This window comes from Zeus faber, assembly GCF_960531495.2.
Source record: "Zeus faber genome assembly, chromosome: 14".
NCBI classification, from domain to species: domain Eukaryota; kingdom Metazoa; phylum Chordata; class Actinopteri; order Zeiformes; family Zeidae; genus Zeus; species Zeus faber.
The window spans coordinates 11425690-11495436 of NC_137200.1; the positions used below are offsets into that span (position 1 = coordinate 11425690).

Sequence of the window (69747 nt, forward strand, 5' to 3'; positions counted from 1 at the left end):
CAGCCTCCACTGGATCCCAGGCTGTCTCCCTTACAAACATCAGTCACACTCGGATTGTAGCTGAGGTGCGAGCATAAAAAGCGAGCACGGCCAAGCGCAAAATCTTCCCATTCGCGCAGAAAACACAGGGAAAGCAGGCAGAAAGGGGAGGGATCAAAGATTCTGTAGCAGAAAAAAATAAAGTCACTTTTTTTTTTTTTCCAGCACTATTAAATTAACTGTGGTGAAAGAGCACTTAAGCAGCCGCTCCCTACAGCAAATGGTGGGAAACATGGACGGCGCTGTTTGGCTGTTTCATTTTTCTTTCTGTCACAAAATCCCTGCCCCTTGAGGTGAACAAAAGAAAAGGGTCTGAGGGAATTCTCCTTTAACCACGTTCATCATCGATGCGGCGCAGGAGCCGCAGGAAAAATAAGTTGATGTAAGGAAAGATGTGCTTAAGTGTTCTGAGAAGCTGCAGTAAGTCCGTATTTAGATCCAGGGTGCGAACAATGCCGTCTGCTCGGAGATTGAACCACTCGACGCAACATTGGGGTATGTCTGTCTTAAACGTCAAATGCACCCGCACATGACACAAACACACTACAATGCAGTGTTTTTTGTTGTTTTTAATTTTTATTTGTTTTGTTTGTTTTTTTCCTTAGACATTCAGCCACACACTGGCTGTTCCTAGATTAACCTCCTGAGACCCACACCGATACATTAATCTCTAGTGAGATCTAATTACCCTTCAGTACCGACAATCCCAGGATTTCAGATAATACATTTATTATGGATTGATATTCAAATGGAATGAATTCACTTTATTGGCATACATACAACATATGTATGTGCTGAACTACATAACTCAGCAGTATATATACAGTGTATAATTAGTATATGCATATACTGTATATATATAGAGTATATACATATATTCACTTGATGTCAAAGACAAAAACACTATGTCTATAATATATAGTATGTTTAATATATAGTGAACATATATACTGTGTATATATATCTGTTGTCGTTGTCAAGAGATTCTTACTTAAAAAGGTTTATTTTCCAATTCCAAAGTTTTTCAACAGAAAAGCGATCGATTTAAACTGCTCTTTTCCTGCCAATTTTACCCTCTGCAGAATCTTTCTTTCACTTGCCGCCTGTTCGGCGGCCACGAACCGCGGCGCTATTCCACACTTACCAACTGTTGAGCAGACACAACCACAGTCCCGACCCCCGAGTTCTCACATGAATATTAAGCTCGGGTGAACATATGCATGCAGTTAGAGCGCTCTATTTATACATGTAGTTTCAAACACTTCTGACGCAAACCACAGTTGTTTGTAGTCCCATGGTGATGCCGTGCTTGTTGTTTTTGTGTGTGTGTGTGTGTGTTTTCTTTTTTACATTGCACACAGTGCAGCGGTACTTTAACTGGGTGAAGTCGTGCCGCTGCTGCGATGATAAAACCGAGGGGACAAGCCAACTGTAATCACTATGTGAGTGAACAAGCAAGATGGCTCCATAATTCCAATCCATGTTTCGCGCCGGTTCCTTGGTGCCTGTGACCGTTGCAGCCGCTTTCCGTTGCGGTTCCAGGAAGGAGTTAGGGAAGAATAAGTTACGATGATACTACTGAAAGGAGGATATTTGTTAAAAAAAAATAAAACAAAAGTTGAAATTCAAATCATGCAAAAGCAAATGCACTGCAAAGAAAATTGTATTTTCACAAGCAAGGAAATCTTGAAAATAAACAATATATAATAATAATATATATGACAATATAACAATAATTTAGGTTGTGGTTTTTTTCAACATTTAAAGAGATATCTCGAGTAGAATTGTGTGTATGACATTATTCAGCAAGATGTCCTGCTTAGAAAATATAGCAAATGTTAGGTATATATTCAAGTGAAATTATTCGTTTCTTAAGAGAAGCCAACTTGATGCTGTCTATTCAGATAGAAGAAATGTTGAAATGTCTTTTAGAATACTGTGCTTAGGGATTTGTTGAAGACTATAATATCATTTCTATGACAAGAATTAGTTTTCTTTGATTTTTCTTGATTTTTCTTTCATTTTTGATTCTATTTTGACAATGATTTTACACAACATGCAGAGTGGAAGGCTGCATAAACAAAAAGCCACCTTTTACTTGACTTGATTTATTTCACTACATCTGTGGGGTTTTTTTTTATGCATCTATCACTTTATTTGTGTTTGACAACAAAAATACACAGATATACGTTTCTGTTGTGTCTGCGCCCAGGCACTAAAAAAGTATTAAGCCCCTCTTTGGTGTGAATGATTAATCTTTTTAGGTATATTTACATGAGCCCTAATCCTAAATTAACTTCAACGTTATTCAGATTTAAGCTTTTATCCCTTAGCAACCAATGGGAACGTATCATTTTCTGTAATAAACTGTTATAAATCTAAAAGGCAAATATTCAATCTGGGAATCAAATGTAAAAAAAAAAAAAAAGAGCCAAAGACCATTAACACTGCAAAAATGAGAGTGCTTTTTCCAAACGGTTTATTTAAGCGCAAATCAGCCTGCCACCTGTCTGTCTCTATCTGTCTGTCTGTCTGTCTGTCTGTCTGTCAGCCTGCCTTTCTGTCTGCCTGCCCATGTCCATGGTTGACCAGCATGTTTCTCCGGACGCTCAGATGAATGGCAGCAGTAGTAGTAGTAGTATGACTCGTAGGGATTACCTTGGGTGGCTGCGGACACATACTCAATATGTGTCAGAGGCTGGAGGACACTTTCTAATGAGAGCAAAGGGAAGCTGAGCGGAGGGTGGGGAGGGAGTTAGGGAGGCATGGGGGGCCGCTGGCTTGGCCAGGGGGGGAGTGAAGTGGGTAGAGGACAGAGCGGCGTGGAGGCGAATCGGCTCGGAAGGAACAGATGGAGGAGCGGAGCGTATTGCCCGCAGCCCTGGCGAGAGAGAGAGAGAGAGAGAGAGAGAGAGAGAGAGAGAGAGAGAGAGTGAGAGAGAGAGAGAGAGCGAGAGAGAGAGAGAGTGAGAGAGAGAGAGAGAGAGAGAGAGAGAGGAACGAGGACAAAAAAAAGCCATTCCAGAAGTACATATCAGCCGCTGATTGACATGAAAAATGTGATCGTGCGTGCGCGTGCGTTTGCAATTTCAGCTTAACAGTAAAAGCACTCGAGCCAAAAGTACTTTGTTTGCTTAATTAAATGGGTCTCGGCAGAGGGAGATTGAGGATAAACCTTTTCAATTTGGTCTTAAAGACCATACAGTAGTTGCCGTGATTCCTCCAAAGCTCCGCCATGCCTCTCTGAATAATAAAACAACCACCGCCATCATGCCTGCCTGCTCCAAACCCAACTGGCCTCATTTTCATACCTGGCCGTTCCGCTCTGAGGCCACAATGTTTAGCTTCATTTCCCAAATCTTGAGACGTCGAAATTTGCCAAACAGACCCCCAAACCGGGTCCCAGAGCTTCGTGAAACCTCCTCCCCCAACCAGGCGAAGAATCGTACGAAGAAGAAGCCGTTTACGTGACGCTGCCCATCGGGCTTTTCCCGCTTTCGAGCCGTCGTGTTCGTCATCCCATCAACTCGTCATCTCTTTTTTCAACCCTCCTGCTTTGATGTTCTCCAACCTTCCCCCCGTGCTGTTTTATTAATTTATTTGTCTGAAATATGCGCACGTCGCCCCGTGCATGCAGAGGCGTGTGTGCTTAATGAAGGGTTGCATCGCTTCAGCTTCCGCCTTTCCGTCTCACTCTCTTTCATGAGCACGGGCAAATTAGGCCAATTAATGATCTGCTGTTAACGCTCTCTTTTATTTCCATCCAATTATTTAAACACAGCCAATTAACTTGATGAATTGCATTAATTAATGGATATTGCTTTTATGTGTCTTTTGTACATTTGCCTCCACGGGGGGTGGTGGTTTTGGTTGTGGTTTTGATGGTGGTTTTGGTGGTGGTGCTGCTGGGGGGTGGGGGCTTCTTCCAATGCCAACTTTTCGCCACGCTGACTTTGCCATTAAATTCCAGCCGGTGCCAGGATTGAGAACGGGGAGACCTGCGAAAGATGAGGCGGAGTTCTGTCAGACAACCTTGGCGGCGGCACGCGATTCCACGCCCTTATGGACCGGCCTGTTGAAGCAGCCGGTCCCTCTTGCCCTACCTGCTTTGCTTCCTGCTTTGCTACCTGCTTTGCTTGCTGAGTGGCTCCCTCCACCTCCCCTGCATCCCCCGGCTAGGCTCTGCTCTTCTATCCAATTGAGGGGATTCAAGCTCATCACCCCAAAACTTCCAGCTCATTAAGCATGCCTATGTTTCCGTACACGTCGTCAGGAGTGACGAGCAGTCGAGCCCGGACACCCAAACTCAACTGATGCTAAACAAATAGATCATTTTAAATTAAATCCAGGAGTCGAACTAAAGATTTGGCACCGTGAGCAGGATAACAATGGCTCCAGCTCGATGGGGATGATGGTCCCCCGGTTTCCTGATTTAATTATGACTCACCCACCTGATTAAAGTGACTATAAGTCGATTGACAGAGGTCGGGGGGAAGCAGCGGGGGGAAGCAGCGGGGGGAGCGACGCGTCCAGTGTCGCTCTTTTTGGAAAGGCTTTCCCGCTGGAAGACTTGGCGTCGTCCTGCAAGTCGTTTGGCTTCTCCGGCGGCGGCTCCCGGCGGCTGCGGCGCGACGTACGCGCTGCTTCAGACTGCTTCCCCACCCGCCCCGAAGCCTGACGGGGTGAGACGCCGCGTCTGATTGGCGCTGTGATATTGGCCTCTCCCATCCCCATTCTCCCCCTACGCCTGCCCCCCTTCTCTCTCTCTCTCCCTCTCTCTCTCTGTCTGTGTAAATGTGTACAGACCAGGCCATCAGCACTCATGTGATTGGGCTATGGTCATTAATATGATCCACAGAAGACGGGACGCTCCAAGCAATAAAAGTCGAGGGGATGGATGTGAGACGCAGAGATTTAGCTCATAAATGTATGGAATAAAAAGGGCAACTTTTTAAACTTTAATCGGCCAATGTGATGTAATAAATATAGAGCATTCCCTCAAATAAATTTGAATATAGATGTCGCGCTCCATCACACCTTGCAACTATTGTTTCCTCCACGGTTGGTTGACAGCCTCTGAGATGAGGCTGAGGTAAATATAACGCTCCGTGTACGATGAGGTCACCACGCAAACTATTGCAGAGATAATACAAAACCGCAGAGACTGGACACTTTGGGAGGGACGGCTTCGGCTCTCAGTATGCCACCTACTGAGGAGCAGAGTGTGCAGCCCTCCTCGGTCTTCCATTTTGGAAGCTCAATCTTCAAATTCTACATTTTGATTCCACTATGACGGCACACCCGATGCCAGTGAGAAAAGCTCCCTGGGTTTTTTATTTTGGCTCCAAGGCACGTGGACACATTGTGCAGGAGGGGCCGCGTTGTTTGGATTCACTTGTTGAATTTGGGGGGAAGATGGAATGCCAGCCGTCACCTGGATTTATGCTTGTTATTGCAAATGCCATGGGTGGCAAATCTGAATCTTTATCAGTAAATGGAAATGGATGCAACTGTCACCCGTTGAGAAAAGAGGCTCACACGGAAGAACAGACTCGGGGGAAAATCAGACAGCCCGAGACTGCTCGAACAGTGGTGTTTGTTTTTCCTTCAAACTCAAAAGATTTTATATTTAAACACTAGATAACAGCTCAGAGGTCATATCGTGGATAGATAGCTGAGAGATGATGATATACTGTATATACATATACTAATTACAGTAGATAGTTAAAATGAGACATTTACAATGGAAACTGTAGCTTACGGTTTCTGTTACATCAAATATCTCAAAGATGTGGTGATAGACGCATGTGCGCACTCCTCACTCATCTGTCTCCCGGGAAGATGAGAAAGCACGCGGCTCTTCAAATCTCAACTCTAAATGATGAACCATCAAAGCATGCGTGCGCACGTTCGGGCCACAGGCGTCCAACCGTGATCTGGTATATCATGAGGAGCATGGTTGTGTTTGTGTGTTTCAAAATAGCATCATTTGTAACTGAAGAGGTGTGAATAAGCAACGGAGCGCATGCCAAAAAGTTTACTTCGTCATAGTTTTCTTGTTGCTTTTGGTGCACTTGTTTACAATTGCGAGCTTGTTTGTTATCATGATTACACCCTCTTACGAATCCCCATTCACTCTGCCTCGCTAACAAGCTGCGTTGGCGTCCCGCACAGGGCGTCTGCAGTTGCGGTCCAGCGTGTCAGTGCCATCCAGTGTTCATCTGGGGCATCGGCTCTCCTTCCCCTGCTGCCTGCATCCCAACGGCTCCATCTCCCCGGGATGGGAACAAAGTGCAATCCAATCCAGTTCGATCCACCAGTTGCGAAGATCTGAGTTGGATCCGTGGATGGCGGGTGGGGAGAGTTGGCGGACGCTGCCAACAATGGAGACAGCATACATGCACAATACAATTACATTGAATGGCTATTTCTTATTATGTTCCATTATTATTTTTTTTTAACCTGTGCTGTCAGCGTGCTGGGCGTACAACAGTATTTGTATGCCCTTGCATCTAGTTTTTGGGTTGAACTTGGGTTGAGTATTTGGTTGTATAGAACCGCCACCGATCCCCCTCTTTGGTGAACTATTTTACTATTTTACCACAACAACATGTACACAGAAAAACATTAACATAGAAACAAACAACAACATGTACACGGAAAAACATAAACATAGAAACAAACGACATGTATCGAAAAAACAGAGTTAATTGGGTCCAGGAAAACTGTAACAACAATTGGACACGTGGCCTCTTCCTGTCATAGTTATGGCAGGAAATGGGGAAGAAAAGGAGAGGAATGCAACCACAAAAACCGGGTTGTGCCAGATTGGGGTGAATTTGTTTGGAGATAGAGTGTGACCACTGAGTTTGAGGGATCTCCACCCGGCTGACAGAATTGTTGCGATGAATTGGGTTTTTGAAGCAATAAGGTTTCCTTATTGACTCAGTGGGGAATGGGAGATCACATAATGACAACTCCTCACATTCTGTTGGTTCAATGTCTCGCCGTCCATGGCCCAATTGTTGCACTGGTTGTAACCATTTAATTCTAAATTGAAGATGGTTTGCTAAATAGTAATATCCGTAGTAGTATTATGTTCCATCTTTTTTGACATCTCACTGCATATATGTATGAAAGTATATATATATATATATATATATATATATATATATATATATATATATATGTTTCTCTGTCACCTGTTACTCAGCAATGTGCACGTTAGTACAAACTCAAACCAAAAATAAATAAATAAATAAATAAATAAATGAATGAATGAATTCGGCTCAAAATGACCTGCCCTGCACCCAGAAATTCGCACCATCTGCTGGAAGGGGAGCGCAGCAGTCGGCGTTAACACTCATTAGTGCGAAGGTAAATGATGGTGGTCTGGCAACAGACCCCCAGCAGAGCGCCTGGCGGGGTGTCTTTATTAATCCAGTGGGATTGTTTATTATCGCTGGTGGCTCCCTGCACTCGTTCTGACACAAGCAGCCCGCACGGCGGCTCAGAAACACACTCTGCAGGCCACAGATTTAGAGTCACTCTCTTTGGACAATGGTTATCACTGCGGGTTCATTAAGCATTAATGAGGAAGTATTATTTCATCTCTACACGCTGTTTGATGATCATTTGTTTGATTTTTTTTTTTTAAGTTGTGGGAAACAAAATGAAAACTACTGCCACTGATAAAGGTTAAAGTTTAGTAACTTTTTGATAAAGTGTATATTTTTATTTATTTTATTGACTTTTTACCAAAGTGCTTAGCAGAGTTGGTTAAAAAGATGTCGAGATAGAAGGTAAAAATACCCACATATAACAAAAACAAATCATTAGTACATCCATAATTAAGTACATGTGAATCAACATATTTACCTGGTGTGTTTGCTGAGGCAGTATAAGCAGTGGGGGACAAAGTACAGAGTCCAATCACCTGTGACCTCAGGTGATTGGACTCCTCACCTTCAGTCAGTATTGGTCATGCAAGTATTGGAGTACTTGTTTTTGTATGCATACTTGGATGTCTATTGTTGGTAGAAGTTCCAACAGAAAAACTCTGTGGAGTAAACGCTTCCATAATCACCCTCATAGGCGTTCATGAATTTGGGTTCTACGAATTTATTAAAAGTTGTACAGGCTTAGAAATTACACTGCGATTCACCTCCCACTGTCGTACAGTCATGGTGCATTTTCAGCAAGCTACCCAGAGGTTGGACACACATTTAGATTTGATGTTATGGAGAATCAATGTTTTAAAGTTGCCTGCGGCAAATTGCACACAAATGGAAATTTGTATAACTGTACTCCCTAATTAAAGCGCCTGACGTGGAAAAAACAAAAGGAGGAATGAGAATAAATTCAAACTCAGTGGATGTGGATGTAAATCCTATTGGAGTGGCACCCGGTCTTGTCCAAGCAAGGCCGGGAAAAATAGATGTATTGGTGAAAACATTCTGTGAGACCCATTTTTTTTGTGCCAAGGCATATTTGGGATATGAATTTGCATGGGATTAGTATGGTGTGAAGGACACGATTGGAGCCAGGATCTCGATTGGAGCAGGGGCAAGAGGCTTTTTTTTCCAGAGGAAGCGGCGGTGGGATGTTTTTTTGGTGTGGATCTGTTGTACGGATCTACAGCTCTTCCTCTTGAACTGTTTAAGGAACAAAAGAGCATCCAAACAGCCACTGCAGCTTTTGAAAAGGGCTGCGATTTGCAAACTTAAAGTACATTTGTGTCCGCGAGTGTCCTTATCAAACTGCGAGCCCCTATAACGAAGTGGAATAAATCCCACATGCCAAAGAAAAGCCTGTATTACCTGTTGCCACTTGCTATGCAAAAATGAAACCCATCGTTTAATCGTACACTATCCCTCTTTCATATCATTGAAGTTTTGAAGGCATTGAAAATCTTGGACCACTGCATTGTGCATTTCAATCACAGAGCCGAACGTGTGTTAATTTAATGTCTCTACCAGGAATAAAGACACATTCATTCATCAGTCCTTAAGGCAATAACCCCTAAGTGGTTAAGTGTCATGGTCCAGCGTTGTTTGGCGTAATGGTTTCCTCTTACAGTCAGCGAGTTCAAACTTAAAAACGATATCCCCTTTTTACCAATCCGATTGCATTGCTTGTAGGACAAACCCTTTAAGAGTTATTGTCTAAAGCTTTGAAACGCAACATGTAATTACTGCAGTACAAATATCTCAGAATTGTACTTGAGTGCGGTGCTTCAGTAATAATACGCCTGAAGTTATTTTCCACCCCGTGGTGATGCATGAGAGCAAATAACAGCTTCGCGGTCAATTAAACCGCGTGGAAAATGTCTCACCGTGATTAAAAACCAACTCATCCGGTTGCCTCTAGGCTGAGACGGCGTGTAAACAGGGTGATATTCACACCTTTGTCTTCCTCATCATCTAGGTTCACCGCGCACGGTCGCTCAAGCCTGCTTCACAGCAAATCCCAGAAACAACGAGAACAAATCGTTTCGGCGGAGAATCGGACGCCACGCACGAAAAAAGCCGTTGCCGCTCGCTATCGTACTGGGGGGAAAAAAACCAAAACGAGATCTCCCATTTTTCGCCGACATTATTTTGCGGCGCAAAACCCAGACGCAGTTTGTCCGAGGGCCGACTGTCAGACGGATTCGCTGTGAATCAGGCTTCAGATTCCCGACTTGAACTCGTGAGATCAAAACACTATCAAATTTCCGGGAGAATCATATTCGACCCGGCGTCCAGCCCAAACTGCGCATGCTCTTCCCGGCATCAGCTATGTGACCCATTTGCAAATTGTGGACGACGGTTAAGTGCTCAGCCCGAGTCTCTCCTCAATAACCCTTCGAGCGATATTGTTTCTTTGGCTGTGGGCTGTGAGGCTGGAATGGAAATGAAGGAGCGCGGCGGTGGAGAGGATTTCCCCAAAGAATCCAATTACTCCCAATTACAATAGAGTACCTGTAATTCCTCCCTGGCGACTGCGAGCCCGGGATGCCTCCGAGAGAGCTGTTACCTTTGATATGCTCTCATTTAGTCGATGGAGGCACCACTGGGAATCTTGCGAGGGTTCAAAAGATAAAAAAGATATTGAAGAAGGAAATCTCGTGAGCAAGAGGAAAGAGCGGTGGACTTGGAAATAGTCAAAGAGAATAACAGAGAGGTGTTTTTTGTTTACAAAGGTGGAGCCGCGGCTTTCTCCTCCAGTCTTATGCCAGCCGCTCCGATCTCATTCATATTAATGTGCTAAGTAGTGCTTGGCTCGAGGGCAGAGCGAGCAAGGCAGTGCCAGTATGTCACTTACTGACACCTCAGCCTTGTGCAGGAAAACAACCAATGTCTGACCGAGGGACCGGGGCTTCTAGCTGTGTGTGTGTGTGTGTGTGTGTGTGCGCTCCACGCTGTCTTTCGTAGACCTCTTAAATAATCCAGTGCCTCCCTGCGACAAAAGGAACAAAACAATGGGTTCATTTGTAGGCACTGAACTTAGGCTTCAATGGAAATTTACATTCTGTGACATGGAACCCTGGCTATTTTGGGAGATATATTACTGCTTTTAGAACACGCCTCAGGAGTCATTTTATGCTGATATTATTCTCTTCAGATCATTTATAATTTATACGTTGTATATCCATACCAATAATTTATCCTGTACATAGAATCACACTTTGTATATTCTGTATTTTCTTTTTCTTTTATTGTATTTCTATATTTTTCACTTTTCAGACTGTTAAGCTATTTTATGATAATTGTCTGTAGAGAAACACACCAATCGATTCTGATATGAAAAAGCCACTTACAGAGGGAACATTGTACTTTACATTCTATATACAGACCTGGGTAGAGAGAGGGTTTTACTTGTTTTGTAATGAAGTAATACTGTAATCTCCAAATAGCTTCTTTTATAATTCATTGTTTAAGTTATTTTACATAGACTGCACTGAAGCATTACCCAGATACCGGCTGAAAGAGCCGTGCATGACCTCATCACAGCTCTATCTGAGATCAATATCAAGCGGATTGAATTATGCACAAAATGAGCTCAGCCAAAAACGCATTTTGAGCCATTTTGTGGAGTGTTTAGGTAATCAAACAAATATTATGATAAATTGTGCAATGCCGCCAACACCAACGCATTCAAGGGCTTTTTTCTGATAAAGCTCCAGCTAATATATTGAAAATGGGATTTTTTTTAATTAAATGTTTATTATTACTACTTTAAAGCACCACATTTTGATAATGGCATTTGCTCATCGGCTTCTGATTTTGTTATTATAAATAAGAAATGTTTCCAATGGTTTTGTATGATTTCAGCATTTTTCCCGTGTTTTTGTCTTGGCCGACCCAAACATAAAAGTTGACGGCTGTTCTGCCCCATTACGGCTCCATTGGCCACATTCATTCATCCTAAAGTCCTTAATCAATATTCTGCCCAAGTTCCTTCACTTATCTGCCTGAATCAGCGATCTGATTCAGAGCAGTGATGCATGGGATGCATTGACTTTCGCAGTCGCCGTGGTGGTTTGGCAACCGAGGGCCTTGGGAGTGACAGGAGTGCCCACTCATCTGATATTTGGGGTAATGCACACTTTTTGAAGAACAACGGAATGGTCAGGTGCAGCCTGGCTGATAGGGACACAGAGCACTCTATCGGGGTTTCATCAGAAAATCCGAAAGGGTGAATATGCCGTGAATATGTAATGTCATTCTTTTGTGGAGCATTAGACGGCACGTGGCTATGAGCCTTGTCAATTTGAAAAGCAATATTTTTCCATGTGTCTATGCAAAAAACATTAAACATTCTGTAGTATTAACAACTCACATGTGCATCTAAATATGACATGTAAATGTTGAAATGTACAACTGATTTTTTGATATAGAGGACTCCCCCTTAAAACATACAGAGCCATGAGAGAATCTTACATAGTGCTCCTTTAATATATGCAAAAATACATCTTTCTAAATTGTCACTCCATTCTGGTTGACCAGTGTTTTTCTGTGAAATCATTCTTCAGATTTCAAATTTAATTGCAGCCACTGGACTGCTTTAACAAAGATGGAATAATCCATTGTCAGGGAAGAGAACCAGAATCATCCAATGGATAGCCATGCACTCAATCACGTTCCTTTAGGAACTGGTGGACAATAAGAAAAGAGCACATGCGGTATCAATAATACATCCCAATAATATGTCAAAAAATATATATTTTTTTAATCCAAGTTATTTTGATATGCACATACTGGCATCTAGTGGTAGATGAAGCATTTACAGCAAATGAGTCTGCGTCAAAGCTGTGCAGCACAGAACTAGAATCATGCTTCATACCTGCACAGTGTAATGCAGCGATAGTGTAATAATACAATAAGAGGTGTCACTGTCACTTGACATACCAACGACTTGTGGCACTGAATGACATGATGAGAGGCCTCACAGCACTCGCTTCACATGATAGAAAATTAAAATGAAAATAAAACCAGAAAGAAATTCATCTTCATATTGGCCAACGCACAAGTTCAATTTCCACATACGTCAGCTCTGTGGTCCATTGAATGCCATTATTATCTGAGCCTTTTATGTTTTCGTTTGGAAAAAACTGGGCACTATTTTATACATTCTAGATATTATTAGACATTCCACAGAGAGTCTTACTGTGTTACTGTGGGGCATCCTATTTGAATTAAATGATAAGATGACACAGTTGGAAATGTTTGGTAATAATAATGAAACAGAATCAAATAAAAACAGGACAGAATATACTTAGGCTACAAACTACAAATGAATATCAATCAATTCCCATTTGAATTACATTGGCACCGACCAGATCAGTTGAAGATAATGTCTTGAGGAAATAAAATTAGGGTTTCAGCGAATTTAAAAGCAGGTAAAAAAGAGCGCAAAATAAAAGTAGGCAGTTCTCCAAGCTGGAAAAAAAACAAAAAAAAACAAAAACCTATAATAGAAGCTTGGTTTTTAAAACAGGCAGAAAGTGTTTCTCATTCTTTCTAATTATGGAAAAGCCTTGCATTGCACTGAATTTAATTGGACGACCGAAATAACCTGACTGGGATCATTTCTCCAGCAATTCATTGGTGGACCCCGAAATCCCCAAACAGTTAGCCGTGGAGGGTTTGATGGATGTTGGCTACAACACAGTAAAACACCAGCATAGTATACGAATCCCAAATTAACAGAACGCATGAATAATGCACATGTGGAAATAATTTAATTCTCATTTTGCTTTTTAATCCTCATAAGCAACACACATCTGGTATTTTCATTTCTAATATTTTTGCATCTTTGTACTTCTTGTTATATTATTAATAAATAAATATCAGAGAATGCTCAATGGTTCCAAACCTTTTTTTTTACTTGGTTCTGTCCTGCCCGATTGTATAAAACACATTTTTCACATTGAGAACATTGAAATCAGTGTATTTTTGAGTGAGGACTAGATGTAAAGTACAATTCTTTGGATAAACTTTTCAGACCAACACTGGGCTCCTGGCATCTAAGTGACAAATGTGCATCATATTTTTTGCATTATGCTGGTTTTCCCCTCATCTTCAATTTTCTGTACTTAAAACTTTGCCTTCTTCTCTCCTATGATTAATTGATTGGTGGTGTTTTCTTGGTCACTTGAGGTGGGGCATTTTCAATTTAAATGTTTTGTTTCTTTGTTTTTTCACAAAACCGTATCCGTGCCATCAGTTTACTGAGCCCAATAAGCTACGCTGCGTGATCAGTGCATTCTTGCAGAGAAGGGAACAATGGAAACGACATATCAAAGGGCACATGCATAATGCAAATACATCGAATGGCTGTTTCTGTACAAAATGCCACCTAAATAAATATGGGATACATATCCAATATGGGATTAAAATAAAATCTTACGGATTACATCATTAATAATGGAGAGCGAAGGTAGAGGGTCTTAATATAGACAGCTGACTCGCTCAATAGGCTATTGTCGCAAAAAGGCAGAATTGTTTTTATTTGCCTTGAAATGACAGCACTTAAGAGGATTTCCACATCCATCTGCTCTCGGTGGCCAGGAAGAGGAACAGCTGGACAATATGATGCTGCTAGGACTAACCCTGTAAAGTCCTACTTGTATGTTGTGTCATGTGAACATCATCACATTAAACTTCAGTCAATATTTGCTAACACTTGGTAACAACATCCATTTGTCTATCGATCAATCAATCAATCACTTCGTTCCTCTTATTCCAGTCAATTATTCTGTTATTTGTCACCATTGTCTACATTCCTGTTACACCACAATCAATTATCATCACGTCTGTCTGTTGAGTTTTTCTTGTAGAACAGGCTTGTACTGTAATATTTACAGAAGAAACATTTCTGCATTGACAAATATCATAAAATTTGGCAAAAATTACACAACGAATCACAGTGTAAAACATACCTTTTTGAGCCGATGTGTAAGGGCATAAACCAGCTGAATCAGATTGCATGACTGCATCACTGTCCCTAGGAAAGCTGCTTGCAGCTGTGGTTGTAAAAAGTGAAACTGTCTTAAGACACCTTTTTGGACCATGGATCAGTGCCAGCTGATGTTGATGTGGCCCAATTTTGTGAGCCAGATGGAAGTATGGAAGCAAAACAATGCCGGAAGAGCTCATTATGTTTCGTACTGAGGATGACCGCGAGTGGAGGTGGATGGATGGAATTGGAGCCAGAACTTGCTGTTGAGCCGTGTAACGGTGTGATGGGCTTAATTAAATGAAACATCTGCGATTGGAGAGGTCTGCACACCGAACTACTCTCTCTTCACTCTCACACCCAGGCTAGATATTTTCATGCGCATATCCATGATACAGAGAGAACACAAGGGAGCTTCTAATCTGCCCTTGTGTGTTGATAAATGTCTTAACTTGACACTAACTAGATTGGTCTAGTGGCGTGTGCAAATTGATCTACAAAATGTCCATATGTCATGAGAAGGAAATTACCCAACAAATACGGTGCCAACTGGAACTGAAAACGCCTTTCTTGGTGTGGTGCCAGAGGAGAACTGTTTTGGGATTGTGCGACAAACCTCTCAGATTGAGGTTCGATGAAGCATTTCTCTCAACTCCTTTGTTTAGACACCCGCACCTCTTTTTGTTTAAGTGAAATTGTATGAGCTAAATTACAATTTGGCTGCATCCAATAGCCCAAGCGAGAATTAAACCAGCACTGTGAAACTTTTGGGATTTGGTGCTCGTACAGTGCAAAAAGTGCAAACATTTATTTTATAATTTTATTTTATATTTAATCATTTATTTTACCAGACAAATTTGAACCATATCGGTCACATTTCAATAACAGTCCATGTTACAAACGCAGATAACATGTACACCTAGGTTACAGTGCCCCTTGCATGGACCTCGCCGCTTCAGCCCCCCACTATAAGTGTAGGTACCAGATGTGCTCGGCCTGGCAGATCGGCTCACACGCGAGAGTCACAGGGTGAAACACACCATTAAAACAATGAAAGTGAGCGCACCACTGGCCCGTCGCATCTAAGTGGCTACGTTTTGCATGAGAATTATTACCGGACATTTTGAAACAAACATCAAGGAAGTGACGTAGTGCCTTAAAGCGTAACACACTTTTCCGCAGAACACAGAAGTTACATAGTGCAAGAACAGGGCGTTCAGGGGGTTTGGATGGGAATGAAAGGGCAGGTGGCATATAGCAAGGCACTGTGCCATCAAAATTATTTTGAAGCGGTTATTTTAAGGTAAAAAAAAGTTATATGGTGTTGCTTTCAGAACCTTCTAATGATCCTAAAGAACCGTATGAGGAACATGAGGAGCTATCCACTAAATTAAGTGATTCTTAAGTGAGCCACGGTTCTTCATGGACCAACGCAGCCTTTTAAAGAACCAGTTAACCATTGTTTTTCAATGTGAACAACATTGGCAGCACTGTTCATTGGCTGGGAATGTCTGTAAAGGAAGAACTGTCGAGAAAAAAAAAAAAAAAAAAAAGGTTGGATGTGGACTCAACTACAGGACAGTTAGCAAGGCAACAGGTTCTTTCATGGAAATGACTAACGATTAATGGGTTTATCCCTAAAATACACCCAAAAGGAAGACTTGCGGTTTAAAGATAATACAAGGGACCCTGCGTAATCGAGATGATTGGCACGTGGTCTGGAAAGTCTTTTCGACGGGTCGTTGAAATCCGACAACGGGGAGCAAGCGAGGGCTCAGAAGGCCATTCCATACTCACATTGGCGGCCACGAAGAACAAATACGAATGGACAAATATCTTAAAGGACGTCATGCTGTGAAATGTGGAGTGGAACATTTGCATGATGAGAAATTGACAAAGGCAATGAAAATGACAGCGGAACAAGCCTGTGTAGTGCGTAAAAGCAGGCAGCGACGGAGAGTCAATATAATGGAGGGAAGGAAGGTCGACAAAATAATAAGAATTTTGAAAGTACAATTATTTCTATACAGGCAATCGCTGCACTGCCACACAGTCCTGTGTGTGTGGGTAGTTGGAAATTGTTTTTAAGCATGTTTAACTTGACATCTTATTCACAACACTGGTATTTAGTACAGCATGGACAGTAAACTGTGTGTATTGAGCGCGGGGCACATTCTCCCCTCTAGCACTCACAGGGCGGCGGAGGTGATCATTAAACCATCACCTCCTGTCCACTGGGTGTGGTTAAGCACAATACTTCCCTTCACATAGAAAGAACGCCCGCCACGTTAAACACAAGCCCAAAAATGGGCTCGAGCGTGAGCGGAACAGTACCCTAAATAAATGCATTCAAATGTTTTATGTAAATTGAAAAACATTGCTGTTATAAACAATGGCCTTAAGAAAGAAGAAAAAAAGACCCAATTATTTTAGAAGAGCATCTAAAGGGAGATATGCTTAGTGCTGCTGTACAGCAAACACACTGAATGAAAATACTGAAAAACGGCAGGTTAAGGGCTTCTGGGAAGATGTGATGAATGTTTCCTAATCCGTAGAGCAGTCTGTTATCAGGCAGTCTAAAGATGTGATATTGTGTATGTGTGATGTGAAGATAGTATATACGCACTCTGTCGTTCGTGTTATTGCTATTCAAGGAGTGCAAATGGATTGTGATCCATATATTGGAATAATATATAATGTGTCAATATATTATAATATACAGAATCAGAGTTAAATCCACCAGGTACGCGAGGACTGTCATGTTGAGGATTGGCCTTTCTCTACGGACAATAAGCAATAAAAGAATGCGAAATAAGAAAGATTACCAGTCTGAAAAAAAAAAGATAAATAAATAAAATGAATGAATAAACAAATAAATAATACAATTAAATAGGATCAAATGTAAAGAATTTTTTTTTTTTTTTATGAAAAAGGTCAAATTAAACAAGCGGCCGAAGACGCAAAACACAAATCGTCAAATATGTAAATTGTACAGAATAGAGCTAACATAATCAAAACAATAGAATATAATAATAGAGCTCATATCGTGGACGCCGCGGGCTCGGTTTCGCGGGCAGACCAACTCAAAGACTCCAGAGCCTCGACGCTGACCAATCCCAGAGCCTCGACGCTGACCAATCCCAGAGCCTCGACGCTGACCAATCCCAGAGCCTCGACGCTGACCAATCCCAGAGCCTCGACGCTGACCAATCCCAGAGCCTCGGGAAGCCACGCCGCGCTCGCGCCGGCCAATCACGGCGCCGGGAGTTGCCAGGCGGCGGCCGCAACCGACCAATGGCGTCGTTTTCCCATTTCGCTTCTCCACCCACCGGGAGGGCGGCGGCACCGAGCGGGGGCACCGAGCGGGGGCACCGAGCGGGGGCACCGAGCGGGGGCACCGAGCGGGGGCACCGAGCGGGGGCACCGAGCGGGGGCACCGAGCGGCGGCACCGAGCACCGAGCGGGGGCACCGAGCACCGAGCGGGGGCAAGGCGCCACGGGCAGGGCCGAACACGCCCACGGGTCCTCGACGTGAAACGTTACAATGAATAAACTCGTGTTATTCGTGACCTGCCTCTGCGGCGTGAGCGCGGAGGAGCTTCGAGGAGGAGGAGGAGGAGGAGGAGGAGGAGACGGAGGAGGAGGAGGAGGAGGAGGAGGAGGAGGAGGAGGAGGAGACGGAGGAGGAGGAGGAGGAGGAGGAGGAGACGGAGGAGGAGGAGGAGGAGGAGGAGGAGGTGGAGGAGGAGGAGGAGGAGGAGACGGAGGAGGAGGAGGAGACGGAGGAGGAGGAGGAGGAGGAGGAGACGGAGGAGGAGGAGGAGGAGGAGGAGGAGGAGACGGAGGAGGAGGAGGAGGAGGAGGAGGAGGAGGAGGAGACGGAGGAGGAGGAGGAGGAGGAGGAGGAGGAGGGGGAGACGGAGGAGGAGGAGGAGGAGGAGGAGACGGAGGAGGAGGAGGAGGAGGAGGAGGAGGAGGAGGAGACGGAGGAGGAGGAGGAGGAGGAGGAGGAGGAGGGGGAGACGGAGGAGGAGGAGGAGGAGGAGGAGGAGGAGGAGGAGGAGGAGGAGGAGGCCGGGTCGAGGCTCCGTCCCCCCCCCCCCCCCCCCCCGGCAGCGTCCGCCTCCCTTCTTTGTTCCGTCGAGCGCAAGCGGCGGTGCGAGACCCGCGAGCGGAGCGGCCGCGGCGAACTCGTCGCTGTAGTGACTCGGGCGTCGGTGCGGAAGGCGTCGAAAAGAGACGCGCGTTCGTTTCGGGAGAAAATGCGCAAATCCCACCAAAATACAATTGGGGTTTTTTTTTTGAGACGTGAGATGATTTTTCGCGTTTCTCTGTGTAATTAAACATTTTGACGGTGTACATGTTTATTATTGGGTTTTTTTTTTTTACGAACATCCGTGTCCCCGACTCTCGTTCATCACTATAACTGCTTGTTCCAATACCCCAATATTCCGAAAAATATCTGGTTAGAGATTGTTACGTTTAATGATAATCTTAGAAATGGTTAAGTTTAATTATAAGGTTAGAGATTGTTAACTTTAATGATAAGGTTAGAAATGGTTAAGTTTAGGTGTAAGGTTAGAGATGGTTACAATGTTAGGGTATTCGTTTAATTATAAGGTCAGAAAGGGTTATGTTTAGGTATGAGTTTAGAGATGGTTAAGTTTATGTATAAGGTTGGAGATGGTTAAGTTTGATTATAAGGTTAGAAATGGTTAAGTTTAATTATAAGGTTAGAGATGGTTAAGTTTAGGTATAAGGTTAGAGATGGTTAACTTTAATTATAAGGTTAGAGATGGTTAAGTTTAATTATAAGGTTACAGATGGTTAAGTTTAATTATAAGGTTACAGATGGTTAAGTTTAATTACAACGTTAGAGATTGTTAAGTTTAGGTATAAGGTTAGAGATGGTTAAGTTTAATTATAAGGTTAGAGGTGATTAAGTTTAGGTATAAGGTTACAGATGGTTAAGGTTAATTATAAGGTTACAGATGGTTAAGTTTAATTATAAGGTTAGAGATGGTTAAGTTTAATTATAAGGTTAGAGATGGTTAAGTTTAATTATAAGGTTACAGATGGTTAAGATTAATTATAAGGTTAGAAATGGTTAAGTTTAGATATAAGGTTAGGGATGGTTTAGTTTAATTACAACGTTAGAGATTGTTAAGTTTAGGTATAAGGTTAGAGATGGTTAAGTTTAATTATAAGGTTAGAGGTGATTAAGTTTAGGTATAAGGTTAGAGATGGTTAAGTTTAATTATAAGGTTAGAGGTGATTAAGTTTAGGTATAAGGTTACAGATGGTTAAGGTTAATTATAAGGTTAGAGATGGTTAAGTTTAATTATAAGGTTAGAGATGGTTAAGTTTAATTATAAGGTTAGAGATGGTTAAGTTTAATTATAAGGTTAGAGATGGTTACGTTTAATTATAAGGTTACAGATGGTTAAGATTAATTATAAGGTTAGAAATGGTTAAGTTTAGATATAAGGTTAGGGATGGTTTAGTTTAATTATAAGGTTAGAAAAGGTTATGTTTAGGTATACGTTTAGAGATGGTTAAGTTTAATTACAAGGTTAGAGATTGTTAAGTCTAGCTATAAGGTTAGAGAAGAAGAACAGAACAGAAGAACAATCTTTATTTGTCACACAGCACACCACACTACAACACATGCTTGCACACACACACATGCTTTGGATGGTGGCCGGTGAAATGGTTCCTCTGCATTTGACCCATCCTGGCTTGTCCTTCCTCCGGGGGCACAGCCAGGAGCAGTGGGCAGCATACGTGGACGCGCCCGATGACCAGGTGATAAGTGTCCATCGCTGGTCAGACGATGATGGGTCTGTGTTTTTGGTGGGGGTCCTTACTGACGTGAGGTGGAGGAAACCCCATGTGAGCACGGGGAGAACATGCAAACTCCACACAGAAAGGCTCCTATTTGGGAGATAACCCGCCGGAGCACGGTGCCAACAGCGCCTCAGGCGGGAATCGAACCCAGGACCTTCTTGCTGTGAGGCAGCAGTGCAAGTAGTCACTACGTAGTCACTAGAGAGGGTTAAGTTTAGGTATAAGGTTAGAGATGATTAAGTTTAGGTATAAGATTAGAGGTGGTTAAGTTTAATTATAAGGTTCAAAATGTTTAAGTTTAGATATAAGGTTAGAGATGGTTAAGTTTAATTATAAGGTTAGAGATGGTTAAGTTTAGGTATCAGGTTAGAGATGGTGAAGTTTCATTATAAGGTTGGAAATGGTTAAGTTTAGGTATAAGGTTATAGATGGTTAAATTTAATTATAAGGTGAGAGATGGTTAAGTTAAGTTATAAGGTTAGAGATGGATAGGTTTAAGTAAAGCGTTAGAAATGGTTAAGTTTAGGTATAAGGTTAGAGATGGTTAAGTTTAATTATAAGGTTAGAAATGGTTATGTTTAGATATAAGGTTAGAGATGGTTAATTTTAATCATAAGGTTACAGATAGTTAAGTTTAATTACAAGGTTAGAGATGGTAAAGTTAAGTTAAATTATAAGGTTAGAGATGGTTAAGTTTAATTATAAGGTTAGAGATGGTTACATATTGGTATAAGGTTAGAGGTGGTTAGGTTTAAATACAAGGTGAGAGATGGTTCAGTATAATTATACAGTTAGAAATGGTTACTTTTTATCGTAAGGTTAGCAATGGTTAGGTTTAGGTATAAGATTAGAGATGGTTAAGTTTAATTATAAGGTAAGAGATGGATACGTTTAATTATAAGGTTGGAAATGGTTAAGTTGAGGTATAAGGTTAGGGATGGTTAAGTTTAGTTATAGGGTTAGAGATGGTTCAGTTTAATTACAAGGTGAGAGATGGTTAAGTTAAGTTCAATTATAAGGTTAGAGATGGTTAAGTTTAATTATAAGGTGAGAGATGGTTAAGTTAAGTTCAATTATAAGGTTAGAGATGGTTAAGTTTAATTATAAGGTTGGAAATGGTTAAGTTGAGGTATAAGGTTAGGGATGGTTAAGTTTAGGTATAAGGTTAGAGATGGTTAAGTTTAATTACAAGGTGAGAGATGGTTAAGTTAAGTTCAATTATAAGGTTAGAGATGGTTAAGTTTAATTATAAGGTGAGAGATGGTCAAGTTAAGTTCAATTATAAGGTTCGAGATGGTTACGTTTGATTATAAGATTACAAATGGTTAAGTTTATGTCCAAGGTTAGAGATGGTTAAGTTTAATTTTAAGGTGAGAGATGGTCAAGTTAAGTTCAATTATAAGGTTGGAGATGGTTAAGTTTGATTATAAGAATAAAGATGGTTAAGTTTATGTCTAAGGTTAGAGATGGTTAAGTTTAATTTTAAGGTCAGAAATTGTTAAGTTAGGTATGAGGTTAAAGATGGTTAAGTTTAATTATAAGGTTAGAGATGGTTGAGTTTAGGTATACGTTTAGAGATGGTTAAGTTTGGATATAAGGTTAGAGATGATTAAGTTTAGGTATCAGGTTAGATATGGTTAAGTTTAATTATACGGTTAGAGATGGTTAAGTTTAGGTATACGGTCAGAGATGGTTAAATTTAATAATAAGGTTAGAGATGGTTTAGTTTAATTATAAAGTTAGAGATGGTTAAGTTTAGGTATAAGGTTAGAGATGGTTAGGTTTAATTATAAGGTTAGAAATGGTTAAGTTTAGGTATAAGGTTAGAGATGGTTAAGTTTAATTACAAGGTGAGAGATGGTTAAGTTAAGTTATATTATAAGGTTAGAGATGGTTAAGTTTAATTATAGGGTTAGATATGGTTAAGTTTAGGTATAAGGTTAGAGATGGTTAAGTTTAATTACAAGGTGAGAGATGGTTAAGTTAAGTTATATTATAAGGTTAGAGATGGTTAAGTTTAATTATAAGGTTAGAGATGGTTAAGTTTAGGTATAAGGTTAGAGATGGTAAAGTTTAATTACAAGGTGGGAGATGGTTAAGTTAAGTTAAATTATAAGGTTAGAGATGGTTAAGTTTAATTATAAGAATAAAGATGGTTAAGTTTATGTCTAAGGTTAGAGATGGTTAAGTTTATGTCGAAGGTTAGAGATGGTTAAGTTTAATTACAAGGTTAGAGATGGTTGAGTTTAGGTATACGTTTAGAGATGGTTAAGTTATGATATAAGGTTAGAAATGGTTAAGTTAAATTACAAGGTTAGAGATTGTTAAGTTTAGCTATAAGATTAGAGAGGGTTAAGTTTTATTATAAGGTTGGAAATGGTTAAGTTTAGGTATACGGTTGGAGATGGTTAAGTTTAGGTATCAGGTTAGAGATGGTTAAGTTGAATTATAAGGTTAGAGATGGTTAAGTTTAGGTATCAGGTTCTAGATGGTTAAGTTTAATTACAAGGTTAGAGGTGGTTAAGTTTAATTATAAGGTTCAAAATGTTTAAGTTTAGATATGAGGTTAGAGATGGTTAAGTTTAGGTATCAGGTTAGAGATGGTTAAGTTGAATTATAAGGTTAGAGATGGTTAAGTTTAGGTATCAGGTTCTAGATGGTTAAGTTTAATTACAAGGTAAGAGATGGTGAAGTTTCAATATAAGGTTGGAAATGGTTAAGTTTAGGTATAAGGTTATAGATGGTTAAGTTTAATTATAAGGTGAGAGATGGTTAAGTTAAGTTCAATTATAAGGTTAGACATGGTTACGTTTAGGTATAAGGTTAGAGATGGTTATGTTTAATTATTAGGTTGGAAATGGTTAAGTTTAGGTATAAGGTTAGAGATGGTTTAGTTTAATTATAAGGTTAGAGATGATTAAGTTTAATTATAAGGTTAGAGATGGTTAAGTTTAATTATAAGCCGGGAGATGGTTAAGTTAATTTCAATTATAAGGTTAGAGATGGTTAAGTTTAATTATAAGGTTAGAGATGGTTAAGTTTAGGTATAAGGTTAGGGATGGTTAGGTTTAATTACAAGGTGAGAGATGGTTAAGTTAAGTTCAATTATAAGGTTAGAGATGGTTAAGTTTAATTATAAGGTTAGAGATGGTTAAGTTTAATTATAAGCCGGGAGATGGTTAAGTTAAGTTCAATTATAAGGTTAGAGATGGCTCAGTTTAATTATAAGGTTAGAGATGGTTAAGTTTAGGTATACGGTTCGAGATGGTTCAGTTTAATTATAAAGTTAGAAATGGTTAAGTTTAATTATAAGCTTGGAGATGGTTACGTTTAATTATAAGGTAAGAGATGGTTAAGTCTAGGTATAAGGTTAGAGATGGTTCCGTTTAATTAGATGGTTAGACATGGTTATCTTTAATTATAAGCTTGGAGATGGTTAAGTTTAAGTATAAGGTTAGAGATGGTTAGGTTTAATTATAAGGTTAGAAATGGTTAAGTTTAGGTATAAGGTTAGAGATGGTAAAGTTTAATTACAAGGTGAGAGATGGTTAAGTTACGTTCAATTACAAGGTTAGAGATGGTTATGTTTAAATATAAGGTTAGAGATGGTTAAGTTTAGGTATAAAGTTAGAAATGGTTAAGTTTAATTATAAGGTTAGAGATGGTTAAGTTTAATTATAAGGTTAGATATGGTTATGTTAAATTATCAGCTGAGAGATGGTTAAGTTAAGTTCAATTATAAGGTTAGAGATGGTTAAGTTTAATTATAAGGTTAGATATGGTTATGTTAAATTATAAGCTGAGAGATGGTTAAGTTAAGTTCAATTATAAGGTTAGAGATGGTTAAGTTTAATTATAAGGTTAGATATGGTTAAGCTTAGGTATACGGTTAGAGATGGTTAAGTTTAATTATAAGGTTAGATATGGTTAAGCTTAGGTATACGGTTAGAGATGGTTAAGTTTAATTATAAGGTTAGAGATGGTTAAGCTTAGGTATACGGTTAGAGATGGTTACGTTTAATTATAAGGTTAGAGATGGTTAAGTTTAATTATTAGGTTAGAGATGGTTAAGTTTAATTATAAGCTTAGAGATGGTTAAGTTTAATTATAAGGTAAGAGATGGTTAAGTCTAGGTATAAAGTTAGAGATGTTTCCGTTTAATTAGATGGTTAGACATGGTTATCTTTAATTATAAGCTTGGAGATGGTTAAGTTTAGTTATAAGGTTAGAGATGGTTAAGTTTACGTATAAGGTTAGAGATGGTTAAGTTTAATTATAAGGTTACAGATGGTTAAGTTTAATTATAAGGTTAGAGATGGTTAAGTTTAATTATAAGGTAAGAGATGATTAAGTTTAGGTAAAAGCTTCAAGATGGTTATGTTAAATTATAAGGTTCGAGGTGGTTAAGTTTAATTATAAGGTGAGCGATGGTTAAGTTAAGTTTAATGATAAGGTTAGAGATGGTTACGTTTAATTATAAGGTTAGAGATGGTTAAGTTTAGGTATAAGGTTAGAGATGGTAAAGTTTAATTACAAGGTGGGAGATGGTTAAGTTAAGTTAAATTATAAGGTTAGAGATGGTTACGTTTAATTACAAGCCGAGAGATGGTTAAGTTAAGTTCAATTATAAGGTTAGAGATGGTTAAGTTTAATTATAAGAATAAAGATGGTTAAGTTTATGTCTAAGGTTAGAGATGGTTAAGTTTAATTATACGGTTAGAGATGGTTGAGTTTAGGTATACGTTTAGAGATGGTTAAGTTTAATTATAAGAATAAAGATGGTTAAGTTTATGTCTAAGGTTAGAGATGGTTAAGTTTAATTATAAGGTTAGAGATGGTTGAGTTTAGGTATACGTTTAGAGATGGTTAAGTTTAATTATACGTTTAGAGATGGTTAAGTTATGATATAAGGTTAGAGATGGTTAAGTTAAATTACAAGGTTAGAGATTGTTAAGTTTAGCTATAAGATCAGAGAGGGTTAAGTTTTATTATAAGGTTGGAAATGGTTAAGTTTAGGTATACGGTTGGAGTTAGTTACTTTTAATTATAAGGTTAAAGATGGTTAAGTTGATTTATACTGTTATAAATGGTTAAGTTTAGGTATAAGGTTAGAGATGAATAAGTTTAACTATAAGGTTAGAGGTGGTTAAGTTTAATTATAAGGTTCAAAATGTTTAAGTTTAGATATGAGGTTAGAGATGGTTAAGTTTAGGTATCAGGTTAGAGATGGTTAAGTTGAATTATAAGGTTAGAGATGGTTAAGTTTAGGTATCAGGTTCTAGATGGTTAAGTTTAATTACAAGGTAAGAGATGGTGAAGTTTCAATCTAAGGTTGGAAATGGTTAAGTTTAGGTATAAGGTTATAGATGGTTAAGTTTAATTATAAGGTGAGAGATGGTTAAGTTAAGTTCAATTATAAGGTTAGAGATGGTTACGTTTAGGTATAAGGTTAGAGATGGTTATGTTTAATTATAAGGTTAGAGATGGTTATGTTTAATTATTAGGTTGGAAATGGTTAAGTTTAGGTATAAGGTTAGAGATGGTTTAGTTTAATTATAAGGTTAGAGATGATTAAGTTTAATTATAAGGTTAGAGATGGTTAAGTTTAATTATAAGCCGGGAGATGGTTAAGTTAATTTCAATTATAAGGTTAGAGATGGTTAAGTTTAATTATAAGGTTAGAGATGGTTAAGTTTAGGTATAGGGTTAGGGATGGTTAGGTTTAATTACAAGGTGAGAGATGGTTAAGTTAAGTTCAATTATAAGGTTAGAGATGGTTAAGTTTAATTATAAGGTTAGAGATGGTTAAGTTTAATTATAAGCCGGGAGATGGTTAAGTTTAGGTATACGGTTCGAGATGGTTCAGTTTAATTATAAAGTTAGAAATGGTTAAGTTTCATTATAAGCTTAGAGATGGTTACGTTTAATTATAAGGTAAGAGATGGTTAAGTCTAGGTATAAGGTTAGAGATGGTTCCGTTTAATTCGATGGTTAGACATGGTTATCTTTAATTATAAGCTTGGAGATGGTTAGGTTTAATTATAAGGTTAGAAATGGTTAAGTTTAGGTATAAGGTTAGAGATGGTAAAGTTTAATTACAAGGTGAGAGATGGTTAAGTTAAGTTCAATTATAAGGTTAGAGATGGTTATGTTTAAATATAAGGTTAGAGATGGTTAAGTTTAGGTATAAAGTTAGAAATGGTTAAGTTTAATTATAAGGTTTGAGATGGTTAAGTTTAATTATAAGGTTAGAGATGGTTATGTTAAATTATAAGCTGAGAGATGGTTAAGTTAAGTTCAATTATAAGGTTAGAGATGGTTAAGTTTAATTATAAGGTTAGATATGGTTAAGCTTAGGTATACGGTTAGAGATGGTTACGTTTAATTATAAGGTTAGAGATGGTTAAGCTTAGGTATACGGTTAGAGATGGTTACGTTTAATTATAAGGTTAGAGATGGTTAAGTTTAATTATTAGGTTAGAGATGGTTAAGTTTAATTATAAGCTTAGAGATGGTTAAGTTTAATTATAAGGTAAGAGATGGTTAAGTCTAGGTATAAAGTTAGAGATGTTTCCGTTTAATTAGATGGTTAGACATGGTTATCTTTAATTATAAGCTTGGAGATGGTTAAGTTTAGTTATAAGGTTAGAGATGGTTAAGTTTACGTATAAGGTTAGAGATGGTTAAGTTTAATTATAAGGTTACAGATGGTTAAGTTTAATTATAAGGTTAGAGATGGTTAAGTTTAATTATAAGGTAAGAGATGATTAAGTTTAGGTAAAAGCTTCAAGATGGTTATGTTAAATTATAAGGTTCGAGGTGGTTAAGTTTAATTATAAGGTGAGCGATGGTTAAGTTAAGTTTAATGATAAGGTTAGAGATGGTTATGTTTAATTATAAGGTTTGAGATGGTTAAGTTTAGGTATAAGGTTAGAGATGGTAAAGTTTAATTACAAGGTGGGAGATGGTTAAGTTAAGTGAAATTATAAGGTTAGAGATGGTTACGTTTAATTACAAGCCGAGAGATGGTTAAGTTAAGTTCAATTATAAGGTTAGAGATGGTTAAGTTTAATTATAAGAATAAAGATGGTTAAGTTTATGTCTAAGGTTAGAGATGGTTAAGTTTAATTATAAGGTTAGAGATGGTTGAGTTTAGGTATACGTTTAGAGATGGTTAAGTTTAATTATACGTTTAGAGATGGTTAAGTTATGATATAAGGTTAGAGATGGTTAAGTTAAATTACAAGGTTAGAGATTGTTAAGTTTAGCTATAAGATTAGAGAGGGTTAAGTTTTATTATAAGGTTGGAAATGGTTAAGTTTAGGTATATGGTTGGAGTTAGTTACTTTTAATTATAAGGTTAAAGATGGTTAAGTTGATTTATACTGTTATAAATGGTTAAGTTTAGGTATAAGGTTAGAGATGATTAAGTTTAACTATAAGGTTAGAGATGGTTAAGTTTAGGTATAAGGTTAGAGATGATTAAGTTTAACTATAAGGTTAGAGATGGTTAAGTTTAGGTATAAGGTTAGAGATGATTAAGTTTAACTATAAGGTTAGAGGTGGTTAAGTTTAATTATAAGGTTCAAAATGTTTAAGTTTAGATATGAGGTTAGAGATGGTTAAGTTTAGGTATCAGGTTAGAGATGGTTAAGTTGAATTATAAGGTTAGAGATGGTTAAGTTTAGGTATCAGGTTCTAGATGGTTAAGTTTAGGTATCAGGTTCTAGATGGTTACGTTTAATTACAAGGTAAGAGATGGTGAAGTTTCAATATAAGGTTGGAAATGGTTAAGTTTAGGTATAAGGTTATAGATGGTTAAGTTTAATTATAAGGTGAGAGATGGTTAAGTTAAGTTCAATTATAAGGTTAGAGATGGTTACGTTTAGGTATAAGGTTAGAGATGGTTAAGTTTAATTATAAGGTTAGAGATGGTTATGTTTAATTATAAGGTTGGAAATGGTTAAGTTTAGGTAGAAGGTTAGAGATGGTTTAGGTTAATTATAAGGTTAGAGATAGTTAAGTTTAGGTATAAGGTTAGGGATGGTTAGGTTTAATTACAAGGTGAGAGATGGTTAAGTTAAGTTCAATTATAAGGTTAGAGATGGTTAAGTTTAATTATAAGGTTAGAGATGGTTAAGTTTAATTATAAGGTTAGAGATGGTTAAGTTTAATTATAAGCCGGGAGATGGTTAAGTTAATTTCAATTATAAGGTTAGAGATGGTTAAGTTTAATTATAAGGTTAGAGATGGTTAAGTTTAGGTATACGGTTAGGGATGGTTAGGTTTAATTACAAGGTGAGAGATGGTTAAGTTTAGGTATAAGGTTAGGGATGGTTAGGTTTAATTACAAGGTGAGAGATGGTTAAGTTAAGTTCAATTATAAGGTTAGAGATGGTTAAGTTTAATTATAAGGTTAGAGATGGTTAAGTTTAATTATAAGGTTAGAGATGGTTAAGTTTAATTATAAGCCGGGAGATGGTTAAGTTAATTTCAATTATAAGGTTAGAGATGGTTCAGTTTAATTATAAGGTTAGAGATGGTTAAGTTTAGGTATACGGTTCGAGATGGTTCAGTTTAATTATAAAGTTAGAAATGGTTAAGTTTAATTATAAGGTTAGAGATGGTTAAGTTTAATTATAAGCTTAGAGATGGTTACGTTTAATTATAAGGTAAGAGATGGTTAAGTCTAGGTATAAGGTTAGAGATGGTTACGTTTAATTAGATGGTTAGACATGGTTATCTTTAATTATAAGCTTGGAGATGGTTAAGTTTAAGTATAAGGTTAGAGATGGTTAAGTTTAGGTATAAGGTTATGGATGGTTCAGTTTAGGTATAAGGTTAGAGATGGTTAGGTTTAATTATAAGGTTAGAAATGGTTAAGTTTAGGTATAAGGTTAGAGATGGTTAAGTTTAGGTATAAGGTTAGAGATGGTAAAGTTTAATTACAAGTTGAGAGATGGTTAAGTTAAGTTCAATTATAAGGTTAGAGATGGTTATGTTTAAATATAAGGTTAGAGATGGTTAGGTTAAGTTCAATTATAAGGTTAGAGATGGTTAAGTTTAATTATAAAGTTAGATATGGTTAAGCTTAGGTATACGGTTAGAGATGGTTAAGTTTAATTATAAGGTTAGATATGGTTAAGCTTAGGTATACGGTTAGAGATGGTTAAGTTTAATTATAAGGTTAGAGATGGTTAAGCTTAGGTATACGGTTAGAGATGGTTCAGTTTAATTATAAAGTTAGAAATGGTTAAGTTTATGTATAAGGTTAGAGATGGTTACGTTTAATTATAAGGTTAGAGATGGTTAAGTTTAATTATAAGGTTAGAGATGGTTAAGTTTAATTATAAGCTTAGAGATGGTTACTTTTAATTATAAGGTAAGAGATGGTTAAGTCTAGGTATAAAGTTAGAGATGGTTCCGTTTAATTAGATGGTTAGACATGGTTATCTTTAATTATAAGCTTGGAGATGGTTAAGTTTAGTTATAAGGTTAGAGATGGTTAAGTTTACGTATAAGGTTAGAGATGGTTAAGTTTAATTATAAGGTTACAGATGGTTAAGTTTAATTATAAGGTTACAGATGGTTAAGTTTAATTATAAGGTTAGAGATGGTTAAGTTTAATTATAAGGTAAGAGATGATTAAGTTTAGGTAAAAGCTTCAAGATGGTTATGTTAAATTATAAGGTTCGAGGTGGTTAAGTTTAATTATAAGGTTAGAGATGGTTAAGTTTAATTATAAGGTTACAGATGGTTAAGTTTAATTATAAGGTTAGAGATGGTTAAGTTTAATTATAAGGTAAGAGATGATTAAGTTTAGGTAAAAGCTTCAAGATGGTTATGTTAAATTATAAGGGTCGAGGTGGTTAAGTTTAATTATAAAGTTAGAAATGGTTAAGTTTAATTATAAGGTGAGAGATGGTTAAGTTAAGTTTAATTATAAGGTTAGAGATGGTTACGTTTAATTATAAGGTTAGAGATGGTAACGTTTAATTATAAGTTTAGAGATGGTTAAGTTTAGGTAAACGGTTAGAGATGATGACGTTTCATTATAACTTTAGAGATGGTTGCGTTTAATTATAAGGTTAGAGACTATTGGGGTTTCGGAAGTAATGGGCAAAACTATGGCATAGCACCATTAACAGGAAGTCCTCCCTCCGCTGCATTAAACCAACTGAATCAGACGAACGAAGAGTTGGGGAAACCGAACGACTCTTTTTTTTTTTTTTTTTCTTCTTCTTCTTCTTCTTCTTTCTTTCCCGAGCGACTCGTCAGGAACCGAATCTCCAAAAACGTGTTGAACCGTTCATCAACCACTCGCCTCACAAGTCCACAAAGCGATGCTCGAAACTGTGGGAATAACGACGGAATTGAACAGCGACGCCCCAAAATAACCACACACATGTCCACGCGGGGATTTTCAGCTGCGATCGCGACCGCTGTCGGGACCCAGATAGGGAGAGTTCGCCGATGCCGGCGCTGTGGACGTCTTTGTGTCCGCTCTCGCTGCTCTGTGACCACGGCGCGGCGGCCCGGCGTGTGAGCCGCACCTCTCCCCCTCCGAAAGCGGAAACCGCCGGAGATGCGGCGACGAATCCTCAGTCCCGGAACCACCGTCCTATCCCCTCTGTCGATCGCATCAGCCGTGCGCCAGTGACACGGCCCCGGCGCCCCGCTCTCCCTCTCCCTCCCTCAGCATCCATATTTGCATCCCAGGGAGTGGCAGCCCGCGGACCGGACGGACCCCCTCTTCCTCCGCCTCCTCCTCCTCCTCCTCCTCCTACTCCTCTTCTTCTTCTTCCTCCTCTTCTTCTTCTTCTTCTTCTGCCGGCGAAGGAAATCGAAAGTTTGCCGCCTCCCGACGCCGCCGCTGTCGCCCGTCATACGCAAAGAACGGTGAGTCTTTTGTGTTGTTTTGGGGCGTAACGTCGAAGGGCACGGCTCGCCTGGATGGAGCGCCGCGCTGTGCCGCAGTAGCTACAACAATGGGTTGCGGGGCGGATAGTTGTCATCCTGCGATGCATTCGGGTTCCGTTTCATGGTACCACCTCGTTTCCACTAGACGTGGGACAGCACACCTCCCCACCCACCATCCCCTCGTTATTTCACCTTTATTTCTTCAGAAGGACTGACCAGGCTGGGTGGAGGGGGATGCGGAGGATGCTATTCCATCACATTTTCCTCCCCTACAGTGTTCCATGGCTTACGTTTCCAAACCGGGGCCTGTGTGTGTGTCTGTGTGTGTGTGTGTGTGTGTGTGTGTGTGTGTGTGTGTGTGTGTGTGTGTGTGTGTGTGTGTGTGTGTGTGTGCGTGTGTGTGTGCGTGTGTGTGTGTGTGTGTTGTAACCTGTGCTGTTTTTAAAGTCCTAGGCCTTCATGGCCTTGAGCTGTTTCAGAGGCTGTAGCAAATTGACGCTAAACCAGTGGTTCTCAACGTCAGATCCGGGGACCCCCCCAGGGGTCCTTCAAGAGGTCCCAGGCGGCCCCCTCAGCAAAATGAGTAATAGTTAACTTAGCATCATCATAAAAACAATAATGACTTTTTTTTTTCATTATCATAGTTTCACCGGTATCCCCCTCTATAAGATTTTCTCAGATTGGGGCTCCACAGACAAAATCTCAAATGTTGTCCAAATTGCAAATATCCGATTGGTTCCTTGATATGAAAATGACAACAAATGACAACAAACCAACAATTAACAATGGCTTTAATGGATAATGTGCAATATATTAGTATTATCCTTATTAGCAAGGTGTTACCAACTGCAAACAAATGAAAACACAATACATTGTCTACATCATCTGTTATTGTTATCGTTGTTAAAGTTGGCTGAATGGAGATTGAATTGTGAAGAATCGTATTAGGAATTAACTAATACATAATTACACGGTACCTATATTTCTGATACTAAATTTGCCTACGTAATGGTGATACAGTAGTGTTACCGGGCCTGATTCCTCAACAGTGCGCCGCACAGATTGATTTGTTCTTTCTTCAGAAGAAAATTCAGAATTGCCTCGGACCATAAGTACCATGCATTAGGGTCCTAGGAAATTATATTGCCGAACTTTAAATACATGCAAGCGGCATATTGGAACCACAATTAGTAAAAAAAAATGTTATATTCAATATAACTCAATATATGATATAAACAATGATTTACTAACAATAATAATCCGAAACCTATTATTTATCTGCCTTTGCATATCTTGATTTGTGTGTGTGTGTGTGTGTGTGTGTGTTTCTATATGTTTAAGTCTAGGATCCTTAAATTAATTTCGATGTATGTGCAGTTGGTTGACTTTACACAAGCCGGCTGTAAAACATCATATTCAGTCTCCAAGCAGGTTTGACAATGGATTCTTTTGCTTTACTGATATATTTATGGATATTGTAATGCAGCTTCGGGAGAGCATGTCTATAGAGATCTGTTTACTGAGTGATCAGTGGCCAATCATCTGGTCTTCACTGGCAATAATAGCCAATCTTTTATTAGTAATACTTCATTTTGAATTATATTATTATATAAGTAATAACCTGAAGCTGCAACTTTATCACCGGTGTTGGTCTGGTGATAAAGTTGCGGCTTCAGGTTATTATGCACCACACGACACCACCATGTCCATATCCACCATTGACCTCCTCGTTACAAGCACCAAGCAGCCTCCAATTAATTAGCAATTAATAAATAAAAAGAGAAGCTGTACTGTGCTGTACTGTCACTGCAACGCCAAACCTCCGGCAGCCGCAGCAGACATGCGCAGTAGAGTCAGCTCCTCCTCTTTGTTTACCTCTGTGTCTGAACCAGGAAACTCCTTACAGTATATGGAGAAATCAGGGCGTGGTTTATTCTCATTAGTACAACACAGGCACATGTTTAGGGATGAGACCGGTACGCACGCGTCATGAAATCCAGTGCTGACTTTGCGTATCCAGCTCTTTTGAAAAGCAAAGGACAATTCTACGCACGCATTCATGAATGAGGCCCACTGAGTCTAGATGTGCACAGGCCAGTCATCACTGGTTTCTTACAGTGGAGTAGGAGTTACTCACACTTCCATGGTGGTTCTCACCACCAAGCAGATTAATTGAAGAGCTTGTCTATGGCCTTGCAAATGTCTCTCTGATCCAAATGTGTGCAAGCAGGCTTTGTTTAAACAAACCCTTATTTTGTGGACTGTGCTAATTTGGTTTAGTTTTGTTGTTCGCCTTGTCCGCCTCTGACGGCTGTGTGTCTGTTTCCTACCGCCCGTCTCAACAGCTAAACATGGAAAGAAGCAGCCACCATTCCCAGATCTAGTGCCTGGGATCCGCAAGCCTTCAACGCATCGGGGAGAAGTTTTCAGCTCCCTACTCCCCAGCTTATCTTCCTCTACTACAGTACCGTAGGATGAATATGCTCAAGTCCAGCGGGCTGAAAATCCCTGGCCGGGGGCCAAAGCATTCCAGCCCAGTAGGACGGACCGCGGTAGGAGGAACATCCGGCCCCGTGGCCCCTAAAGACAGTAAGTTTTATCCTACTCAGGAACCAATATGCACAGGTCCGCATCTCTCGCCTCTGTCTGGATGGATGACTTTGTTTTGTTTATACCAAACTTAAACACACATATTTGGTTACATACACAATTATTTCAGTTTTGCAGTGGGTTTTTTTTTGTTGCTGTTTTGGTTGCTTTTGGCACATACAAGTCATTTTTGTCATCGTTGTCTGCGTTGGTTCAAGCAGGGGGCTTGGATGAGAATGGAAATACTAACTCAATCTCAAAAAAGGGAAAAAAAAAGACCACAGAAATGTCCTCACAGCTTTTCCAGCCACAGCTACCCAGTTAAAGGATCCCACGCACCCTGGGCGGTGGAGGCTGCGCGTTTGTCATGTTACTGCGAAATAGCAAAGTACACTTCTAAAAGGAGGCTTGAGGAAGTATGCACAGCCAGACTCCTCTGATCCTGTCATCAGCGTCAGCCCGTGGCAGAGGTCCTCGGATCAGAGGCTGTTGTCTTGGTCCAAGTTAATTGTGAAATTTGTGTGTACAGTGAACTGGTGTTTTATTTGTACATCCCACTGCTTCCATATGGTAGGAGTGCAGTTGAGACCGCACAACAGACCTGCGGCAAAATAGAAGTGGAATCAATCATCCGTGAATACAAAACGCAGTACGTCAAACTATCACAGTTGGGATGCACTGTAGACCTCTGGTTACACCATGCTCTCTTGCCAATAGGACAAAATGTTTTTGCTACGCTGTTGGTATTCTCACTACATCACTTCACCCTATAATTTTGGTATCTTGTAAAAATAAAAACTTAAAATGGTAAAATAAAATAAAAACCAGAGTGTATTCTAACACATTGTTATGCTAGATAGTGAGCATAATAACTTAGACTTATCCCTTTATCCATGATTGTTTTCGACCATTAAAAAAATATTACATTTTCTATTTATAGAACAATTAACAGCTCTCAATTTCAAGCATTTTGCATTTACCCGACCATAGTTGTCTGCCCAGTAAGTGTCCTTACTTTACTAGCTGTCACCATATCACTGATTCGATGAAGAGTTGTTTTCACCACTCGAAGTGAGTCATGCATACAAATCTACGATATGCGCGAAACACAACTTGCGCAGCCGGATAAAACCTTAATCGTTAACAGTCTTGCAATAATGGATGAATACTCTCTTGGAAACATTTACCCTCACCAGCTATCTGCAGGGAAATGTTCAAAGAAAAACCATGTAGTTTATATCTCCTTGTGGTGGGACATGAGCTTTCTAAGATGTAAAAACAAGTATGACGGCCGGTTCCCATCAGTCCTTACAAAGCATCTAACACACAGAAGTAGACGAAGAGCAACATATGATGTAAGAATCTCCCTTCACAAGCATATCGGCAATCTCCAAAGACAAACACTTGTGTTCTGCAGCCGCAAAATGTGCAATTAAGCAAGAATGGTGTCAGTAATGGTGGCAAATGACAGTCAGTATAATTTTCAAGTTATCAACCGTTTGGGTATAATTCAAATGTTAATGAACAAACCTCCCAATGATAACAGTATTTTTTTCAAAAATAAAAAACTCAAAATGCACTGTTCCAAATGATGATGCATAGCAGAGTTTCAAAATATTTTATAGGTTGTAATGAACTGAAAATGGTCATTTATTGAATGGGCAGCTTTAGGAGGTCATATTTACTGAAATCAATAGATATTTCAATCAAAAACATCTTAACAGGCCAAGTTACATGTTAACATAGGACCCTTCTTTGAGATCACCTTCACAATTCTTGCATCCATTGAACTTGTGATGTTTTTGGAGAGTTTGTGCTTGAATTTCTTTGCAGGATGTCAGAACAGCCTCCCAGAGCTGCTGTTTTGATGCAAACTGCGTCCCACCCTCATAGATCTTCCTCATAGGGGCCACACCATGAGTTTCTCTCCTTTTATGCCCATAGCAGCCAATGACACAGAGGTATTCTTTTCAGCATGAGATGGTGCATTGTCATGCATGAAGATGATTTTGCTACTGAAGGCACAGTTCTTCTTTTTGTACCATGGAAGAAAGTGGTCAGTCAGAAACTCTATATATTTTGCCGAGGTCATTTTCACACCTTCAGGGACCCGAAAGGGGCCTACCAGCTCTCTCCCCATGATTCCGGCCCAAAACATGACTCCGCCACCTCCTTGCTGACGTCGCAGCCTTGTTGGGACATGGTGGCCATCCACCAACCATCAACTACTCCATCCATCTGGACCATCCAGGATTGCACAGCACTCATCAGTAAACAAGACTGTTTGGAAATGAGTCTTCATGTATTTCTGGGCCCACTGCAACCGTTTCTGCTTGTGAGCATTGGTTAAGGGTGGCCGAATAGTAGGTTTATGCACAACTGCAAGCCTCTGAAGGATCCTACACCTTGATGTTCGTGGGACTCCTAAGGCACCAGCAGCTTCAAATACTCGTTTGCTGCTTTGTAACGGCATTTTAGCAGCTGCTCTCTTAATCTGATGAATTAGTCTGGCAGAAACCTTCCTCATTATGACTTTATCTGCCCTAACCCGTCTGTGCTCTGAATCAGCCACAAATCTCTTCACAGTACGATGATCACGCTTAAGTTTTCGTGAAATATCTAATGTTTTGATACCTTGTCCAAGGCATTGCACTATTTGACGCTTTTCACTAGCAGAGAGATCCTTTTTCTTTCCCATATTGCTTGAAACCTGTGGCCTGCTTAATAATGTGGAACGTCCTTCTTAAGTAGTTTTCCTTTATTTGGGCTCACCTGGCAAACTAATTATCACAGGTGTCTGAGATTGATTTCAGTGATCCAAAGAGTGTTTGGGGTAATGTTTATGATACTTAAATCCAATTTGCATAATAATTTGGACGCGGTGTTATATTAGGATATTAGAGTATTAGGGTGCATTGCATGCTACCTGCACCAGAAGTCTGGACATTGCTTCGGGGAACCCTCAACCCCCCACCCCACTACCTCTTCCTCTCTCTTTGGAGGTGAGTGGCAGCGTGGGTTTCCCTCAGACACAAATTCACCAGCTGGATCCTTGAGGACATAATGAAAATAGCTGTGCAGCCCCCTTAACGCCACCTCCACCGTCCCCATACCCCAGTTTCCTGCATCTTTCAAGCTGCGAACACAGGCGTACTTCCCTTTTCGGAGAGCCAGTCTGTTCGCTCTGTAGTTCCCTGCTTCCTGGATGTGCCTCTCCCATCTCCCAGTCTGTAGGATCTAAACTCCCATTAATTCTCAACCGGCCGACCTCCAGGCAACAGTTTGAGTGGGGCACATTCTTTTGATGCATAAAAGCACAGCATTTTCATGTTCTCATGGCAGACTTCAGATTTCTCCTCAATTTGCAAGATAAATGGTATGACCATATAAGGTCCCACTCATAAACATTTTCGGGGGATAGTTTAGCCTGTTCCCTCTAACTCCCTTCCTTCCCTCCTTTCTCTAACTCCCACCCTCTCTCTGCACAGATATACTGTAAAAATAATATTTCATGAGTCGATTGTTTTGACCTTTTTACGTAAATAAAATCTCTGCCCGCCCCCTAAAATTTCCTCACAATTTCATATAATTATAAAGAGAATGTAATGGTTTTTAAAGTGAAGAAGCAGCAGCCCATGTTAAAATCGGTGACTTCATCCAATTCCGTGACATTTTCCCTGTGCTCCACCACAATTAAACACCATGTAGCTCACATTAGATGATAGGGTTGCCATTTTTCAAGCCAGGCCATTTTTGGACCTCATTGGTTCCCATCATTTCCATCCGTTCAGAGCACCACCTCACTGTAGCGCAGCCTTTTCACTGTGCCTAAACACAGTCCAATGGGGTGAATGTTTTAGCCTGAAAAAAACATGTTAAATCTCTTTTTCCAAAACGGGAAACTCATATCATAGTTAAACACTATTTATATATTATACCATTTAAAAAAAAGGTTGCAGCATAATTTCTTGTTTTTTTTTCCAGGGTTTTATTGACTCTTTTGTACTCCCCCAAATCAGCTCTTTTGGCTACATCTGTGCTACTATAAGAAGAAAAAAGATAAAAAATAAGAATATTCCTCCGTCCTTTAGAATTCAGCTTCGTCTTTCTGTTCTTCTGCGTAAATTGTGGCGCATGAGCCGTCTTTCTTAGGTGTGAAGCCTGTGGGGTCCGTGACAGATATAATGTCAAGCTATTTGAATACAACGTTAAGCATAGTCAAACCAACCCAGCAGTAACTGTGCATTTTAAAGGAGCCGGTCGCAGGTCAAAACAATCCTCCTAGAGCCCTGATGTTTCTGCTGTGGCCTCCTAGTGACACAGCCCTTTTCGTTTGTGTGACCATCAACAACCACAGACAATGAACTGTACATTGAAGTTAGCAAGGAGGCGAGGGGAGATAGATGGAGTTAAGAGGACAGGGTTCTGAAGACCAATGTGATGTGTGTGTAACTAAAGTAGGGTGAGGAAGGGAAGACCTTGGGGGGATGGGGGGTGGGGGGGAGGGTCCCAGAGGAGCTGTGCGAGGCTCATTGTGCAGAGCTGATGAATAGCTGGATTCAGATGGTGGTGGGAGGAGGTGGCCGGGGCACAATGGTGAAAGTGAGGGCTATGTTCCCAGTGTTCCTCCTCTCTCTACCAGGGATCTTTGAACATCCCCACACCCCACGCCACACACCGCAGACACATACATGCACACACACACATGCACACACACACATGCACACACACACACACACACACACACACACACACACACACACACACACACACACACGCACACACACGCACACACACACACATGCACGCTCCCCTGTTGCCCCAGCAACCCAGATCATGGGTTGTCTCAAGTTTTTAACCGGTGCTCTCGTGGTGCTGCCCCATATTCAGGTTTTTTTTTAACAACCTGTTTATTTCTGAAAACAGGACACGAGGTAGTTTTTCAGTTGCTAAGCTCATAATGTGTGTGTGTGTGTGTGTGTGTGTGTGTGTGTGTGTGTGTGTGTGTGTGTGTGTGTGTGTGTGTGTGTGTGTGTGTGTGTAGTGTCTGCTCATATGACCTTCTGTCCACATTTGTGAATTGTTTTCGGGGCATCTCTTCTTTTATAACCCCAGTCAAATGTAGTTTTTGTTGCAGTGACATTCATTGGATTGAAGAAAATAAAACTGTCAATGTAAAAATATTTACATTTACTGCTGGTCAGTGCTTAAGTTTCTGGGTTCCTAACCAAAGCCTTTTACTACCTGGCCAACTAAATGTTATTTTTTTCTGATCCAAAAGTAAACTAAAGAGTAAAGTACAGAGTATCTTAAAGGCATAATGCACCCCAGCACAACTGTTTTTTAAGTGTCTCTCTTGATCTTTGGTGATCTTTTGGTTATTTAGCAAATAGGCTCGTTCCTGAAAACTTCACAAGAACTCCCACCAGCCCCAGAGTTGAAACCTTCATCAAGTTGTTACACATTTGCATTCATGCCGACAGATTCGAACAATCCAAGCATATGGGAGCCATCGAGGCATTAAGCACAGCCGCTAAGGCCCCCAGGCCCACTCTCAGTGTGGCAGACACTCCTGGCACACAACCAGACCTGAGCGTGACCACACACACACACACACACACACACACACACACACACACACACACACACACAAACACACACACACACACACACACACACACACACACACACACACACACAAACAGACACGTATTTTCTGCTGGTGTAGCACAAGAAAAACCCTCTCCCCACACAGTATTTTCCAGGCTGCAATGCCGAGATGCAGCCAGTCAGCAGCGTGTCACCAGCAGTACTGTCAGTCTCTGCTGCGTGGCAGGGGGGTCAAATCACCAGCACAGCGCAACGCGTCCCGACATGGCGGATTTCTCTGACCCACTTTTCCAGCGTGAACGACGCAAAGCTTACTCTCCCATGAGCTACACGCTGCCGGATGCCGCCGCACAAACAAGCATTTATTTTGTTTTGTTTTTGGCCCGGGCGACACAGCGGAATCGGATGAATAGGTTAGATGGTGATTCTGGCAGGCTGCAAATTGGAGAAGTTCGGGGGCAGGATTCATGCAGATGTAGTGTGAGCAAATCGATTCTTCATGAATCATTGGTTTAGAGAGTGATTCTACTTCACAACCTTTTTCATATCAATGGTTGGATGGATGCCTACTGTTTGAGAGAACTCCTGGACCCCTATCTGAAAATATTTTTGTTTTAAGATATGATTTAATCCAAACTTTCATGCCTTTCTATCCTATAGTAAGGGAGATAACAGTGAAACTAGGATAAAAAGAGTCGGTAATTATTTTTAAATTTTAACTTTTGAATATTAATAATTTTGCTGTGAATCCCCTGTCGCCTCTTGTAGGGCCCCTGGAGATCCCAGGAACCTGCTTTGAGAGCCACATTTAGAGAAACGTATTAACTTTTTTTCTCAAAGCATGTGTTCAGTTTTTGGTTTGTTTCATAAACCTTATAAACTTATGTACTGCTGTAATTTCAATTGCTTTTTTTTTTAATGTGTTTTGTTTTTTATTTTATATTTTATATTTCTGTTTCAGTTACTTTTATATCTTTATCGCCATGACAAAAAGTGAACAGTGTATAGGAAATCAATTGAATTCCTCTCCCTCTCTCCCCGTCGCTCTCCAGACGCCCCGCTCAAGCCCACCACACCGACCAAGCTCTCGGAAGTGGGCGACGACGTCCTGGGCGATTACATGGTGGGCGAGCACGTCTGGGTCAACGGCGTCAAGCCGGGCATCATCTCCTACCTCGGGGAGACACAGTTTGCCCCGGGTCAGTGGGCCGGGGTGGTGCTGAACGACCTGGTGGGCAAGAACGACGGCTCCGTGGGGGGCGTGCGCTACTTTGACTGCCAGCCCCTCCAGGGCATCTTCACGCGGCCCTCCAAGCTGACACGTCAGCAGGTGGGCGAGGGGAGCGACAGCCACTCGGTCGACTCGCAGGTGGCTCAGGGCCAACATGGCGGTATCCCCCCCATGGGACAGCGGGTGGTGGTGCCCCTCAGGGAGGGCCTGCTCAACAGCGGCATGAAGACGGGCAACGAGTCGGGATCCAACATGTCCGACAGCGGCTCGGTCAAGAAAGGCGGCGATAAGGACCTTCGAGTTGGAGACCGCGTCCTGGTGAGTTTGTGTTAGAGGCTTGTTGAACGCTTCACTCAGGGTGAGTCATCAAACTCGGTTCCAGCGGGAGGCTCATTGGTGCGGCATGATGATGCACTGCCAGACCTGCACTTGCATCAATGCTCCTGTTTGTGTGGAGTTCACAGGTCTATGTTCTCCACGTATTTGCGCGTTTCTGACCAGTGCACCGTTTTGAGCTGGACATTTTAATTCCACCTTTTCCTCAACACCTTGTTGGGGACCTTTTCTCCTGTGCTAGAAACAGAAACATTTTTAATACACAATAAATGACTGTAATCATTCAAAAGCTAAGGGACATATGATCTGAAATCGTCTAAATTTTACACTTACAAGTCAAAAGACGTCACACATACGGTATAGAAACACACATTTTACATGCGCTATAGGTAGTTTCCTGAAGCCACCTTTAGGTATGTATTATATATATTATTTCTACAGTGGAGCCATATATGCTGTGTGTATATACAGTATTAGTTTCGGCTTCAAGAATAATCTATGCATTGTTGATGATCTTTTTCTTTTACATTATGGTGTTGCCATTTGATCTCTGTCCCAAGTTGAGTGTTCAACTTACCTTTCTTCAACACCTTATCAAAGGTCCAAATGTCAAACTGGAGATAACATTGTCCATATTGCGATTTCCGCATAAAAATACCTAGCAGCAGTGTTTTATTCTGTCTGCAGATTATTGGAGGTGGGTCCATTTTCCACAGGGCATCAGGGCTACTTACATCAGACTCTATGTATTGGCAAATGGTTGGCTGCAGAAACCCTTCCTGCTAGTGCATATTGTAAATCACCCTGTTTTACTTTCAGCACTTAAGAGAGGAGAGAGCAGTGCGGACATTGATCAGAGCGATCCATCCATTGCCTAAGCCTCTCCTATGAAATCCACCTCACCCTGGAGGCCCGAAAAACAAGAGAGAGACACAGCTTACGGTTGTCGGAAACATGATTTGGAAGGATTTTGTTTATTATTTACACCATGCATCTAATATCTTACCCGAGTCATTTTACGACATGTCATTTTACACTGGATACGATTTATTATAGCAAGCTGGTCTCTTGGATGAGACACCATGTTGAGCTGTACTGGTCACCAGCTTTGGAAGTTGCCAGTCCCACTCTGTACTAGGCTGCGTATACCTCATCTAGAAAACACCAGAGGCCATTCTCGTTCACACAGCTGGTGCCGCCAAACATTTCCTGGCAAAGGTATTTGTTGTGTAATGCCTTCTACAAAATTGACTCCCCATTAAAAACAAAAATACAAACATTGTAAAAGCCAGCCAGCCAGCAAAACACATGACTTGTGTGTCTCCCTTTGGATGTGCTGATCACCCCGGGTCATGATGGAAAGCCTGGAATGTCTCTTTCCAGCTCGCTTCTCCCTTTAGCAAGCTGTAAAAGTGCTGCCTGCAACGTGACTGGTGCTGTACTTGAGTTGAAGTCTTAATATTCTATTGGCTGATTTAGAGATTTAGATCAGCATGGTTTTTACTCTTTACAGTTGTTGAGGCATTATCATCTATCCCATCTGTAATTATAGACGACAACTCAATCCCAAACTACTCACTTGATTAACAGAGTCATGAGAAGTTCGGCCGAGGTTGTTTGCTTTTTTTTTTTTTTTTTTTTTACACGGCAACACATGCTTGCGGGTGAGGGAAATGGAGTGTAGCAAATGGCAGACAGGATGTTCTCCCACACTTAAACAGAGCGTTTCGTGTCCCACGCATGTGTTCTCCATATGTGCCGAGGAGCACATTACTCACAAACTGTGATTCAGCACGATGGTCTGACAGAACAGGAAATACTTTCCGTATGTATTATAAACACAAGGAAAATAAACCAATGATTCCAGAAGGAATAGACTTCCGTTTAAGATATCGTTTAACCGCCACCAGTTGAATTTGGGGGGGGGGCCGCTCTTTAAAAGTGTTTCTTTCTTTTTTATTTTGCATTTTGTTTGGATTTTTTTCGGCACATTTACTTTTCCACTGACAAATAATTCAATTTAAAAGGAGTCATTGTATGCTGTACGTTGGACAAAATCATGTTAATCCCATAGGACATTCATTGTTTTTCATTTCTCTAAATATTATTTCAAGGGTCTATCTTTTTTGCCCGGAAAAATTTGCTAGAATAACAATGCTGAGAAAAGTAGTCACAGTGTCACATAAACTCTGGGAAGAGTTTTTTTGTATTTTGTTTTTCAAACCCTAATCATTTTCTATGTGATTTTCTTCCCATTGGCTCTGAAATGTTTGAATGTAAAAGCAGTTTTAAGTGGCAGGATGTAACTGTCTCGTCAAGGATCCAACGGCTTTGGATCGCTGCGTATATAATCTCCCTGGGAATAAAAAACTGTGATGTCATCGGTTGTAAAAACGCAGGAGGACACATTACTTTTAATACCAAATTCAGTCAATTCTCAGGGCATGGAAATACGTTTTTGATAGTGTGATAGTTCCGTTTGTTTATTATTGAATTGATTTCCATCCAGCGTTTCTCCAGCGAAAGCACAAAAATAGAAAACAACTTAACATCCTAGAAAAAATGTGGTTTGATTGTGTTTTTAGTTTTTTTTTCAACTGTGCTTGACTTTAAACAATGACCATGTTGTCAAGTCAAATGTCATCACTTGACAACACCTGTCTCGAGACTGCCTTTGGAATTAAAGTGGCGTTTAAATCATTCGGAAATAAAATCACATACGCAGCTTGTATTCTCCCCTCCAATTGCCTGGAAACGATGGACGCCGGTCAAAGTTAACGGTGGACCATATTGTCGCTCTGCCCGTTTTGCCGCAGTCTCAACGGCGTTCTCTTTGTCGCCGTCTGTTCGCCGTGCTGTGACTTCAGTGACAAAACGTGTGAGGCTCTCTTGTGTCGTCAGGTGGGGGGCACCAAGATGGGAGTAGTGCGCTATATGGGTGACACCGACTTTGCCAAGGGCAAGTGGTGCGGCGTGGAGCTGGACGAACCCCTGGGCAAGAACGACGGTGCAGTCGCTGGCACAAGGTAAAGTGGACAGGAGACTCACACAACTCACATAACGCACACGTCAGCTCATGTTTCTAAAGTGTTTAAATGTAAAACCCCTTTTCCTATGCAAAAGCACCGATTATTTGAGAAGCTTGGAACTGGCTCTGTAATCCTTTAGATGCTTTATGGAACGCATATTTATATTTACATTGGTCTAAGCAGTGGTTCAATATTATTGTTTATTATCACTATCAGTTGTGTCCTATTCTGATAAATTAAGTCTTATCTTTTCTAAATTTATGATTGTTCAAAGATGATATGAGGTTGGAAATATTTGAGCTTCTTTTTGGTTTTATTTGAAACGGCAGTCTGCAGCGCTCTCCCACCACTGGGAACACTTTTGCCTTCACTTTCCACACCCTCTCTAATTCCCCGTTCAGCCCGAGCTTCTCATATTCCTTATTCTTAATGTGTTGTGTCACTTAGAACCGCTACATTTATCACCCCTCCCGGTGTCTTTTCCTTGTCCATTACCATGATGTCCGGTTGGTTGGCCGGTACTTGTTCTTCTGTCTGAATCCGGAAGTCCCGCAGGACCTAAGCGCTGTCATCCTCAACCTTGCGACTTGGGAGGGTTCAGCCTATGCTCTTCTTGTATTCAATCCCCCGCTGTCTGGTGTTTACATCTTACACCCGCTGCTGGACAGTCTTGGGGGTGCCTTTGCACAGTCTGCACCTCAGATCCTGACAGTCATGGTAGATCCCTACTTGTATTGATCTGGTGCTGAGTGCCTTGGTGCTGTCTGTCAGTACACCCACCACAGCCACTACAGCCGGACGGGGGGTGACTTACAGAGGGTGCTGTTAATATCAAAACATTCTGTGGAATTAATGGTTAAATTTCATTGCACAAAATGTTTGTTTTTATTAAAAAATTTGAGAAATTTGAGAATACAAGGAATATAAACAGCAGTAGCTACTCTTTAACGTGGCAAAAATTGTTTCCTCATTGATAAACTTCCGCTTTTCTTTCTACTACCCCACCAATACCACACTCTTGTCCTACAGATACTTCCAGTGCCTTCACAAGTTCGGGTTGTTTGCCCCCGTCCACAAGGTGATCCGCATCGGCTTCCCCTCCACCAGCCCGGCCAAGGCCAAGAAGAGCAAGCGCATGGCCATGGGGGTGTCGTCGCTGGTCCACAGTCCCAGCAGCTCCTCCATCAGCTCCGTCAGCTCTGTGGCTTCTTCGGTTGGCGGGCGGCCCAGTCGCTCCGGACTGGTAAGCAAACAGAAAGTCGGCAAATGTGTTCTATTCTGTGCTGCTAATTACCTCAGGTCTATTGTTTTTTTTTTCCAAACGTGTCTGTTACAATGTTTGATTCTGAAATGTAGATGGCAGCCTTTGTTGGCCTATAATATAAACATGATCTATATACAATAGTTCTTAAGTGTGTGAATTTAATTATTTTAGCTTTGGCCTCAAGTCCACTATTTCAACTTTTCACTGTATGCTCTTTAGCATCCACGGTGGCAAGTCGCCTGTCACAAGGGAAGTTGGCCTTCTAGATTTCAAAATTTAAAAATTCCCTTCAAATAATTGAATAGTGAAATTACCTCAAACTACCATCCCTAGTTTTCAGGTCATGTACATTTACGCTGAAGCCCTGTTTTCTGTTTAATCAGCAGTGATGGGAGAGAAGGCAGCGTTGTTACAAACCGTATCCATGTTTTATCAACTAGTGTGTATCAAGGAATGTATCATGGCAGACTGCTCACCATTAAGTGCAGTGTCTGAGAAATTGTTCAGGAGTTTCTGAATATTTATCATACATTTTTTGCATTATGTTTTTTTTAATATATATAAAACACAGTGGGTTAACATTTCAGTCAATTTGCTTTCTTTAGAAAATGTTTTGAAGAATATTGGCACTGGTAAGGAGTTCAGGTGTATGAATGTTTCCAATGTATACACTGGAGTACCCTCTAGTGGTGAAACAAAATGGTACATTTTTCATTGTTCCCATCCAGTTTCTATGGTTTCCCCTTATCAAAGCCCTTCTCTTTCAAATTGTATCTATGATCTTAGTGAGGGTTACACACCTACAGTGCTGTGCCTTTCCATCAATGTTCTCATTTCCTCTTTCTCTATCCACCCACCCTTTCGTTCTTTCCCTCCCTTCTTGATGTCTCCCCCGCCATCCATCCATGTCTGCTTCTACCACCGCACCCTACCCCCTTCTCCAGCTGACAGAGACGTCCTCTCGCTACGCCCGTAAGATCTCGGGCACCACGGCACTGCAGGAGGCGCTGAAAGAGAAGCAGCAGCACATCGAGCAGCTGCTGGTCGAGCGCGACCTGGAGCGTGCCGAGATGGGCAAGGCCAACAGCCACATCTGCCAGGTGGAGAAGGAGTTCAGTGGCCTCAAGGCCCAGCACACACAGGTATGTGGTGGGGAAGGAGTTGTCGTTGAATCAAAGAATTTAAAGGTAACTGCTAGGGACAGCTGGGCATGATGGTTGATATTTTAATGATAAAATATGGTTCAATCATATTAATTTTAATTTTGATCGAGGATGATATTTCATTCGATAATTTGAAACAAAACATTTTCAAATTGTGGGAAAAAATATCAAATTGACCAACTCTATGCATTGCCCAGCATCAGTCTCCCGTGTTTCTTAGAGTGTTGAGTTTGACTGTTGATGATTGTGTGTGAGTTCTATAAATTCAGCAGAAACCTGTTTATATTTTCATGTGACGATATGCTTTGACACAAACGCATTTCTTGTTTCTTGTACTGTAGTACGTCTCAGAAAACGAGAGCACCCTCCAGCAGGTCAAAACTTTACTGGCCAGCGCGCAGAAAGACAAAGTGGAACTGGCCAATCAGCTCGAAGAGGAGAAAAGGTATGCAGGGGAGAATATAGACTGAATCATCATTGACTGAAAACCTGAAACAGAAATATTTTTTGAAAAGTTCTATTTTTAAAGACTTAAATTATATCCTTTTTTTGTGGTCATTTTCCAAGTCCATTCCATTCCATTTGCTTTCATGCAGTTCTTCATATTCTACAGAGAAATAGTCCTGTAACTTTTTAAATCAGACATGATAAAGTAGGAGCTGTGTGTCTACTCTTAAATGAATTTCAATCATGGAACAATCTGCCACAAAATTGCTAAATTGATCAGATCATCAGATCATGTCAAATATCGGCCCTTCAAATTGCTATATTTGAAGGGCAATGTTCACATATTAAAAGGAAAAGAAAAGCTTTGTTCCTCTACTTGCTTATATACAAGACACTGTCCCAAGAGTATTCAATGGACGAAAATAATCCTCCTTTCCAATCAATTATCCACGTACAAACCATTGGTATTAGTTGTGAATTATGTGGAGAGAGCTCTAATGACTATGCAGGTTATTTCAGTTATTTTAGATCCCTTAGATCTAGGCTGCGATCAATAGCCATCAATATTATCTAACCTTTCTAGTGGCGCGCAGACAATACAATAACCAGCAGCTCACTTCCTCCTTCTCCGGCAGGCTACAGGCCCCCGCTCTCTGTTTACAGTGGTATCCACAGCCAAACTTCTTTTGTCCTGAATCTGTTTGCTATCTATACAGACCTGTTAAAGTGTTTTTTTTAGAGCGGCTTTTCCCTTTTCACCTAGGCTATTTTGTTTAAAAAAAATGTTTATATATTTTTATATATTATTTTCTTTGTCTTTTACCTTTTTTGATATTTTATTTTATTAGCACCTCTTCTCCACTGCATTAGTTATTTGTTTTTTGGTCTTACCCATATGGTCAGGCAGAAAAACAGCAGATCTTTCCCTCAAATGGAAGTGAAATAAGCAAAACGCTTACCTTAGCCAATTTTTTTCCGATCTGCAAGAGGCTCGCCGCCCCAACGACACCGGTGCCTGGAGGCGCAGGAATGTCCTCCTTTTTGCTGTTTTTCCAATCCTGTTCGTGACGCCAATCTGTGGTGGGAAAAAAAAATCACCCTTGAGAAGAGGTTCTTTAATTTAAGATCATTTATTGAGTTTGTCTCTGCAGAAGACAAGACTGTCTAAATACACAGATAATTGCCATTTTATAATATCTAGCTGTGGAGTGTGTCCTTGGCTCAACATTCCAACAATTCATCTGATTAAATAGTACTTTTTACCAGACTCACTTATCGCTTGGGAGCGGCATTGATGTTAAATCAATAAAGTTAAATTGATGAACGCTACGCTCAGTGCACTATTTCAATCGCAAAAACAATGTGTTGTTCTAAGTTCTGTGACCTTTCCACTACAATACGTATCATTCCAGCAAGAGTAGGAGCTGCCTGTTAGCTCACAGTCATGCACATACTACCTTTGCTGTGATACAAGCAACATAGTATTTCGTATTTAGAACTGCCGTGGGTGCCAAACTGATCTGTCGTCTTTCTCTTCCTCTGTGCCTGCCCCCTAGGAAAGTGGAGGACCTCCAGTTCAGAGTGGAGGAGGAGTCCATCACCAAAGGAGACCTAGAGGTATTATGTCCGCACGCATCACAGCAACAACCCCGGTTGAATAATGAGAAAAGTTTGGGCTGATGATGTGAGCCCACAAACCAGCCGATCAAGGTCAGCGCCTTAGGCTCTGGCCGCGGTTGATCGTCTATGACCGCGCGCGTCCAAGAACCTTTTATGTCATATGAAAAGACAAGGGCTCAAGAGCCGCGCAAATTCCAGCGGTGTAGTATGTTCAGAAACAAGAACTAAACTTGAGAATGTACCCACACTGCCCTTTTTGGAAGTGGATTTCAGTGGAGTATAGGTCTGGAATTTCACAAGTCTATGTAAGTTCATTCTACACTCTTTTCTTATTCCTTTAAAGTTTTTACCTATTTGTCCATCTTTCTATCAATCTATTTATCCATCTATCTATCTATCTATCTATCTATCTATCTATCTATCTATCTATCTATCTATCTATCTATCTATCTATCTATCTATCTATCTATCTATCTATCTATCTATCTATGTATCTATCTATCTATCTATCTACGTATCTATCTATCTATCTATCTATCTATCTATCTATCTATCTATCTATCTATCTATCTATCTACGTATCTATCTATCTATCTATCTACATATCTATCTATCTATCTATCTATCTATCTATCTACGTATCTATCTATCTATCTATCATCCATCCATCTATCTATCTATCTATCTATCTATCTATCTATCTATCTATCTATCTATCTATCTATCTATCTATCTATCTATCTATCTATCTATCTATCTATCTGTCTGTCTCTTTATCTATCCATCCATCTATCTATCTGTCTATCTATCCATCCATCCATCCATCCATCCATCCATCTATCGATCTGTCTATCTATCAATCTATCTATCCATCCATCCATCCATATATCTATCTATCTATATAAATATATCTATCTAGGTGTCTGTCTACATTTTTATTTCGTGTCAGTTAATAATTACTCCTATATTGTAAGTGTTATTGATAGAATTAAAACTCAAAACCTAACTTATGAAACAATAAATTAATAAATTACTTCTCTTTCCTAAGATTAAGAAATCAATTTTTTGATGTTGAACAGCCAACGATACCTTGAATCCCAAACTCTTAAGTATAGCTGTTTCTGATGTGGTAGTCCAGTGCTGCACTGCATGGAATCCGTATTAAGGAGAATTAAAATAATACCAGTTAAGCGCCTCTGCTCTGTCTATCTGTAGAGGAAGGTAGAAAATCAGTTTTTAATGAAGTGCAAGCCTCAATGTATTTTTTGTCGAGTTGGCGTCTTGACTAAAATAAACAACCGAAGCTGGACCATCGACAACTACACGGTTTTTCAGTACTTCTGTTGTTTTGTGGTTTGTATCATTTATTCTATATCTCCTTTCAGTCTGTGTATGGCTCTCTCTCTCTCTCTCTCTCTCTCTCTCTCTCTCTCTCTCTCTCTCTCTCTCTCTCTCTCTGTCTACTCTCTCTCTCTCTCTCTCTCTCTCTCTCTCTCTCTCTCTCTCTCTCTGTCTACTCTCTCTCTCTCTCTCTCTCTCTCTCTCTCTCTCTCTCTCTCTCTCTCTCTCTCTCTCCGTTGAGTCTTTGCTCTGTTTTCTCTTCTCTTCTACAACTTTATCTTTCTCCTTCACTCTTCCCCCTTTCCTTCCGTAGACTCAGACAAAATTGGAGCACGCCCATATGCATCAGCTCGAGCAGAGTCTGCTGCTCGAAAAGTCGCGAGTAGAGACGCTCCAGAATGAATTAGAGAAGAAAAGGGTAAACCGTGAGCCCTCTGCCTGTAGCCACGGCCTTTTTCACTATTTAGTTTTACATTTTTCATCTCCATTTTTTTGGCTTTTTGTATTTTCTTAGCTTGTTTTTGTTTGTTTTCTGGGTTCCAGTTCTACATGTGTAACAACCTGATGCTTCTTTTTTCAAATCTTTTTACTTGCTCAAATTGCCATAGATTAATAGTAAGTAATAGATAGTAATAAGGAGAAGCTTAAAAAAAGTACTTTTACCTTTCTTTGTAGCAAGGTGTGAATCGGGTTGAACTTGAACTAGGTTTCTAATGGGGAGCCTGGTTAATGTGGTTGGGAAACCAATGGGTAAGCACAGCTCAACAAAGGAGAAATTCATATAAATAGAAGGAATTATATATCACAATTCACAAATATATACTGTATATATGATTGTGGCGGTCTCGCCACCACACGCCACCCAAGTGATGTGCTCAGGGACCTCCGGCACAGAGACACAGACGACTGGGGGTTGTGAAGACCAGTTTATGAGATGAGGCGAGGCGGAATTAGCCAGGAGCAGATGGAACACGTCATGACAGAGGGCTCCCATCTTGACTGAGTGTGTGGACGGGGTTTTTAACCCTGATGCTCATTAGCCCAACCGACAAGCATCAGGTATGGCTACTCAAGCCACCCCATCCACCACAATGATACAATAAATAAAAATATTCATGGAAAAAAGACAATCACAAAATATGCGTTACAATTTTAAAATGCAAAAAAAACAGAAACATAAATATAGACATTGCAGTTCCAGATGGTAATTGTTTTGTAAAGTTCTGTGAATTGGCCTTTTTAAAATAATGTATAATTATGTGAGGAACAGGATTCAGTAGGATTGAACCAAAAAAAGTAATTCAGATTACTTACTTACTTACTTATGCGGTCTACACTCGAGCAGGATATAATCCCCATAGTACAACTTAAAAAAAACGTTTTTGTAAACAAAAAGAGGCCTTCTTTTTGCCAACAGGGAAGATGCAATCGTGATGCAGTTTCCTTGAGGTTGGGTAAGAGAACCAAGGTGACAACCATTTGACCCTTTGACCTGTGTCTTTGACGCTCTGCTAATTCATCTAAACTCTCGACTCGAACTCGATCTCCGACATGGTCGAGGGCGTTAACCTTGCCTCGGCAATCTTTTGCTCGTGTGTGTCATCTCGCAGTCTGGCCATTTCTTCTCTTGTCAATCAGCTCGCAGCACAGAGGTCTAGGATCGTTTGCCCTGGACGTTCAAATTAACATCTCTCCTGTGTGAGCGCTGCGTGACGGTCCGATTTCTCTCTTTTGCCTTTTACAGCCGTTTGATCTATAGGTCGCCATGAGATTTGCTGTTGGCTTTTTTTTTTTCTCTTTTTTTTTTTTGCTTGGCTGCTTCTAGACAATCACAGACTCACTTTCCTTTCCTCTCCAAGTCTCTTCTTTGGCTTCTTTGCACATTAAGTGATCTCCAGTAATATTTGGGACAGTGACACATTGTTTGCTGCTTTGGCTTAGGACACGTTGACCAAGACGCATGGGAGTTTTCAGCCATATTGGATGTACCCCATCTATCCAAACCTTTATCTGAGCTGCTGGTCAAGCTCACCAGCTTTTATATAATGTAATGATTTTATGTTGATGGATCATGTAGTGAGTTAATGAGATCAGATAATCATAGGTTTTTCTTTTCAATAGGGTTCTACTGTACAGAGCTTGGACTTTTGGTCCTGGAACTACAGATCGAATCCCATAAAATGTAGATAATTCCACAGCTATAGTTTTGGATAGCTACAAATGCATCAAATGAACAATATGGATGAATACATTATATAAGTAAGCTTCTGCATTTTGTGCTGCAGTTTTTTTTTTTGTGGTGATTTTACATTTTCAAGAGAAAATGTTGTAGTTCTATAGCTTATTTGATATGTGTGGGGCGTGGTTAAGCTGCAGCTGCAGGCGGTAACGCGGCTCCCTTCCCGCGGCCGTGCAGCTTTCACGACTCGGCCGATTCAGGACAGCTGTGCGTCCGCGGGAATGAAGCTACCGTCTGCAGCCGCAGCTTAACCACGCCATGTGTATCATTTCATCACCCTAGATCGAAAGTAAGCAGCACAGCAGGGAGCCAAAATATCAAACAATATGCCGCCATACAGATATTTAAGACCTCCATAATGTTTTGATCTCTGCCTTTGACTGCTTAATAGTTTACAGGCCTGGCTTGTGTGTTTCTGGTTGTCTTGTTTCTTGACGCCTGATTTCAGCGCATAAACTTTCAATATTTCTGAGTGGGATGCTGCTTGTTGATTGACCTCATTTCTCCTTTGGAATGCCACCATTCTCATAGATGAGTTCTCTCACCTGATCTGTGAATAAGGTCTTTGATATAGCGGGGCTGACGTCATTTCTGCCGCAGCAATGAGGGCATGAGCCTCTTCATAATGACTGGTACCACGTCTCTCACCAGCAAACCACGGTGGAGGAAAAGAGCCGCATCATGCAGCTCGAAGAAGAGCTGGCACTGAGAAGAGCCGACATCGAGAGCCTCCAGGCTCAGCTCCGAGAGCCCGACGTCGGCGTGGACATTTGCCTGGGGTCGGGCGTCCAAACGGAGGCGGTCCTCCTCCGTGAGCAGATGCTCTCAGCGGGCCGCGAGCACCGCAAGGAGAGCAGCGAGCTCAAGCTGAAGTGCGAGGCGGCCGTGTCGGCCAGCCAGCAGGAGGTGCAGGGGCTGAAGATGCTGGTGGAGAAGCAGAACCAGGAGATCGGCGAGCTGAGGCAGAAGATCCAGCAGGCCACCAAGGAAAACATGGAGATGATGGACAGCTGGAAGGTAGCACAGAGTGTTAAGACCAAGCTCAATCAAATACAATCAATTCTTCCAATACTGGAGACTAGGGATGTCCACGGGTGATGCACTGTTTTATTTCTTAATTGTCGACCAGCTGGTCGGTCCGAATGACAAATTGACAGTAACATCACAGTCAGTTTATACAATAACACTGATAAGTGTAACCTTATTTCTATCGCCCCTTTCATACATGACATGTTACTCAAAATGCTTGACATTGAAAATTACATTGCATTTACAAAGTGGAATAATAAAATAATTAAAACAATGAAATAACTTAAAAACACGGTAAGATTAAGCATTCCTCTGCAAATTATTTTTTTATTTTAATGGTGTCTTGGATTTTACTTTCGCGACACCCAAAATGCACAAAATAAAAAACAGTAACTTAACATGAGGTTAATTGTGCTGTAGCAATATAACATAACATATAGTTAATTATTCAATATATATTAACAGCAAGCATGAATTGCGCATTCAGAGGAATAAAAAATATATTTAAAAGGGGGCAAAACAACCGCTACAAGCCCAAAGTCTGAGTAATGGATATGAGAAATAGTAAGTCTGAAACACATTTCATTTATATTGAGGCAGGCCTTGGTTTGATAAATTATAGTGCGAAATGTGTTATTATCACTTTGTGGAGATAGATGTGTATATATGTTATTTCTTGTTATTACTTTCTTTCTTTCTGTTTTTCATTTTTATTTCTTTCTTGACTGCTGCAACACCTGAATTTCCATTATCTTTTCATATCTTATTTCAAACAGTCAACACATATCCTCACAAACATTTGAATGAGTATTATTGTTGCTGATCCCGAACGAAAAGCGGTACTTACAGCATTTACATTACTGAATTTCTGAATTAATAGTGTCATCTTATCTTTAGTTTGCATCTTTCTTCCTATGACAGGCCAAACTGGACACATTGGTCAGTGACCACCAGCGTTCCCTGGAGGAGCTGAAAGCCTCGCTGATCGGTGACCACGCCGGCCAGGCGCAGGACCCACAGGAGCTGCGGGCAGCTCTGGAGACCCTCAAGACAGAGCACCAGCTGGAGGTGGAGAACCTCAAGGCCCGGCACAAGCTCGAAGCGGCCATCCTCTCCAAAGAGCACGAGGACCTCAGCGTGCGGCTCCAGGACGCCAAGCAGCAGCAGGTGGAGCTTGGCCCGGCGTCGAGGAGCCAGGCGGAGGTCAAGGCGAGCAGCAGGGACATCACGGAGCTCAGCGACACCGTCGAGAAGCTGCAGAAGGCCGAGCGGAGGCTGGCGGATCTGGAGCAGATCCGGCGAGAGCAGGACGGCGTCCAGGAGGAGCTGAGGGAGAGGCTGGAGCTGTCGGAGAAGAAGATGAGCGACTACCAGGCCCTGCTGAAGGCTCAGGCCGAGAGCAGGGAGGAGATCCAAACCCTGGAGGAGAAGCTGAGGGTGACTGCCAACAGGCTCCAGGCCATCCAGGCCGACCGATACACCTCCCCCGACGCAAACGTGAGTAGCCGGGAATGAATTACTACATTTTTTATTGCTCTTGAGTCATTACAGCTTTGAACATATTTATTTCTTTCCCGTTTAGGTCATTCAGGACAATGAGCTTTCTGATGAAAAGACACGAAGACAGAACATCGAAGGTAGCGATGTTTACCGAGCTTCTAATTGGGCACTATTAACATTTTAATGAGTATTCACTGAAATTAGCTTAAAATGTGAATGTGCTAAAAAAGTGATTTGTGTAAGAAAACACCAAGGTGGGAAATGGAATAGGGCATTTTTATTGCGTATATTTGCAGCTGAAAGTCCTGAGCGCATAACCACTAAAGATACATTATTCCTTGCGATGCTACGGATGAGAAATGTGTTTTTTCATTATGTGATCCAAGTGAAAGTTTTCCTTTGGTTTATTACTTGGTTGTCATGGTTTGGTTGCTTGACCTTTCTCCAAATCATGAAATTGTTTTTGTTTCTTTCCAGAAACAATGGAGAAATTGATGAAAAGGGAAAAAGAGGTCTCTACCCTCACTTCACAGGTCGATGCCCTTAAATCACAGATCACTGGTAAATTCAATTTCCAGTTCAAGAGCACATCCGTGTCGGCACAAAGTCCGACTTTTCTTTTCTTTTCAGAAATATTCCTTGGCCACGATGTATTACATAAAACAAAATACCTTCTAGGGTTGAGTGGTTTGCAGATCATATAAAACCGAGGTTTCAGTGATGAAACCCTGATAAAATAATCTGCCATCCTGGAGTTATAAGAGTTAAAGGATAGGTTGGTAAATATAGTTGAAAATCCAATCATTTGAAAAATAACAAGGCGTTCTTTTGACCTCAAACCAGCAATAGAGGGCAAAGTGCGCTCAGCGGAAAAGAGGACGGAAGCCCTCACCAAGGACAAGCTGCGCCTAGAGGCAGAACTCGAGTCAATGACTAAGAAGTCCCATGATGCATCTGGGCAGCTGGTCATCATCAGCCAGGAGTTGCTGAAGAAAGAAAGGTAAGTGGAGGTCAGGTAGACATTGATTCTCTGTACGTGTCCCTGTTAAGGTCGTGTTGTTTGTTGACAGGGTTTGTAGTAAAAGTTCATCATTTAACACGTGCCACCGACACACATTACTACAACATATTCAGGCCATTGCCTCGCCACGTCATATGATTATCATTTAACAAGCAGAATGCAAGAAAGATGTGGCTTCGGATGAGATGAGGCGTCGGCGGCGTTGGACGGTGATTAAGTACCAACGGCCAATAAGATGTCGGCTCTCATCACGTTTCTTTCTCAAAGACTTTCACATCGTCGTGCCCGGTACCACTCTCTTTTATGGTGTGTTTGGGTGAAAGCGGGGTCAGAAAAACGTTTCACTAGAATGTGCTCACATCCAGGGGCTCACATCCAGGTGTGAGTGCATATGTTAGGAAGAGGGATCAGATAATGCTCAGCGTTAATTGGGTGACTGAATTCAATCCAATATATCTATGTGGTTTATTATATGTTTGTTTGTTCCTGCTCCCGGTCACACCCAGGAGCCTGAACGAGCTGCGGGTTCTGCTCCTGGATTCCCACCGCCACTCGCGGGACATGGAAAGGGACCTTGGCCGAGACGTGCACAAGGCGGAGTGGAAGGTCAAGGAGCAGACGCTCCAGGACGACATCAAAACCCTACGGGAGAAGCTGCTCCTGTTGGTGAGTGGAGTTCAGTCTGGGCGGGGCGGGCGATAGTCCTCGCTTTGGAACGACAGAAAATAATTATAAATAATAGGTTGCCACAGGTTGGAACTCGGTGAGTTTGTTCAAACTGAATTTTCCGCTGGGAATAGCGTGATATTATTTGAATAATTCTTTGAAGAATTTAAGGCTGGGCAAAATATGAATCATTTATTTTCTTGATAATTATAAAGGGTTTCAGACATTGATATTTATCGATAATGATCATCTGTTTATAGGTTGCAAATGCCCATTAATCCCATGGGCGTTCATCACATTGAACTACATGGTACTTGTGTATTCTAACAGACCAAAACCTCAAGTTTTCAAGGAAATATGAACTCTCTGGCGTCGCCATGATGAAGTTGAGCTCTCACCTTCTCATCGGTGTTCATTCTGATGACCAAATCGCACATCACAATGTGACAAAATCTTCATTTCGTGATACCGCTAAAAGCATATTAGGTATCTGCCAGATAACAGATGTCTTCTTTAACGCTCCACAGGGGGACAGGGATCGCTCCTCCCCGGACCACCGACGCTTCTCCATGCTGGATCCGTCGGCCTTGGACTCTGAGGTGACCCGGCTCCGCCAGCGGCTGCTCAGCACCGAGGACGCCCTGCGGAACGCCCTGGAACACAACCAGCACGTGGACCAGCTGGTCCAGGCCATGCGCCGGCGCCCCGAAAAAAGCCCGGTAATCCCTCCCCACCCAACCACACACACACACACACACACACACACACACACACACACACACACACACACACACACACACACACACACACACACGCACACACACACACACACACGTACATATAAATAACTTAAAAATAACTTTTGTTTTGCCGTGCACCGAATGGAATAACACATTTGATGGTGATGTTTTTCAGATTCATGGGGCAAATTCAGCGAATGGGATTCATCAGCAGGATTTAACTCAAGATGTTGGTATTCTGTCATTGTAATCACTCTGTGTTTTGAAGCACGACATACTACACACTTCATTTTTAAATTTCCCCTTAAAACATCGTTTTTACCATGAGGCCTTTTTACATCATTTCCTTGTTATCTTTTAATTCGATTTAAATGTTTCACTGTCATCATCATCATGATTTGATTTTTACCTAGAATTTACTTTACTGTAAATAGGATTGTTTTTATTACAGACCTGCCAACCTGCACGCATTTTGTGTACCAACCATGCAATTCTCAGTCAAAATACACAAGTACGAAATGCCAGCTGAAACTACGCAAAAAAAAAATATATATATATATATATATATATATATATAAATAGATATATATATATTATTGTAATTTAATTATGGAAATCAATCAATCAATACAAAACAGTACTGTACATTTATTGGGTATTTTAACTACATACCTGGGATTGGACCAGATGCTGCGACCTGCGCTTCTGTAAGCCCTCCCTCTCCTCTCACTCACTGAACATCCACTGATACGCAGCACTGAGCGCGGCGGTACTTTATTATCCACCGACGCTGCATTGCTAAGGTAAAATGGGAAGTGGCGGAGTAATAAGCACAAAATGTGACCGTAATGTTAACATATAAAGCGTTGGTAATAGAGATGCACCGATCGATCGGCCGCTTTTCAGCTCGATTGGCCATGACCGTTGACCGGCCAATCAGATATTTTCAGATTCTGTGCTGGTCAAATTTACATGGTGCTGATGTACTTGTAAAAATGCTCCAATACTCAAATCCAATGCGACCAAAATGTAATGTAGTTGACGCTCAAAAAAGAGAGCGAAAGAAAGAAAATGCCGGTTGTTTGGAGGTATTTCAAGGTAAACGAAGATTATGTGACAATATTCCAATATTGTGCAGACTGCGTTTCTATCGCTGTTACTACAGCGGAGCATCTGCTCTGATGGTTCCTAGTGCACGAGCTCCGATCATGATGAAAAAAGACTCTTTTTTGAAGACTCGGTTCTGGACGAGTCACTCAGTAAAACGAGTCGTTCCAGTTGATTCAGTTGGTTTAATCCACGGTGATTTCCAGTGAACAAGAGTGAGAAGAGTCGGTCATTTATTATTATTACTTTTTTTTGTCAATGATTGCAATTTATTTTGGAAAGCAAGTACAATATAAAATGTAATAAATGTATGTATTTGCACTTCAAAGTGAGAGAGACTTTCATTTAAAGTTTGAACTGGACATTTCCATGTTAGTTATATGTTGCATCCCACTAAAACTCAGTGAGAGTTAAAGGTTGCATTATACTGAAACTTGGTGACCATTTCCATTTTATTGGAACTCAGTGACCGTTGCATGTTGTATTTTCTTTTATTGGAACAAAATGAGAATGAATGAGAGTGAGAAGAGTCGGCCATTTATTATTTAGTTGTTTGTTTGTTTGTTTGTTTGTTTGTTTATTTATTTGTTTATTTAATTTTTGCAATGCAATGAATGGCAAGTACCATATAAATATAATAGAAAGGTATTTATTCACTTCATAGTGAATGTTCTATTATTGTATTGTTACATAGTGAATAATGAACAATAATAAACACACAGTGTCAATCAACCATCTCACTAATGTGGTAACTGAGAATTGCAGTGGTAGTCCGTATGTGCAGCTGTTCTGTCACGTGAGCGGGATCAGATCACATGATGTATTTGTCATTGACATACAGAAGATATACCCAATGAGACCAAAATTATACTTAATACAATTTTGATTTTGAAATATTTTTGAAATATAATTAAACTCAAAATGATCCGACGATAATGTCAACGTTTTTGAATAGTCAATGTTTCATTATGAACATACAATCGATTGAAAATCGGAATCGGCAGGTCGGAATCGGCGATCGGAACCGGCCAAGAAAGTTGCAGATCACTGCATCTCTAGCTGGTAAAAAATGTTCGGTAACTTTACGAGATGGTGCATTTCAAGGGTTTCATCCTCATGAGGTGAATATGTATACTGTATATAGTTAGCCGTAGTGGCTGGCATACGGTGTGATATTCCTCGTTACGAGACAGCTACGGTGTGAAGGACGCCACACAGACTCCCTGTTACACTGTTGTGGTACTCAGAATATTTTCCTATGGTTGGCAGGTCTGTTATTAGTTATTAGTTATGAGATATTAGTTATTATATTATTAGTTGTAGTAGTATAAGAGATATATTTATTAACTCACCTTTGTGTCTTTCTAGCAACAACACTGATACAAGAAACATGATCCGTGTCGAGAAAGAGAGAAACTTGAAATGGGACGGACCCGGTACCTTTTGTAAGAAGACAAGTAAAACAGGAAGCCGACGCGGTGGAGGCCTGGCGATTTTTTTCGATACCAAACCAACGATTCCTCTATCTCAAGTGAATTTACACGTTGTTCCCCAAGGCACCTATTAGCCGTTCGTAAAAGAAAAGTTCAATGTACGATGAAATATGGGCGGGGAATGGACCTAGAAGTGGAAAGATATTATCAATCAAACTTTGGAGCACATGGGTAAAGTCGGGATGCGAGACTCCCACGATTTGGATTTAGAGAGCGAAACAGACGGCAGAATACGATACAAAGAACAAGTGAAGATTTTTTTGTTTTGTTTTGTTTATTTATTGCTTATACTTTGCTACTTCTGCTCTGTAACAACGCTCATTTTTGATCACTACGTCCATCCCTCATGCCGCGGGCTGCATCACTGAGAAAGAGGCTCGAACGAAACCCTGATGTTAACGAAACAGGGAGCTTTTCGCTGTATCCAGTTCTGGCCTTGTGCATCTATGAAACGAAAAGTGTGAATTATTCTGTAATTCATTCTTCATTCTATAAAATTCAATCCGTTACCATTGTACTTCTGAGCTATGAGTGATAATCGCTTTATTTTATTTTCTGGATTTTCTGGAGTATTGGTGGTGGTCATGTGTCCACACCCTTATATTAAAGAGACGGTGGAGTGTACGAAAGCGACTCTTATTTGACACTGAACATAACACACCCAGATGCTCGATGATGACTTGACCGTTTCTATTGTAAGGGCTGCAGGAGAAACTAAACCTGAAACACTCTTTCCCTTTTGCCTCTTGCCTCAGTTCGTCATCGGGGAACCATTTGCCAAAATGCTATGGAAACATACAGTTTATACTGTAGGTCTTCTACATGTTGTTACTGTATATCCAACTAATCCAACAAACTCAACTAGCAGATCCTAACTGTAGTCCGTACTTCTTCTCGCTTCACCTGAACATTATACTACAGAGGAAGTAGAGTCAGATGTTTCATTGTCAAAAAAGTGTAGGATGGGCCCTGATCAGAAAGGATGGTCTTCCATTTTTTTCATTGGATACTTTCTATGTCCTTTTCTGGTGCAGGATTCGTACCCTTGATTATTGCTGCAATGATTTCAGAGATTGAGTCATTAAATATTAACAATGTGGGTAAAATGCTTGTAGTTGCTTTATTTCACACACTGGTTCACCTTGCTACATGTTTAATGTAGCAGATGTAAAAGTAACAGATTACTTTACGTACCGACCACATAAGCCAACAAATGTATTTGACGTCATTCATAATCTTTTGCTCACAAAGTGAAACCTGCAGGACACCTGGCAATGAATGGGCAAAAACAACATTCTTAAATGCGAATGTCAGGAATATTTGTAATTCTGTAATTCTACAGGGTCTTGCAACTCAAAGTAAGAATAATTGCTGTGATTTTCGACAATAAAATGTTGGCTATACAATCTCAAATGAAGACATCCCAGCCAGATTCTTGTCCCCTAAACTATTTCAGTCCGAGGCTCTGATCTCTTGGTGTTCGTGCCTTTGTTGGTCATTTATTTAATCAGGACAGAGGTGATCTCAGGAATAAGGTATCAACAGCAGCTGTTATTTGAGTCATCACAAAGCAGAAAACTGGTTCCCAGCAGCATCTTGGATAGTCGTGACCACACTCTGGGAATATCGCTCTCGACTACAATATGACTGTATTGTTCCTGCTTTCCAGCACCTCGGGCAGCACCAGGTGTCCTCCTGTCATGTATACTGTGTGAATGCTCTTCCCTCGTGAGCTGTTTGAGACCCTGTCTAAACCACTATATTTATATTTGCCAAGAAATGTAACGGCCTTCCACTTTATTGGACTTGTCACATAATTTCTGTTTCTCAATTTTGAAGCGGTTTGTGATTAAGGGGAAAGGCAGATAAACACTTCGCTTTGTTCACACACACACGCGCACAGGAAATGGCTTTTCGTTACAGAAGAGAGTGGTAATGCAACATTGAAATGGGATGAGACCACAAGAAGCAGTCTCATATCACTTTATTCTCAGAATTCTTATTGACTGTGTTCCCAGAACTCTGACTTTTAATCATTGTGGTTCGTCAGAAATCCGGGAAAAAGACAGAATTCAAACTTTATCCTCAGACTCCCCAATCCAGGATTATCGTTGTGGTATCATAATGTTGTTACATCATAAGGCAGGGTGATATAATTTTGGTCTTGACCCTGTTCTGCTTGTTATTTTAGTTATATTTCCATTCAGGCTTTGCCTGTTATTATTTTGGGACAAAAAAAGTATTTTTTAAAGTGCTTATTGAAATTCATTTTGGACGATCCATCTGCCTCATTCTGCTGTTTGCACCTGGGCAGCCTGTTGCAAAGCTTTCACTATCATCCAGGTCTAAATGATGACAGAGCCGTCACTGACCTCTGTGGAAATTAAGACCTTTGAACGCGGCTCTTCTTACTGGACACCAACGGCTGCACCAGAAAACGATCTGTCAACTCCCAAAGTTTGCAGACATCACCCTCATCAGACTCTGAGGGGTACGAGTCTGCTTGAAATGGAAGGTTGACCACCTGGCTCTCTTGTGCAGCCAGAACAACCTACGGGTGTAGGCTTCTCAAGAGAGTTGAGATGGTGGTGGAATTAAGGCTAAGCCCATCCCTGCCTCCCAACCACTTACCCTGTGCGACTCTCCAGTCAACAGTGTGGGGTTCTTTGGTTTTCTGGTCACCATAATTGCTTAGGACCTCAAGAAGGCCCAGCATGCGGCAGCTGAAGAAATTCGACCTGCCACAGACATCATCGAGTCCTCATTTCTTCCATCACTGTCTGGTTCGCTACTGCCACCGCCAGGGACAAGGGCAGGCTGCAGCGGATCATTCGGTCTGTGGAGCGGGTGATTGGCTGCAACCTTTCATCCCTCCAGGACCTACATGCCTCCAGGACCTTGTGCCGTTGGGGGGAGATTGCGGCTGACCCTTCCCACCCCGGACACCACTTATTTCAGACACTACCTTTTGACAAGGTAACTGCAATATAAATGTGTAATACTGTAAGTATTGTAGACATTGTAATAATTTAAAATAATATTGTTATAATTTAAACCTAGTCATCCATTGTTATCCATGCCGGTATTAATGGATACATATTTATTCATCCTGTGCAGAATATGCTATCTATATTTATATTTATATCCACAGCATATACTATAAGCGACCATACTGCCACTCAGCTCCTGCCATAGCCTTTTCATTTTTATTTATTGATCCTGCAAGTATAGAACAGTTTTTGTCGTACATGTTTGCATTTTTAGATTATTATATTTTATGATAATTGTCTGTACAACAAAGCATCAACCCTTACCAAAACAGATCCTGATTTCCCCAAAAACACACCCGTGTATTTCCTTGGTGCTATAAAACACCAATTAAGATGACAAATAAATGGTGGCACGGATTCTCATTCAATATAAACCCTAACAGTATCTAAAATTTTTTGAATAAAATAATGAAAATGGCTGTAGATATTAAGGACAGAGACAAGTTATGTCAATTAAGTGTCAACCCATGTGAGAATGAAGGCAGTTGAGAGAAATACAAATACAAAAAAACAACAACAACTAGTTATAGTAATTTCTTTATTGTTTTATTTTTAGGGGCATTTGGCATCCTACTGGTGATCCTACCAACTACTGGTACTGTAGACACCTGGGGGCCGTTACGCTTACAGTATTTATCTTCTGTATTATATTGAGAATACGTTTATTATTATGACTAACTACAGTTTATAAAATCATACAATAAATAAAATAACAATACAAATAGCCAAATATACAAAAATAAGCAAAAACACAGAAAGTAGATAGATAGATAGATAGATAGATAGATAGATAGATAGACAGACAGACAGACAGACAGACAGACAGACAGATAGACAGATAGATAGATAGATAGATAGATAGATAGATAGATAGATAGATAGATAGATAGATAGATAGATAGATAGATAGATAGATAGATAGATAGATAGATAGATAGATAGATAGATAGATAGATAGATGGGTGGGTGGGTGGGTGGGTGGGTGGGTGGATAGATAGATAGTCATGAACGAGGCGGATAAGACCCAGACGCAGCACACAGTATGGGGAATGTATAGAAGGTTTATTTACAAAGGAGGGAATAAGATGATGTGGGACTGGAATGAAGGGCAGGTGGGTCGTTCCAGGGTCCGAGCGGGCAGGCTGAAGGCACAGGGCTTCGAGTGTGGACAGACTGGTGATGAGGCATAGGCAGACAGGAAGGCAGGTAGGCAGGCAGGCATGAGGGAGGTTTTCTGGAGACAAGGGGCGGACAGGGTCAGAAAGCAAGCAACAACAAGGAGCAACAAATACATAAGAATTCAACAGAGGGACCGCTCCCCAGCCTGCTTTTATCCACTTGCTTCCTGCTTCTCCGGGGGCTGGGGGGTCTTCTGTGGCCGTGGGGTGTATGTACAGCTACGGGACCCAGGGCTTGTTCAGTTCTGTGTTTATTTGTCTCGCCTGTGGTGATTCTCCCACTCTTTGAGTAGTGATTAGTTATTTATAGACCCAAACATGGTAAAGTAGTTCACCAAAAAGGGGGATTGGTGGTGGTTCTGTCCAATTATGTCCAATTCTGTCCATACAAATACACCGGGTTGTATGCACAGCATGCTGACAGCACAGGTAAAAAAAAAAGGGGAAAAAATAACTCAACACAGAGCCGTCTGGAGAACACCACACTAGGTGACATATGATCAGATGAGGTCTGGATGAGGGGTTTGTCATGATCAAAATAGGACCAGACCTTAACCAGTTGAAAAGTTTGGATCTCTGGATGATGTTTCTATCTGTTCTGGCCTCAAAAACTTTGAAGAAAAAACACCAATCGCAGCCCTGTTACCATGGATGTTCCATTTTCTTGGAGTATTTTCCAAATATCCAATCACAGGCTTTGTGGGGTATGGACCAGTTACAGCTAATAGTCCTGTAACTAGACAGCTTCTTTTTTTCTTGGAAGAAAGTTTGTTCTGCTGTTTCTTGAACCCCTGCCATATATGGGCATATGGCCTTGGCTTTTTCCAGATAGCCCTCTGTTTTCCTAGATGAGGACTGTCTTCACGATTCCTGGAACTCCTGCGCCGTATTCGAGCATATGACCTTGGGCTAGTTCCTTTGTCTCAACTGCATTTGGATTTTCTCTATTTTTGGCCTGTTTTTGTAGAAGACTTAAGTTCTATTCTATTGTTGTTCTTTTTCATTTCTTCCCTTTTTTTATATAGCATACATTTTACAAAGATATTTTAATACGGAAACTTTGAATATTTGTGGTTTAGTATAACATGAAATGAGTTTCTCTTCATGTGGGGGTTAATAATTAACCATAACATTACCCCCTTTGTGACTTCCCAAGTCACATTCTAACAAAATAACGAGGATAAACAAATAAAAAAAATGACTTTAAGGTGTAACACTCTGGATGCTGGATGCATGCTGGATAAAATTATGACTTTAAATCATAACAATGAGCATGCTGAATAACATTTGACTTTAAATGATGACAATGAATATGTTGGATAACATATGGCTTTAAATGATAACAATGAGTACGCTGGATATGTTGTACGCAAACAAGCAGAAAACACAGATGTACCTGTGACCATATGTATAATAAAACAACTGTAGTGAGTGCACAAATACAACAATACACATGGTCCAATTATATGCAGAGAATTATGTGAGAAAATGTGAGTATGGAGTTTTTTATGGATAAACATGAGAGCAGTCATATTTGATTATCAGAAAAAACTGTTTATACTTGATAATATTTGTGATGAATAAAAATATGCAAAACCACCTTTTCTGTGGCATAAACAGAAAAAGATTACCAAATATCAACCTTAATACAACAACAACCTTAATATCACAGGTACATAACAAACCATTTATCTGTGGTAGCCTTTGGCGGTGAAGTCTGCTTTCACAGCTGCTGAATACGCTGAAGTTGCTGATTGAGGGTGGTCACCTGCTGTCACAGATTGCCATAGGTGGGATTGAGCATGGCCTCTTGATCTTTGTATAATGCCAGCTGATCAAGGTGTGCTTTAGCTTTGTGTCGGGCCCTAGTGACTGTAGCCGCCGTTATTTCCTGATGCGTGTTTCACGTAAGTGGAAGATCTGCTGCAAGCGGTTGGTGAGGAGGATCTGGAATGGTCCCAGGAATCAGGCAGAGTTTCAGCTTGTCCTCTGGAAGTTGCAGACCACTACCCAGTCACCTGGTCGTGCAGTGATTCTTCAAGTGGGATGGGTAGGGTTACCTTGACCTGGGCACATAGACTTAAAAACTTGGGTGAGAGACATACATTATGACAACATTGTTTGTTCTAGGTCCATCATTGTAAAAGTGGGGTATCTGGAATAATTCTGTGACTCCCAAACAGTTATGTTGAATAGCCAACTACAGTCTCACTACCAGAAAAAATGCATGCAAAATGCTGTGTAACAATAGAACTATATCATCACAATGTCTCATGTGTAGGGGATAATGTCCATAGAATATTGATTAGGGTATAAAATAACCAATAGTGTGTAAATCATTCAGGGTTTTCAAATATTCTAAGAATGCATTTCTCCAATGCTGCCTGAACATAATCCCATCTACACAATCCATTAATGAAGTAAATCTAAAAGTGATAAATGTTAACTGGACAATCTGATCACTACTGGTGTACGTGATGTAATTCGTGTGTGGCTTTTGTCGACAGCACTTGGAATAGAGGGGTGAAGCCACAATGGCTATTGCTGCCAAACATTCATGTGAATCTCCATAAGAGGGAGGAAAAGTAGCTGGAGTAGAAGCGGTGCACCACCTCAAAGTGACATGAGCGAATGAATGTTGCCTACGTTGATGATGGAGAGGTGTTGTCGGAGAGAAATTAGCCACATGCAACAGGATGTAATTCATCTCTATAATATTGCAACAACACAGCTAACATGAACCCATCATCCACTGTTAACGCAATCCAGCAAATCCAACACAGAGCAGGTGAAAAAGCTTGTTTGAAAACAACAAAAACGTTCTCCCTAATGGCTCGTCAAACTTAGCCTCATTCCACGATCCAAAAACAACAACAACAACAACAACCCAGAAAGGCCATGCCATGGTGCGACCCTAAGGAAATAGTAATTAGTGAGTGTTCTTTCGTGCTGGTTTGAGTTATAAGAAAAAATAATCTGACCATCTTGTTTTAAGAATTTTTAAGGAAGTCCTGTGTATCCGTAGCACAAGCAGATCAATAAACTATCAACATTCAAATGAGCTGCCATTAAAAAACTCAAAATCAGACAAAATAAATTTCCGTCATGTGGCAGAAAAAACATTTCTGGTGGCTCCACATAACTTCAACACTAAGTTAAGCAACTAGAGAGGGTAAGGAAATATTATATGATTTGTGCATTAAAACATTCTAAAATGTAGTGTTCAATACTATATTCATAATTTATGAACCCTGACCCTAACCCTAACCCTAACCCTATAATTTTTACCGATACCCTTAAAGGTAGGCCTAATAACTGCAAACAATAAGTCTGAGATCTCAGCAATCATTAAGCTAATAGAAGCCTGACTGGCATTGATCAATAACATTAAATGTTATTGATCAACGCCAGTTCATCAAATTTTGATGAACTGGGCTGTCTATCTCATGGTCAGTTTGTGTCAACTAACTTCTAAAAATCACATGAATTATGCGTTAAGCTTCAAACTGCTAGTCTTACCTCATGGCCAGGGAGAATGCAACTATAAGTCACATCACACTGCATTCCGATCAGAGAAAAATTGATAGGTTATTTTGCATTTTCCAATCAAGTTAACACCTTTACTTAAAAAAAAAATAAGACAATAAAATAGCAAGCATTCAAATTGAGACCATCTAAAACCCTAGAAGGGATATTATTAACATATTATAAGCACAGTTGGTTGGAGTTTGTTCTGCGCTTGCTGCACTCAGAGGCTAAACACTTCCTGTTTGTCTGTGGAGAAGAGGAGCAGCAGAAGTTCATTTCACATAACAGAACTTTGTTCGCTGTTTAGAAAATGTCCCAAGTTATTCAGCCTGATGTTGGCCAAACAGGAACTCTGTACACAAGGTCTTCACGGACCTTCTCGGCAATGCAGGAGTAGAGTGTCTCCCAGCCGAAAATATCAGGCAAATTGGAATTTCCTTCGGGCCTTGGTTAAGCCCCGGGGCGCTTAATGTGCTTGCTGCAGACATTGTCAGAAGATGAAAGAAAAGGTCTACCACAGTAACGGGCAGTGCCATAAAGGAAATCACTCCAGGGTTCTCTGAAAATAATGTCTCCAAGTGATATTAACAGCCTGGAAGGTGTGTAATCACCAGAAGGTGATTCACCTTCACCTCCGGTCTGAGATGATCCTGGCGTTTATGTCGCCGCTTCTTAGTGGCTTAATTTAAGTTTAATTTAAGTCTTTTTGCTGCTTTTCCTAAAGTTATTTCTATGCTAATTTAAGTTCACTACTTCATAGTACCATCCTTCATAGTACCCTCTCTGCCGATCAGCTGTCAGGGGGTAACGTAAGCTGCCTATCAGCTGTGAGCATCCGCAGCCCAGCTATCAAGCTATCCCTGCTAGCTAGCAGGATTCCTTCATCTCCTGGGTCTTCAGCTCTGATTTCCTCCTCCCTCGATACTTGGATTATCACCCACTGGATTGATTTTTGGCACAATACCTGGACTGTCCGTGACTTCTCTCCTACTCCGGTCATTACACTGCAAGCTGCGGCTGTCCGAGGCTCGGCTTCTTGCTCTCGGCTCGTAATTTGCCGGCTATCTGCTGCTGTCGATATGGTGCTCAAATACTCCTCTCCCGATCTTCGGACATTCATGTTCAGCTGCGCCCATCTGTCTGGACATTATTAAATCACTCAGACTCTTACAACGCCTCTGCTATATACACAGAGCATCCTGACACAAGTTTATTCGCTTGGATTCCACTGGCGCTTGCGCTATTCCTGTAATATCATCCTCTGCACACTTCCGCGTTGCACGTCAACGTCATCACAACGGGAATCACGTGCGCACAAGCTATCTGAATCCTTTGCTCTGTGCTGACTTTATCACTTCTCCCATCCTGCCTGACTCCTCCACTGCTTCCTTCATGCTGCCCAACACCTGCTCCTTAAATAATAAAGCACTACTTATCCATGACATTATCACTGACAGAGAACTCGATGTTCTATGTCTAACTGAGACATGGCAAAATCAGCAGGACTTTAAAACACTCAACCAAGCAACTCCTCCAGGATATGTGTACCTTCAGGAACCCCACTCCGTAGGCCATGGCGGTGGGCTGACTGTCATCCCCCGAGCTGACATCCCCAGGAGAACCCCACACCGAATCTAACATCTTTTGAGTGTATTCGATTTTCATTCTCTGGGTCTCCTCAACTCCAGATTGTCCTCATATACCGCCCCCCAGGGCCTCCACCACCTTCATGTCTGCGCTTACCGAGCTATTGTCATCTGTCTGCTCCAAGTCTCCATCTACCCTCCTGCTGGGAGACTTCAATATCCACGTGAACTCCTCCAGTTACAGCTTTGCTGCTGAATTCCTGTCACTGTTGGAATGTTTTAACATCATGCAGCATGCCCAAGGCCCCGCCCATGTTCAAGGTCACACCTTTGACCTAGTCTGCTCTACCGGTACCCACTCCAATATGCAGTGCCTGGACCTGGCAGTATCATCCCGCAGTCCTCTTCACCGTCCCTGTCCCCCTGCCCATGCAGCGTCCTGGTCGTACCATCACCTTCAGGAATATTAAATCAGTGGGTGCACCAGCTCTATCTGACCTGCTTGCGACCCTCATTGCCCTGGCTCTCCCTGACACCTTGCCGGACGGACTAGTCGCCCACTAAAACACTGCTCTATCCAGTTGCCTGGACTCTCTGGCCCCCCTTAAATCCCGGACTGTATGCTATACCCGCCCTTACCCCTGGTTCACAATGACCTCCGCATCATGAAGGCCACCAGTCATTTGTTGGAGTGGCTCTATAAGCGAACTGGCCTTACCGTCCACTGTCTGG

General features: G+C 40.8%; 1 protein-coding gene across 3 annotated transcripts; it reads left to right on the plus strand.

The window, feature by feature from the left end:
- Positions 1-30749: 30749 nt before the first annotated feature.
- Positions 30750-60712, plus strand: clip2 (CAP-GLY domain containing linker protein 2). Of its 3 annotated transcripts, none has more exons than XM_080013694.1 (17): positions 30750-31227; positions 33594-33837; positions 40500-40996; positions 43916-44040; positions 45073-45286; positions 46252-46449; positions 46812-46915; positions 48474-48534; positions 52769-53134; positions 54068-54643; positions 54729-54783; positions 55124-55207; positions 55490-55646; positions 56174-56333; positions 56861-57052; positions 57249-57306; positions 59549-60712. In XM_080013694.1, exons 2-17 carry the CDS (start codon positions 33723-33725, stop codon positions 59572-59574), a joined length of 2988 nt encoding a protein of 995 aa, XP_079869820.1. In that variant the 5' UTR covers positions 30750-31227; positions 33594-33722; the 3' UTR covers positions 59575-60712. The 3 variants fall into 3 exon arrangements, with proteins under 3 accessions (XP_079869820.1, XP_079869821.1, XP_079869822.1); XM_080013695.1 differs by having other exon boundaries at positions 57249-57302; XM_080013696.1 differs by lacking the exon at positions 57249-57306.
- Positions 60713-69747: the final 9035 nt, after the last annotated feature.

Excerpts from the sequence above, each read along its gene's own strand:
- clip2 (XM_080013694.1), top strand. The coding sequence starts at position 33,723 with ATGAATATGCTCAAGTCCAGCGGGCTGAAAATCCCTGGCCGGGGGCCA. Across the intron at positions 46,916-48,473 it reads CAGCTCGAAGAGGAGAAAAG|GAAAGTGGAGGACCTCCAGT; the intron begins GTATGCAGGGGA and ends CCTGCCCCCTAG. Across the intron at positions 55,208-55,489 it reads CCTTAAATCACAGATCACTG|CAATAGAGGGCAAAGTGCGC; the intron begins GTAAATTCAATT and ends ACCTCAAACCAG.